Here is a 55,140-nt window from a genome sequence, read left to right on the forward strand (position 1 = left end):
AAGAGAAAGAAAGAAAGAGCAAGAGAGAAGGGGGAGGTACAAATGAAACAATTATGGCAAAATTCTGAAAGTTGTAAAATTGGGTTCATCATACTATTCTCTCTACCTTTGTTTGAGATTTTCTATTAACATCCTTTTTTCAAAGACTCCTGGGCTCTGCCCACAGGAAGCTCAGTCCGCGTGAGCCAGCATCCTCACTGCCATTACCGTTTTTATTATCCTCCCAGATGAGCACTTGTGCCAGAGCCTGGATTCCTGATCCCCAAGTGCCTCTCAGGGACACCTTGCACTGCCCTACCCCTCACTGTGGGGCCTCAGCAGCTGAGTGTCACAGCTCTGTGACCAACACTGAAGATGGGGCTCAGGAACTACTGGAGGCTGCCAAGTTCTCACAAAGCCTGCTTTTATGGACTGCTTTAGGACCCCTGTGAGTGACTGTTCTGAAAGACCCTCTTCCGAGGCTCAGTTGAACCAAAACTTTTAGCTGTTAAGCCTGCTTTCAGAGCCCAGGTGAGAACCCTATCACAACTTCCTGATAACTGAAGAAGACAGGTTCTGCCAGTGACATCCAGTGCCACCGTCTAGTAGTCAGTGGTAGCCACTGTAGAGGAGACAGGGACCCAGTGCCCAAGAATCACCCTTTCCTCCCATCCCTGCAATTCAGACACAGCCTCTTCCAGAGCCAGCCACCAGAGGGTGCCTGTGTGCAGCGCCAGCTGCTCTCCCTCGGAATTAGATCCTCCCCAAGACTGAGCCTGGAGGAGGCTTTGCAAGGAGTCACATGGTCACCCTGGGCCAGGGCAGTGAGTGAGTGAACTGCTTGTAATGGAGCAATCAATCTAAGCCCCACCCTGCCCCAAAGTTTTTATTTCCACCTGCATTAAAATTTTTTTTTCCATTGATTGATTGATTTGAGAGAGAGAGAGAGGCAGGAACATCAATCTGTTCCTGTATGTGCCCTGACCAGGAATTGAATCAGCAACCTCTGTGCTTCAGGATGATACTCCAACCAACCAAGCTATCCAGCCAGGGCTCCACTTGCATTTTTAAAATAACAGTAAATAATTTATTTTTTTATTATTACAAAAGCAACTCATGTTAATATACTACATGGGTGCTTTGGATTTTTCTGTTTTGTTTTGCTGCATGTTTCAAGCCTTTCTGAGCTTAGAGCAGATGGCCATCAATTGATTTGGGCTATAGAGTAGAGGAAGGAGCTCAAATGGCCAATGAGATGCAGGCAGGTCCCTGTCTTTCTGGGCCTCGGTTTCCCCTGTCAGCATGTTTGAGGGTCCTAGCAAACTGAGCTCTAGCAGTTGGGCTTGCCAGGGCTGGTCAGGGAAGGTGGATCACCTCCACCATTTTTCCACAGGGATCTCCAACTTCCCGCCTCTCATCTCACTTGCAAGGAACTCTACTAAGCCATTCTAGTCCTTACTGCTCTCCTCTGATAAGGAGAAAACTATGAGATGTCCTAAATCAAATTACAGCAGGCCACAGGGTGGAAGGAAGAGACAAGATGGGGTTAATTAGTTAACAGAACCAACAAAAGATGGTATTCCTTAGTGTATGTTGGAACTTTGAATTAACTTCCAGGTGGCTAGTTCATGATTACCTAGAACAAACAGCCAGGCATTAGGAACCCCAGGAGCCCGCCGCATCCTGCATACGCAAGAACTTTCGGGCTGTTGCCCACGGCCAGTCCTAAAAAGCAAACACTTCTTCCATGGGACTCTGTGCCCATCCCAGTACCAGCCCCACTGCCCCTTCTCCTACCCCCTTTATCCATAGCCAATGTCAATTCTTTCTAAACAACTGTTAAACAAAAAAGCGTAAACTTCCACAGCTGCGAGTCTTTTTAAAAGAAAAGGTTTATTAAGTCATGGCTAGAAAAAAAGACCAGTCTTGGGACGTAGAGTCTAAACTGCCAGCAGCATGTCTAGGTAGGAAAAACAACCATCCCAGAGTTTTGCAAGCATTTTATTCATCAAGTAGGGGAAGAAAGATGTAAACGATTTTGAAAGGATTTACATTAGCTGGGGGGACTACGACTAAGTGGGGGACTGGAGAGGAGCTGTGGGACTAGTCCTGGGTCAAGCACAGACAGAGTTCAACAGGAAGAGGTGTTGGCACCTGTGGCTTAGCTGTGGGCAGCAAATTGGGAAATTCATGTGCAAATAGGAAGCTGAGGCTCCTGGGGTTCAATGGCGCCTGGCTAGTCTCTCGTTTGGATAATCTTGGAAATACCCACCTGGAAGTTAATCCTAAATTCCAACAGAGGTGCAGGAATGTGAGCCGTCTTTTGTCAGAGCTGGCTCACAGCGATTACCAGGCTGTTCTCTTTCTCTCACTCTCTAGCCTCTGTCATTTTAATTTAGAATATCTCAGAACTTTTTTCTTGCCAAAACTTACATCTTTCTTTTCCCTACTTGATGAATAAAGGAGCCTGTCAACTCCAGGACAATGGATGTGTGTCTTTTCCATGCAGCCCTGCCGCTGTGGTTCAGGCTTCATGCCCCAGGATGTTTCTTTTTCTTGCTACCAATATGACCCAATTAACCCTTTCTTTTAAAAAGGCTTGCCCTGGCCAGATAGCTCGCTTGGTTAGAGCATTGTCCTGAAATACAGAGGTTGTGGGTTAGGACACATACAGAAACAGATTGATGTTCCTTTCTCTCTCTTTCTCCTCCTTCCTCTCTCTCTGAATCAATAAAAGAAAACAAAAAGGCTTTAGGCCTGACCTGTGGTGGCACAGTGGATAAATCAACTTGGAATCCTGAGGTTGCCAGTTCGAAACCCTGGGTTTGCCTGGTCAAGGCACATATGGGAGTTGATACTTCCTGCTCCTCCCTTTCTCTCTCTCTTTTCTCTAAAATGAATAAAAACCCTGGATGTGGACTTTTCCTGGACTCCTGCTCCTTGTGACAGCTCCTAACGGACTGAACTGGGGTTGGGTTGCATTTGCAGGGATTTGGAATGGTGTTGGTGCCAACTTGGACTTGGTGAACATGTTAAGGACACTACTCTTTTATGGATTCTTGCTGTATTGGCCAAGAGTTTGCTTAAAGGCTTTAATCACTGTAAAAAAAAAAAAATAGAAGACTGGATAAAGAAGATATGGCACATATACACTATGGTATACTCAGCCATAAGAAATGATGACATCGGATCATTTACAACAAAATGGTGGGATCTTGATAATATTATATGGAGTGAAATAAGTAAATCAGAAAAAAACAAGAACTGCATGGTGGGACATAAAAACGAGACTAAGAGACATGGACAAGAGTGTGGTGGTTGGGGGGAGAGGGGAAGGGGGGGCACAAAGAAAACTAGATAGAAGGTGACGGAGGACAATCTGACTTTGGGTGATGGGTATGCAACATAATTGAATGACAAGATAACCTGGACATATTTTCTTTGAATATATGTACCCTGATTTATTGATGTCACCCCATTAAAATTAATAAAAATTCATTTATAAAAAAATAAAAATAATAAAATGAATAAAGAAAACCTTAAAATATATATATAAAACATTAAAAAAAGGCTTTCAGACATGGGAGTTAAGGTTTAATTTTTGTCCTTTTTATTGAATTTATTGGATGACACTGGTTTACAAAATTATACAGGTTTCAGGCGCACAATTCCCCAACACATCATCTGTACACCGTGTTATGTGTTCACCACCCCAAGTCAAGTCTCTGTCCATCATCATTTATCCCCCTATATCTCTTCCACCTCCCCCACCACATTGTTTTCACTGTGGAGTTTTTTCTGTCTTTCTTTTATTTTTTTCTCAATCCCTTCACCTTCCTACCTAACCTCCCCCCACACCCGTGCACACACACAAATTAAGTTTTCTGTTGAACATCTCCCTCTGACGACCTGCATAACCAAGACTCCGCTGTCCTGGACACATGGTTACAGCAGGCCCTGTCTACACAGTATAATTCTCCACCTTTCCCCAAGGCTCACCCTGTCTCTGGGGCTCTGACAACAGCCGGGAACCAGACAGGCCCAGCCCTCCCTGCGTAAGCATCACAGCTCAGCTTCCGAAGAACCTGAGAACCTGTGCCCAGACACCTTCGGGACTTTCTCTGTGCACAAAGGAAAGGCTGAGAGTGCGTTTCCCACGCTGAGTGCAGGCATGCTGTGGGTCTGTCTCATGTACAAGTTACAGCATTTCAGGGGTTTTAAGTACTTTCCCCTGCAGGTCTGAATCTCATCTTCTAACATAAAATCTTAGAGCTCAGACCCACCCCCATGAGTAGTTTAGGAAGGAGGGAGGAGCTTGGGACTTCTGACCCTCCCCACTTTAAGTTTCTGGGAGCAGAGCTGAGTTGGAGGCGGGAGGCATATCTCTGTCTCCCAGACAGAGGTAGGAATTCAAGTTAACCTCTGAGACCTGGTGGTTCTCAGCTTGGCAGATCTGCCCTCCCAGAAACCAATCGTCAAGTACCCCCCCTACAGTAAAGATGGAAGAACCCTCCCAGCCCCCACCTGCAGCCAGGAATCCATTTCTAATAGCCAGTCGCTGTGGCCCAGCCTGCTGCAACAGAAGAAACCCCCACCCAAACCAGAGGGGCTGAGAATTCAGAAAGGGAGTTTTTGACCACAGACCTAGTTCCACAATGAATCAGGATGAGCTGAGGCTCCACCCCCCATCTTGTTAGTCTCTGTCAGTTTTCCCAGGGCACTACAGGTCCCCAAAAGTGAAGTTATCCTGGCCAGGTAGTTCAGTTGGTTAGAGCGTCATCCCGATATGCCACAGTTGTGGTTTCGATCACCGGGCAGGGCACATACAAGAATCAACCAATGAATGCATAAATAAGTGGAACAACAGATCAATGTTTCTCTCTCTCAAATCAATCAATAAATAAAAAATTTTAAGTAAGGTGATTTGCTTGGCACACAAACTTGAGTGTGCAGGGCTAGAGGTACCAAAGCTCCCACTTTAAAAGCATTTTTTTTATTATTTAGTTATTCATTTTAGAACGGGGAGAGAGAGAGAGAGAGAGAGAGAGAGAGAGAGAGAGAGAGAGAAGGGAGGAGCAGGAAGCATCAACTTCCATATGTGCCTTGACCAGGCAAGCCCAGGGTTTCGAACCAGCGACCTCAGCACTTCCAGGTTGACACTTTATCCACTGCGCCACCACAGGTCAGGCCCAAAGCTCCCACTTTAAAAAGCTCTCAAGCCCTGGCCGGTTGGCTCAGCGGTAGAGCGTCAGCCTAGCGTGCGGAGGACCCGGGTTCGATTCCCGGCCAGGGCACATAGGAGAAGCGCCCATTTGCTTCTCCACCCCTCCGCCGCACCTTCCTCTCTGTCTCTCTCTTCCCCTCCCGCAGCCAAGGCTCCATTGGAGCAAAGATGGCCCGGGCGCTGGGGATGGCTCTGTGGCCTCTGCCCCAGGCGCTAGAGTGGCTCTGGTTGCAACATGGCGACACCCAGGAGGGTCGCAACATGGCGACGCCCAGGATGGGCAGAGCATCGCCCCCTGGTGGGCAGAGCGTCGCCCCCTGGTGGGCGTGCCGGGTGGATCCCGGTCGGGCGCATGCGGGAGTCTGTCTGACTGTCTCTCCCTGTTTCCAGCTTCAGAAAAATGCAAAAAAAAAAAAAAAAAAAAAAAAAAAAGCTCTCAAGTGGTGCAGTCGATAAAATGTTGACCTGAGATACAGAGGACCTAGGTTCAAAACCCTGAAGCGCAGATAGCTGGCTTGAGCATGAGATCATAGACATGACCTCATGGTCGCTGGTTTGAGCCCAAAGGTCACTGGCTTAAAGCCCAAGGTTACTAGCTTGAGCAAGTGGTCACTCGCTCTGCTGTAGCCCCTTCCCCGGTCAAGGCACATATGAGAAAGCAATCAATGAACAATTAAGGAGCCGCAAGGAAAAATTGATGCTTCTTATCTCCCTTCCTCTCTGTCCCTCTCTCTGTCTTTCTTGCTAAAAAAAATAAAATAGCCTGACCTGTGGTGGCGCAGTGGATAAAGCATCAACCTGGAAACGCTGAGGTTGCCGGTTCAAAACCCTGGGCTTGCCTGGTCAAGGCACATATGGGAGTTGATGCTTCCTGATCCTCCCCCCTTCTCTCTCTCTCTCTCTCTCTCTCTCTCCTCTCTATAATGAATAAATAAAATCTTAAAAAATAAAAAAATAAATAAATAAAATAAAAAGCTGTCAGTCAAAGGAGTGCACTCCCTGCCTCCCACCAGGTTGCCCTCAGATCTGGTCCACCACGGTCCCTCTGGCCTGCTGGAACAGGGGCAAGGAAATAAGGGATGTGGAGAAAGTTGCTTTTAAACCTGTCCCACCCAACCTACCTCCTGCTTTAGCATCTTCCAAACCATGGGCTGAGAGGAGAAAGAATAGATGAGAGGGAAAGGAGAGAAGTTCTAAAATTATACAAAAAAAAAGATAAAACTTGACCAGAAGAGGAAATCCTGTAAGATGTCAGTAATAATAGAGCCATAAACAAAAAGTAAAAACAGCAAAGCTGACAAGGAAAACCACAGTCGTCAGCAGAGGCCTACCAGTGACCCAAAGTTGCAGAGAAGCACTTTCACCCCTGCAGAATGGGTGGGCTCTGCAGGTCCTGGGACAGTTCCAGAGGCTGCAGGCATGAGAAGAAGGCATCCCTAACACTGCCCCATCTTTGGGATGGTGACTTGGACCCCCATCTCTGACAGATTAGCTTCTGAGGGCACGACGTCTATCCTGGTCTCCCGAGAGGCTAGGGAGAACTTGCTTCCTAAATAACGGAAGCTCAGCACCCCTGACTGCCCCTCCCACATAAGAAGCCCGGAGGGTGTCACTCCCTGGTAGCCAATAACATTATTTCCCCTACTTTTTTTTCTTTTATTGATTTTAGAGATAGAGGAAGAAAGATAGAGTGAGAGAGAGAGAGACAGAAACATCAACCTGTTCCTGTATGTGCCCTGACCAGGAATCAAACTGGCAACCCCTGCATATAGGGACCACGCTCTAACCAGCAGCGCTATCCAGCAGAGGCTCTCCCCTGACCGTTTCTGAGGAGCCCTTCTGTGCTGAAGGAGGCCAAACGAGGCCTCTACCAACAGAAGGGATTCCTCTGTCCCCACACTCTTAGCACAGGAAGGGGAGACACCTCTATGGGCTGTAGACCTAGAGCTAATTTGGAGCCCTGAGACCAGAGTTTGAGCTATGTGACCTTGGACAAGTCACTTCCTCTCTCTGAGCCACAGTTTCCTCATCTGTAAAATGGGGTTAAAATACCTACCTTTCTGGGTTTGGGGGAGGATCAGATGAGATAATGAATGAGAAGGAGTTTTGTAAACAGTACAGTGCAGTGCAAGTGTCTGAAGACATTCTTGGGTCCCCCACGTATTTATTTATTAAACATCCACTTTCAGCCAGGCCCTGGCTCAGTCCAGGGTCACAGACATGAGCAAGACAAAGGGCTCCTGCTGGGACAGAAGAGGAATGGGGGGAGAAGGACACCCTAGGCCCACAGTGTCCACCGCTGCCCCTGCACCCAGAGAGACTGTGTAGGGAAGCCACATCTCCCATCTCCTGTCCCTTGTCTCTGAAGGCTGTCCGGGGTGGTCTAGCTCCCTTAGCAATGTCACAGCGAAAGCAAACACAGCCAGCCCAGAACTATGGTTGTTTCTAGGATTACTCAGCTGAAGGAATCAGGACTGCAATGTATAATCGGAGTCACCCAGCAACATTTCCACCAATTAGTCAGAGAACTCTCTTCCAGGCAGCCGAGGAGAGGTGGGGAGAAGGGCTTCCAGCCCGAGTAAGGGAGTGGGGGGAGGAGGAAGGGCTTCTCTGACTCCCTCTTCCTGATGATCTAGTGTAGCCCTGATCCTGTAGGCACCAGAAATCCCTAGAGCTGCTATAAACTCCTGGGGAGGGAGAGCTGAATGAGAAGGAATCCAGGTCTAGGACAGAGATCATCCTGAGTTTAAACCTGAGCTCTGCCTCTTACCAGCTGTGTGACCTTGGGCAAGGAACTTGACCTTCTCAGATTCACTTCCCTAGAAATAGTATTTTCAACCTCATTAGGCTTTTGTGATGCTAAACAAAGTGATTGATATAAAGCTCCTTGCATATTACTAGGCTAGACATAGATGAGTTGCTCAATTAATTTTTGTCTATTTAACAGATATTTACATGGTACTTACTATGGGCCACAAATTATTTCAAGTACTTTACAAGCACTAACTCACTTAATCCTTACAATAACCCAATGAGATAGGTATTATTATCGTTCCACCTTACAGATGAGAAAACTGAAGCCCAGAGAGGGTAAGTGACTTGCTCAAAGTCACAGAAATGCTTAGAGGCAGAGCCAAAATGGAAACCGAGGCTCTTTCCTTTTCTACTTCTCCCCATCTTTTTCATTCCAGCCCTCAGTGTTACAAGTTGAAGCCATTGAGGAGAGGCTGATTTCATAACAAGCCCCTTCTCACCGCAATCTCTGTCCTCCCCAACCCCAGCAGACCTGAGCAGGTGCCTGCGCAGAATGGGCTTGGGCTCCAGGCTGCTAACCTTTACACTGAGCTCCTTCCCCCAAGGGTGATGTTGTTGTTATCAACCTGCCTTGTCCTCAGCCTTATACAGCAACCCTCCCTTCAGCCTCCAGCTCCAATTTGGAGCCAGGAATCTCCAAACCTTTGCTCTCACACTCACCTCAAAGCCTGTCGTTCCTCAGACGCCTGCGGTGGCTCAAATGAGCCAAGTAAGAGGCCACGCTGCACAGGAAGTACAAGGGACTGCCCATAGCCCTGGAGAAGCCTTGGGTGTAGAAACCCCTGAGTGACTTCCCTCCCTTGGGAGCCCCCAGCCTCTGCTCTCACACCTCTGGTGACAGAGAGCTCACTGCCTCTGTCTGCGGCCTGGGCAGACCACAGTTGGCCAGCTCTGACTGGTAGACGTGCTTCCTCAAGCTGAGATGAAATCTCTCCATGTAATTTTCTCCCATTAGTCCCGTCTCTGCCCTTAGGCCCCACAGGCCAGCTGGCTCCCTCTGGTCGCAGACATCTGGAGATGGCCATATCTTGGCAGGAGTCTCCACTTGGTGGCCTCAGCCTGGTCCCAGATGGCAGGGTTCCTGGTACCTTCCCCACCCTGGTCCCTGCTCTCCAGCTCACGACTAGCAGGACTGCAGGATCAGAGGGACAGCCTCTGCTAAGCACTTCTAAGGGCCTGTCCCAAGCACAGTCTCATTGGCTGGGGACAATAATAATTGACACTGGTAACCACTTAGCAAGCACTTATTCTACGCTAGACAACATGCTGAGTACTTTACTATCAGAAACCCATCCATCTTCCCTGCTCTTTGAGACAAGCATTATTTCTGCCCTCACATAACAGATGAGGAACTGAAGGTTCCAAGAGGGAGGTGACTAACCCAAGGTCTCACCATAGTGAGTAAGTAGACAGGCCCCAGTTCACTCATAAGCTGTGAGTTTCAAGCCCAGCTCTTGACCATCAGATGACAAAGATAGCAGTCTAAGAACAGGAGACTCATTCACAAGAAACAGGGACCAAGTAGCTCTTGAAGTTGAGTGGCTTCAATTCTAAAGGCAATGAGAGTCTGGAAGGGAGAGAGATCCCTGTGGACGTGACTAGGTGGAAAGGCTTCCTGGAGGAGGGAGAAACCAGAGATGAACCATGAGAAAACAAGGTATCTCACACACTAACAGAATTCCCAACTAAAGGACCAATGGGAATGGCTCCCCAGGAAGATGAAGAACTGAGTTGGGTTGAACTGTTACATAAGAGCTCCATCCAATGGGCAGTGGGCATTTACTAAACACCACAGTATGCTTGGTCCACATTGGCAACCAAGAAGCTGTGAATCCAGCAGGGTAGAAGTGAAACCTGACTACAGCTGTGATGACCAGTTTGGGAAGCTCATTTTCTCTATATCAGGGACACAAACTAGAGTATGTTTTGGGACAAGGAGTGTCCCTCCCTTCCTCTTGAAATCAGGGATACTAGAATTTCCCAAAGACTTTCAGGGGACTCATGTTCTCTGGAAAAATCATACACACACACACACACACACACACACACTCACACACATATTTATATACATATATAAATAGTTTTATGATCAAATAAGTTTGGGAGACACTTGGCTGAAGGAGGCTAGACAGGATTTCTCTGGGGCAGGACTTCTCAGAGCCTTTACCGGTTCTATACATTGGGTCTGACAGTAGCTACAGTATCTGGCACAGGTCCTTTTGGGAACCAGGACACAGGTCGACCTCTACCAAGCTCTTGGGAGACCGGTGTGCCCTGGTGGCATAGTCTTTGGCATACACAAGCCATTCCTGGCTTGTCTTAGCTGCTGGTACCTTGACTTCAGCCCCTTTCCTAGGGCTATTTATTTCTTCTGGTGAGTAAATACCAGCTCCATTCATTGGGAACAGTGGATAGCACAATGGGAAATGAGCCTGTGGGAAATTGTCAACAAACCCTCTGAAGCTGTGAGATGGCTCTCTTGGTAATTTTACCACCACAAGCCAATTTGGCCAAACCTCCTTAGGGTTTCATCCGGAATAATTAACATCTAGTTTTATTATTAAATTTTTATTTTTAGAGCAATTCTTGGGCATTGCACAAAATTGGGGGAGGGTGATAGGGGAAAGAACCCATTGAAGGTTGTAAAGAAAGACGAACCCAAACCCTTCTTGCTTCATTTCTTTTGAGAGAGGCAGGAAGGGAGAGAGAGAGGGAGGAGAAGGATATGAAGCATCAACTCATAATTGCATCACTTTAGTTGGTCATTGATTGTTTCTCATATGTGCCTGGGGAGTGGGGGTGCTCAAGCCAGTGACCCTGGGCTCAAGCTGGCAACCTTGGGATTCAAGCCAGAGACTTTTGGGCTCAAGCCAGAGACCAATGGGCTCAAACCAGCAACCTTAGGATCATGCTGATGCTGCTGCGTGACCCTGCACTCAAGTTGGCGAGACTACATTCAAGCAGCATGAGCCTGTGCTCAAGTCAGTAACCCTGGGGGTTTCGATCCTTAGGGTCAATGCTCTATGCACTGTGCCACCACCGGTCAGGCATCTTCTTGCTCCATTTTAAGACAACAGCCTGGTTCCTGACCCAGAGCAGAGGCATCATAGCAATTGTGTGTCTTTGTCATTCTCAGGCCAAAACCACTCACATGCGCGTGCGTGTGTGCACACACACACCACACATGCACAAACATGCAGTGAAACTACACAGTCTCCAGAGAGCAAACTGTGTTTCTAGTAACAAACCACAGTCTGCCTCTGGGATGTGTGACCAGGCTTTGCCCTGAGAGAAAAGGCTCCACGATAGTGTTCCTGCCCAAGCCAGCAGCCCAGCCTCCAGGCAGCATTTGGCAAGCCCCAACAGGATGCCAGGCTGGCTGGCAGGCAGGACAAGATGCTACTCCGAACCTCTCCCCGTTGTAATTTACCAAATCCATCTGGGGATCCTTTGAGTCGATTTCTGGAAATGCCACATTTCAAGGGTCTCCCTGTTAGAAAAGGTCAGAGTTCATATGGGTCTTTCATGTTAAAGGAACTTGAAAGAAAGGAAAGGAAATGTATATTTTCAGCCTTAGCTGTGATTAAGTGGGCTCAGGCCATGAGAACACTTAGATGATTTACATGACGTTACATGAAGAGCCAATTAGCCTAACAACTTCCGAAAAATTTCTAGCTCAAGAGCACCCACTTATTAGAGCACTTGGAATGTGCCAGGTGTTGTGCTAAGTTCTTTCCTAAAATACATGATTCATCTCAACCTTGCTCCCACAGTGTGAGGCAGGTTCAAGTGTGGTGTCCATTTTACCCATAAGGAAGCAGAGCCTCAGAGAGATTCAGTGATTTGTCTGGGGTCCTCCAGCTAGTCAATGGTAGGGCAGGGATGAAATCTCAGGTCTGCTTAAATCCAAAGCCAGAGCTCTTTTGCTCCAACCCTCAACCCTTCAGAGTTCTTCATATTGCATCCAGCATCTGAGGACAGTGCAGGTCCACTTGGTTTATTTGCATGAAGATGAAACCTTATTAAATCTCCAGCTCTGGCCTGACCTGTGGTAGCGCAGTGGATAAAGCGTTGACCTGGAATGCTGAGGTTGCCAGTTCGAAACCCCAGATTTGCCTGGTCAAGGCACATACAAGAAGCCACTAAGGTACTATGAATTGCTGCTTCCTGTCTCCTCTCCCCACCCCACCCTACCCCACTCCACCCTTTCTCTCTAAAACCAATAAATAAAATCTTTTTAAAAAAGTCTCCAGCTCTGACCGGACTCCACAAGTCCAGAAGACTGGAGTCTGCCTGCAGCTGGCCCTGGTCCCAAAACTCTCTTGGTCACATCCAGGAGGCAGCCACAGCAGATATTACTCAGCTCTCCATAGAAGAACCCCAGGGCCTATTGTCTCATTATGGAATCTGAGTCAGGTCCAGAGCAGGCAGTCTAGGGTGGGCTTAGGGGAGCAATGGGACAGAGAGATTGCTCTGACTCAAGGGAGACACTCTGGACCCTCTCACCCAGCAAAGGTCTTCAGCTCCCCTATACAGATCAGTCAGAGAGATTTCTCAGTCCTCCTGGTGGCCCCATCATGCAATATGAGTCACCCAGAAAGTAGGAACTCTATTAGTGACAGCTCTCTCATCAGCGTTTGTCTGCAAATACCACAAAGTAGATAAGGACTCCGCTGAAATTGTAGAGGTCATAATGGAACACTAGTTAGGGTATAAAAGTTAGGGTGTGGGCTCAGGAGTCAGACTGCCTGGGTTTGGAATTCTAATAACCTTACTTCCAAGCTGTGAGGACTTGGGTGACTTATTCAATCTCTCTGAGCTTTAGTTTGCTCATTCATAAATGGGCATAAATAGTCCTTATGTCATAGGATTGGTATGATGATTAAATGACAATGTGTGTGAAGCTCTTGACATGATGCCTGGTACATAGCAAGCACTGTGTGGATAAGGCTGACAAAATCAGTGCTAACCAGACAAGGGGCTGCTACAGGGCTCACGTGTACCTTTTGGGACAAGCCTAGCTCCATTTTTTCTCTATCTCTCCAAATCCTACAGAGCCTTCCAGGTCCACCTCCTCCGGGAAGCTAACCTGACCACTCAGCCCCATTGATCTCACTACATCTGAGCTCCTTCTGTCCATGGTTTGTATAGACTAACAAACCATACAGTAACAAACTTGGCTCTAATAATTTCTCAGCGTCTCAAGAACCTAAAGTAGCCGTTCTGTCCCTCTCCTCTCTATAGCCTGAGGTCAGAGTTAGGCACTCAGGCCTTCAGCTGATTTCAGTGTGGCTGTGGATGTCTGAAACTCAGCCTGTCTCTCCCTCCATTACCCCTCCTCACACACCTATTCTCCCTACCCACCTGTACCTGTACCCCTCGCTAGTTCCACCCTGCAGGGCAACAGGTTGGACCATGATCCCATAGGGCAGTGGTTCCCAGACTTTGGGATTTCAGAGTTCTATAAAATGTCCAAGGAGCCCTGGCCGGTTGGTAGAGCGTCGGCCTGGAGTGCAGAAGTCCTGGGTTCGATTCCCGGCCGGGGCACACAGGAGAAGCGCCCATCTGCTTCTCCACCCCTCCCCCTCTCCTTCCTCTCTGTCTCTCTCTGTTCCCCTCCTGCAGCCGAGGCTGCACTGGAACAAAGATGGCCCCGGGCGCTGGGGATGGCTCCTTGGCCTCTGCCCCAGGCGCTTGAGTGGCTCTGGTTGCAACAGAGCGATGCCCCGGAGGGGCAGAGCATCGCCCCCTGGTGGGCAGAGCGTCGCCCCCTGGTGGGCGTGCCTGGTGGATCCCGGTCGGGCGCATGCGGGAGTCTGTCTGACTGTCTCTCCCCGTCTCCAGCTTCAGAAAAATACAAAAAAAAAAAAAAAGTCCAAGGAAATCTGGGGTTGGGAGAGCGAACAGAACATTGCCAAATTTTTCTTTTGCCAAATAAAAACATTAAAAAATCAACTCTTACCATCATTTTAATAAAGAAAAGCTATTTTCACATCAAGAAAACAGAAAGTTCATAATCTCTGATTAAAAGCTAATACTTTAAGCTGAAGAATTTGAGCCCTCTTGAGAAAAACAAATTCTCTCACTGTTGCCTGGACGCCTCTCTGTCTCTCCTTTATCCACAGAGGAGAAAACTTCAGCCCGACTGGCCTGTGTCCACTGGGACCTCATAGGTCTGGGGAACTTTGTCCTGGAAGAGGCTCCTGCTAAGCTGGGGTCACCTGAAAACGAAGAAGACCCTCAAAGCATTTGGGTTAGACATATCCGTATTCCCACTCAGCATAGCTGAGGAGGCCCCTTTCAAAGCTAGACCTTACAACTTCAGGGGCTGAGGTGGGAGGAGACCTTAGGCCCCTCCTCCTGTACTCGTCCCTAGGGTGGGCCACGTCTGACTGGAGCCCCCTTCTCCTCCAAGGGGATGAGGTGAGACTGAGCAGCAAATTCACACAGGTAAAGCTGACTAGGGCACTTACTTAATGGGCAGGGTCTTCCCCACATACTTATCGCTATATTGAGCGCTAGTGCCCACCCTCTACCCCTACTCCCCCCCCACCCCGCCCCACCCGGAAGGTCGGAAAAGACAGCACTCCAGCCCTGAAGTGGGGGGCTGGGGGAGGCCGAGGCGCCCCGCTGGGCGGGCGCAGATAGGATCTGAACGCGGAGAAGGACAGCCAAAGCTCTTTGATCCGCAGCCAGCCAGGCTGGGCCTGGACCCGGAGAGGCGGCGCGACTCTCTTCCGGCCTGACTTTGCACATCAGCCAGGGGTCCTGTGGGGCTCAGCCGGAGAATTGCCCAGGACACCCACCCTTCCCCAAATACCCTCTGCCTCAAATGCTCTCGGGAGAGGTGGGAACATCTACACTGAACACGGCACAGAAATCTGCTGGGGGCTGATTCAGCACTGTGATCCAAAGGGAGCTAGACGGAGCTAGACGCAATGGCTGAGCCGAGGCCAAGCGTGCTGTAGAGACCCGCGTGGACTTGACTCTGGGTGCCTTGTAGACGCGATGGAATCTGGCGCACGTTCTGCGCTCCTCCTGGTTATAGAACCTGCAGCCTGGATCTTGCGAGGGCCCTCTTGTGCCAGGCTCAATCAATAGTCTCCATGGGAATGCAACTTCGTTTGTTGCTTTGCACAACCCACCCCTAATCCGAATCTCGCGGCCCATGTGGCTGCCCAAATCCTGGCACCACTGGGCCGCAGTTTATAGGTGTGGAACTGAGTTGAGACAGTTTTGGGAGGGTAAGGGTGTTGCTGGAGGATTCCCTTGTGTGTGTTGCTGGAGGGGTCCTTCCTTCTAGTTCTCTCTGCTGTGTTCGCGCCTCGGAGCCGCCACATGGCTGAGAAGCTCTCACAAATGTGATGTACGAGCCCCACGTGCAACAGGCGCTTAATAAATGTGTGGCGGATACATGCTTGTGTTCACTCTGTGAGCGACCTGCTTGGCCTTAGGTTTGGAGAACGCGGCTTTGAGTAGGCCTACTCCTGCCCGCCCGGGTTTGGCGCACAGCCTCCAAGGAGCCCCAAGGTCTAGGAAGTCGCCAATTCCAAACCCAGGGTTTACTGGGCCCAGGACACAGACGCAGTTCACACCTTGGCTCCTGTTCCAAGACACCTCAAGAACCTAGGGGTCCCGCGCCCTTTGCAGCTGATGGAGAAATGTAGGCGCCGGGAGGGAATCCCTAGGCAAGGACAGGATCAGAGCCTCCTTTGAAGTCACGGCATTTTAGGAGAAGGGTGATGCTTTCCAGGGTCATCCGAAGCCTCACTCGGATTACACCCAGGAGAGCGAGCCCTTTAAGACTATACCCATTGGGCGCGTCCCGGCCTCTCCCGTGAGAGGAGGGGCGGGGCGGGGCGACTTGGCTCTGCCCACCGTCCCGGCCCGCCCCCGGCGTCCCGCCCCGCCCCCCGCCGGCGGCGCCTTTGATGTTCGGACCCGCCAGCTCCCGAAGCCGCTGAGCTCGGAGCCCGCGCCCAGCGCCCGCAGCCCGCCCAGGCGGAGTCAGCCCGCGCTCCGCCCGCCGCGCTCCGGGCTCGGAGGTCCTGACTCCGGGCTCGCCGCCTCCCGGGCCGGCTTCGCGCCCCGCACTCTTGTACCCCGCGCCCACGCGGGCGGAAGCGCACCATGCCGCAGCTGGACTCGGGCGGGGGCGGCGCGGGCGGCGGCGACGACCTCGGCGCGCCTGACGAGCTGCTGGCCTTCCAAGATGAGGGCGAGGAGCAGGACGACAAGAGCCGCGACAGCGCCACGGGCCCCGAGCGCGACCTGGCTGAGCTCAAGTCGTCGCTGGTCAATGAGTCCGAGGGCGCGGCGGGCGGCGTGGGGGTCCCGGGGACCGTCTCCGGGGCCCCAGGCGAGGCCGAGGTCGGGGCCGAGGTGAGCGCCGGCCCGCGCCCCGCTCCTTCCCAGCAGTCGCGGCCCGGGCCTCGGCTTTCGCTGACTCGCCCCTCCCTCCCGCGGTACCTTGGGGTCCCCATCCCTCAGAGCACCCCCTGTCCCTGGCCCGAGTTCCTAGCTTTTTCTGCGCCTTTCAAGGCCCCTCTGCATTTCCCCGCAGGCTCTCGGGCGGGAACACACTTCGCAGAGACTTTTCCCCAACAAACTTCCAGAATCTCTGGAGGACGGTGAGTTTCTGCACGGGTCGGCTCCCCTCCACCCGCTAAGGCCCTGGCCTCCGTGGGAGGGAGGGAGTCAGCGGAGGCGTGCCTCCCCCCAACTGCAGCTCCTGGAGGCGGTAAAACCGAGGGGGTGGGGGGAGTGGGGGCGGGTTTCCCGGGCGCCTCTGGGCTCGAGTCACTTCCGGTGCCCTGACCTTTATAGGAGTAAACAGACCCCCGCCATCTCCGCCTCCCCTGCTGCCCAGGTGACTGACTAATCCCCTGTCTTGAGGAGAAAGCTTTGGCCAATGTTCCTTGGCCAGCAGGCGGGGGTGGGGGTCAAGTAGGGGCTGTCTAGGGGAGACCTGGACTCAGGGTTCTTCGTCAGAGCTTGGCACTGCCGGCACCCCATCCCGTTCCTTCTCAAGTCACGAACTTGAAGGGGGGACCCCTTGGCAATTCTTGTTTTACTCTGGAGAGCAGACAGCCTTCAGCCTGAGACGCCGGGGCTGGCGTGACTGACCCAGCTGTGGTTTTTCCAGGCCTGAAGGCCCCAGAGTGCGCCAGCGGCATGTACAAAGACACCGTCTACTCCGCCTTCAATCTGTTCATGCACTACCCACCCCCCTCGGGAGCGGGGCAGCACCCCCAGCCGCAACCTCCACTGGTAAGTGGCCCCAGCAGCCCGGTGCCTGCTACCTCCTCGACCAGGTATGTGAGGCAGGAGCAAGAAGTGACTTTCGCTTACAACGGAATAGATACAGAAGAACTCTGTACTGTCTTTTCCCATTCATGTCCAGTAGAATCTGAACCAGAGGAGAACTTTGTTGAAGAAAGGAGGGACGGCCCTGGGCACCCCACTTCCCCACTAGATGTTGGCTTTCTCTTCCCAGCTTGCTCACAAGCAGGTGCAGGCCTTATCCTGGTGCTAGGTGATCCTGGGGCAGAGTCTTCTTGGAGAACTTTTGAGCTTAGACCCACCCCTGGCTCCTAAGGGTGGTGTGCTTAGTGAGGTCTGAGCTGTGAGCTTTGTAGTTAGCTTTCTCCTTGAAGCCTGAAACCCCAAGCCCTAGAAAAACTGGGCAGCTTCAGATCTCCTGGTTGTGGATGCTCTACTCATTCTGTCCTTATTGGCATGAGTGCACCCTTGCCAGAGAAAAACCCTGAATGCTATGTGTGGAAAGTAGCTGGCGTGGTCTCAAACGCACCAGAAAGGGTTTGCTAAGGTGTTTCAGGTCAGTAGTGTTGGTAAGGGGCCTGTTGAATGAATTTGCAAATTATACCTAGTACTTTCAAAAGCTTTCATGATCATTACAAAACCATGCTTTTCTGCCCATTGGAGCAGATGACCTCAAGTGTGAAGAGTCTGTTCTGAGGGCTTTGGAGCAGTTAGGCTGCACTTTTAAAAGAATTCAGATTAGTGTTTCAGATTGTCCTCAGCCCAAGTCATGGTGAGGTTAGAGCTCCTTGAGTACATGAAAGGTTAGGGGGACTCTGGCGGGTGGGTGTTGAGTGCAAATGTAAGCCGGTGTATGCAAGTGGGAGGTTCAACCTGGCTAGTGGTGGAGATCACCCGGGGGGATGGAGGGTGACTGCCTGGCTGTTTCTGACCCAGAGTGAGGAAGGTTGGTTCTGAGAGCTGTTTCATGCTGAAGGTAGTGGGAGGTGAGAAGACAGATTGAGGCTTCTCTCCTGAAACGCAGGATGGAAAACCTTGTAGACAGCTGACTCAGGAAGTGAGCTCCTTGCCCTTTGGACCCCCGTTTTCTCATCTGTAGAAAGAGCATGCCAGATGAATGTTCTGGCTGACTTTCTCCACCTGGATGTTTTTTTCTTTCCAAGTGTGTGTGTGGGGGGCTGCCCCCTGACCTTACCACCTGATGCGACAGCTCTTCTGAGAGACCTCCACCCCGCAAGAGTAGATACTTAACAAAGATGCTTTTTGGGCCCCCTAGAAGGAACAAACCCTTCCATTTTGGGCCAAGTTGACCTAATCCACCACTGCCAAACCAATGGTAGCAGGTGAGTCGCTTGCTTGCTTGCTTGGTCAGGGGGCTGGAGTCACTGATAACCATGACTAGACAAAAGGCCCAAGCCTGAGGATGGGCCTAGCAGAGGCAGGCTCCCTCCTGCTTTCTGTGATCCCACAATGGTACAAGGAAAGACAGTGTTTCTTCTGAGATCCTTTCATGGCATGGGCAAGTGGTGGGAGAGTGCCCACAGAGGGAGGGCCTCATTCTCTGTAGGGGTGTGGTGATGAGACCATTTGGTATCCTTTAGTTCACACTGGTCAAAAGAGTAGGAGCCCCAGTCTAGCACTAAGGATGGAGAGCAAGCAGAACACCACTCCAGTGGCCTGGATCATTTTTTTTTTAACTTGTAGATCTTTCTCAAGGTACACCCTCTCCTACAGGGCAAGTCCTGGTTCTCCCCACTCATCTGCAGCCCCCCACTGCCCAGCTTCTGGGAACACAGGAGGGGGAAAGGCTCTGTCACTGATTTTCGGTGCCCTGGTGTCAGCTGCTCCAAGGGGTGGGAGAAGGAGGGAAGCAAGGGCCTAAGTAGGGGTGGCACTGGGTAAGGAAGATATACATGATTGTAGTGGAGCCTCTTTTAAGAAAACTTGATAGATACAAGCACATAGCAAGTAAGAGTAGCTGCTCACATTACTCAAAAAGTTGGATGGACATTTGAAATATGGTTGACTTTTTATTTTTATTTATTTTTAATTTTTAAATTATTTATTTTAGAGAAGAGAGAGAGAGAAGGGGGGGAGGAGCAAGAAGCATCAACTCCCATATGTGCCTTGACCTGGCAAGCCCAGGGTTTTGAACTGGCGACCTCAGCGTTCCAGGTCGACGCTTGATCCACTGCGCCACCACAGGTCAGGCTCTGGTTGACTTTTTAAAAGCAAAATCAATTAACGCTATGTTTTGGGAACACGTTTATCATGTGACTCAAGGTTTATGTGTCTGGAATCAGAGAAGATTCTCTTACAGAAGGTCAGGAGCCCCTTGTAGGAACCCTGAGGAAAAACTACCTGTGGAGGTTTTCTTCAAAGTCGTTCTTTCCTGAGCCCATGTTCACGGCACAGATGGCACACTGCTTGGCCCCTGCCCATGGGCTTGAGAGCCAGCCCTCTTTGCCCAGCCCTCGGAGAATCCAAGTGGTTAGCAGTTGTGCTGAGGAGCTCAAGACCAATCCCTTGACTTTCTAGACGGCGGGGAAACCCATTCCAGCTACCTTTTTTGCCCTATTTAGGTAGAATGTCCATGTGGCTACCGTAGTGGGTACCTTGAAACTGGCAGACTTGAGCCTCACCAGGAGCAACGGGCCAAGTGACCACCTCCAGCACAGCTGCCGGGGGACAGAGGGAGATTTTTCCCCCAGAAAGTTTCTTTCTTTTTGGTACTTAGCTTCTTGTAAACTCTGTTTGGGGAAGGGGAATTAGGTCAAAGTTTATTTCACGGCTGATGTTTGTCAGGCATCTAATGTGGGCTTGCAAACAGTTACTGGCCCAGAGCAGTAGCCACTCCTTATTTTGGTTTGTTTTCTCTGCTCTGAGACCTGGGCGTGGGGGTGGAGGGCAGTGAGTTGGTACTGGACCAGACTTTGAGGGGCTTCTGGGATGAATAAGACATCATCTCTTAGGGACACTTAGGCTCTTGAATGTGCAGGACTGATGGTCTGTTGCAAATCTTCATCTCAAAAAGAAGAGGCCACACTGCTCTGGTCGTCCCTTCCATGAGCTCCACTTGGTACCTGTGGCCTGGAAGACGGCTGAGCCTTTTGCAGTGTGAATGAACTGTCCAGGATGAGTAAATCCACAGAGACAGACAGTACATAGTGGTGGCAGGACCCTGGAGAAGAGGGGTGTGCACAGTGACTCTAATGGGGTTTGTTTTGGGGGTGATGAAGATGTTCTGGAATTAGTGGAGACAGTTGTACAATTTGTGAATGTACTTAAAGTCACTGAATTGCATGCTTTATAATGGTGATTTTTATGGTAAGTGAATTACATTTCAATACGGGGGGAGGTGGGGAGACAGGTTTTTGGCTACTGTAGGAACTTGGGGCTCTCTCTCCCTGTGTCAGCTCCACAGCCTTCCTGGTATCTGGGCATGTTCCAGGCCAGGGAGCCAGGGGTCAGCTCTGGGGGGTCAGCTCTGGGGTGGAGTGCCCAGCTGAGGCAGTGGACTCCTGCTGGGCTCCTGGCCATCTGGCTCACATTCCCTGACTCCAAGGTCTAAGGGCCAGGTGAGGGCTGTGCAGACAAGCCCCGGCGGAGCAGGAGGCAAGGGTGTAAGCACAGCTTGAGTAAAGGAAGGAAGTGCTGCTGACACATGACAGACTATCCAGGGGCGCTCTGCAGAGATGCACCTACCTGGCCCTCAGAGTAGCGGGGCCTTGTGAGGGAGGGTTATTGATGGTGGATCGCCAGCTCTGGTTGGGGTGGAGCCTGTTAGAAGAGAGGCTGGCACCAGGCTGAGCACCTAGATGGATCAGAACGAGCCTCCGCCACAGGGAGCACCTGGCCAAGTGGAGAAGACTCCCTCCTGGCCAGAGTGCTGTCACAGAAGGCCCAGCTGGGGGCATCCTGGGCAGAGCTGGCTCAGGAGGAGTTTCTGCTGAGCAGCGTCTTAAGAAGGCATACCTGACGAGCAGGTGAAGACAGAGGGGTCTGGCAGGCATCTGGGCTCCCCTTCAGACACCCCAAATCTTCTACTCTTCACTTCAGTTACCACACCAAGCCCATGCATCACCACCTCACCCAGATGGCAGTGACAGTCTTCTCCAGGGCCCCTCAACCCTTGCCCCCATCCTAACCGCTACCCTAACCCCCGATCCAGGCTCCACATAGTCAAAGGGGTCCTTTAAAAACATAGATCAGCCCCATCTCTCACCTGATTAAACCCTGCAATAACTCTCCATTGCTCCTGGAATAAAGTCCAAACCACTCACCACAGCCTGAGTGCCTGGGTGCCCAGCACCTACTGACCACCTCCTTTATCAGCACCATACTCTTCTCTTCCTAAGTAGCAGCCACCTCAGTGTCATGATATATTTTATAACCAACAGGTATCTTTCCCACCTCTTAACATAGCTGCCACCTTCTCATTTGTCATTCAGATATCACCTTCTCAGAGAGACCACCTCTGACCATCTAACTGGTTCCCGCTGTCTTGCCCACCCTTGCAGCTCCTCTGGCCAAAGGGTTGGTCCTGCTTTATGATGTACTTGCCATGCTTACACCCAAGATGCCTCACCTGTCAAAAGTATCTTGGCCTTAGTGTCTTCATCTGCACAATGGGAGTGGTGAGCCCTTCTCACAACATTGGAGTGAGGACAGGAGGCAGAAGGGCCAGTAGGGTGCCCAGGAGAGTGCTGGTATGGCCTTGGTTTGTGGGACAGTGACTGATGCTTTCTCCCTTGCTGTCCAAGTTCCTGTCGGGCAGTCATGGCTCAGTGGCTGTATTTCTACTATAGGCCACAGAGGCCTGGGGAACTGAACCCTGGGGGCCAGCCCTAGGGTGGGGACATAGAGGCACAGGCCCCCTTCTCTCTGTCCTGCCTCACCCAGGGTTTCTTGGGAGGGGAAGTTCAATTCCTGAGGCCAGGACAGGTACTTTGACCAGTTTATCCTGAGAATTCTGCCAGTACCCCAAAGATTTATCTGAAAGAAGCCCCCCTCCACCAGTCATATAGAACCCCTTTACACAGAATGAAAGGGGCTTTAGAAAACGGAAGAGACCCACATGGCCGTCAGCCTCAAAACTACCCTCCCTGCACGTGGCCCTCGTGTCATGCCACGGTGCTTCCCATGGTGTGGGCACGTTTGCAGGCTCCAACAGGCCGTGTGCAGCATCTGTCTGTCATCTCGCCCATTGACTGTCCCTCATGTGGCCTCCAGCTTGCTCATGGGTTGCCTTCTTTACCCATGGGAATGTTACTCTACACAGATCACTCTTAGGTGCCATTTTGTGTATTTTTCTGGAGCATAGTATTCAGGGAGAATTATGGGATCAGAGGGAGAAAGAATTTGCTCCCCTGTGGCTCCAGTTTGCTTTGGGGTCTTTGCATGGCCTGAGCATGCACTGCTAACGTGGACATTCCTCTTGTCGTTCACTTAATAGGCATGTGGTGGGCAATGAGACTTAGAAGTTTTGACTTGACTTGCATTCATTCCTGACTTGGAAGACTTTGTGGCATTGGTTGCAATATTTGGAAAATCTGAAATCCCCCTCAGCTATTGCCAAGGTTGGACTACCCTTGATGCCATTCAGGGCCAGGAAAGCCCCTTCCACAGACCCCTGCCCACCCTGTCCCCAGGGCTGCCCTTCTCACTCAGTGAGGTGGAAGGGCTGACAGAGCCCTGGGTTGGCTGCCAGGACCCAGGTATTCTTCCTGAAGCTCTACCTTGGTTTCCACAGCCAGCAGATGGGAGCATTCCTAACAGTTCTTCCCACCTCCTTGGGTGCCCAGAGACTCAGGTATGAGCAGGGTGGAAGGGAGGTCTTGCTGGTCCCCTCCCAGAGGCTGCCAGCAGCCCATGCCCTCCATCCTGGTTCTCCTGAGACCCTATCCCCTGTCCCTGCAGGAAAGGAGGTTTAGCTCAGCTATAGACGTGGGCTCTAGGGACACTGGCTTCAAGTCATATAACTGCTGGGGTCAGGCTGGAACAGGGTGGGCAGAGCCACATGGAGGAGCAAGGGGAGACTTTAGGTAGCTACAGTCCCGAAGACTAGTCACACTCCCTCATACCTTGTGACTGGCTGCTTCCTGCCACTGTGTACAAACAACACTTTGTTGGAGGAAACAGGTGTTTTATCAGGTCACAGAGGCCTCCGCCCCCAACAGTACAGTGTGGGATCCTCTGGTAACAGCTCTCCTTCTGCAGGTGGGGACAGTAAGGCCAGGTCAGGGAAGGGAACTTGTCCAAGGCCCCTTGGGAGAATGGAAGGGGAAGGCATTGAGTCTGGAAGACCCACCATCAAATACATCTGCCACTTCTCACTGAGTGTCCCTGGGTGAGTTACTTAACTTCTCTGGGTATTAGTTTTCTCATCTAAAATTTAGGATAATGAGGGTTCCCATCTCCATGTGTCACTGTGGTATGGACTGAGATAGAGTATGTGCAGTCCCTAGCGCACAGTAGGTGTTTTGAGTGGATGCTACTGTAGGAGGGATTGTTAACACTGTGCTAATGGCCCTTGTGAAGGACCTCAGGCTGAGGAGGTGGGGTACTCCTGAGGCTGAGCCTGACACTTGGCAGCCAGCTCTCCCGGGGTGGTGCAAACAGGAGCTGCCTGCCCACCTGGTCCGTGGGCCTTCAGCTGGTTACAGAGTGCCTGCTGGATCTAGAATCCTGGGCCCAGACCCCTACTGGCATTTACTGAGCACTGCCTCCCTGTGACTTGTATACTTGGCCGTGGCTCAGCAGTGAGAGCTCCCAGAGCTCAGTCCTGGCAAGGCAGACACTCTCCTGGGGGCTGAGAGTCAGCTTTGAGGTTCTGCCTGAGTTGGATAAAAGGGCATTGAAGAGGGAGAGAGACCAGTAGGGGCAGCCAGGAAGGGTCCCAGCTGGCCAGGGACCTGCACAGTTGAGAGTAGGAGAACATGCTTGGTGTCTAGGGAGACAGCTTGAGCAGGGAGGGCAAGGCAGAAACTAGTATGTTCTTGGTCATCAGAAGGGTGGCCTGAAGCCCAGGTCTGTGAGGGCCATGAGGGGAGGCTGGAGAAGAAGATCTGACCTCAGTGGCCCAGCATGTGACCTCGATGCCCAGGCAGTGCTGGCTCCAAGCCTAGGGGTGGCTGGTGGGCACGTGTGTGGTATGTTGGCAGTTGAAGATCAAGGTGGTACCCATCAGCAGGGGTGTGAGTTGCACGTGGTGAGGCAAAGCTGGCAAAGGATAGGCGCTGGTAGGTGCAGGGGTGGCTGGAGTGTGAGCAGGGCCTGGGGAACGGCAGGCTTCGGTAGGTTCCCAGCGTGTTGGCATGTGCAAGGCAAGGAGTGCCTCAGAAGTGGAAGTTTCTTTTTTGTTACTGTACTTGATTCAGTCTCTCCAGGGTCATGAGTCACGGGTTTTAGCCCCTATTAAGGGGAGCTGAACCCCAGAGGTCAGGTGGCATCCACTGTGTAGACTGCCTCTCATTGGCATTGTCTCTAGCAAGAGTCTGGGAAGGAGGTACTCTGAGAACCCAGGACAGTTAGCTACTCCCTTCAGGCAGTTTGCTGCCTCAGCTCACAGAACTTCGAAGCTTGAGGTTTGAACCTGATGCTGCCGCCCTCCCTCAAAATGTGTGGTCCACATCAGCCTCACACGCGTGAAGTCTGAGCTACCGCGGGGTGGGTTTGTCCTGGGCAGAAGTTTGGCCCCTTCTAGTCCTGCTGGAGCATGGGGCCCCTTTGGCTTAGTCCCCTGATGGGTGAAGAAACTGGCCCTTGCTGGATAGGGGAGCTGGCCTGGGTTGAGGCTGAGATGGGCATGAGTCTGGCCCTCTGGGAACGCTGCCTGTGTAGCTTGTCCCACCCATGGAGACTGCCTGCCTGGGCTGTGTCAGCAGCCATGGCTTTCAAGCCCAGAAGGACACTGGTGACACACAGGCTTCATGTCGTGGTTGACTTCAACAGCTCTAGCTCCTCAGAGATCAGAGGAAGTGGGTGCTCTGCTTAATAAGCTTCCCCTTGCCCCCTCACCCCTCCCATTAAAGCACCCAGCTCTTTCTCCCTCCAAGAACGGGAGACTGTCAGGGGCCCACTATCTGCTCCCAAATGACAGGTATACGGCTCTGACTACAGGCATGGACGGACAGACCATAGCCCAGGGAACAGTGGGCTTTGGGGTTTGCATAGCCAGGGGTAGCAAATTGCCCCCTTCTGTAAAGCCCCATTTGCCCATTAGGCTAGAGGGCTGTGATGGGTAAGAAAGCTAGGGGGCCAGGGCCACCTTCTCTCTGGGCTGACCTCAGGCAAATCTGTTACCTCTCTAGGAATCAGTTTCCTCCTCTAAAATGGGGGTGGGGACCCCTGGCCCTGGAGGATTTCTAAAGTTCAGATAAGTATTGGCTAGAGAGGCTTGCTGTTGGGTGGGTCTCAGGTGGGGTGTGCTGGGCATTGCAAGGATGGCTCCAGGGCCAGCTTCCCCATCAGGCAAGAAGAGATTGTGGGGTGGGAGGTACAGGTGATGGACTCTAGGCTTAGGGTATTCTGACTAACTCTGACCTGGCTCTGGTGGCAGCAGGCTCAGCCTCCTGGTCTGCTGGGCCACCATCTGAAACGCATTACCAATGCTTTGTAAACTCCACATCATTCGGCCACATGAAAGCCTGGGATCTAAAAATAGCCACTCCCAGAAGACGCCCCGCATTGGTGAGGCTCAGCTGACCTCTGCACGAACACCCACCACCAGGCCACCTCCCTTGCCAGGGAGCCCCGACTGGCAGGACCACACCCACTATCCTCCCAGCATAGGCAGCCACTGCCTGGGGCCACTTTATCCAGGCCCAGATCTCATCCAGCTGGTCAGAGCTTCAGGCCCCAAGGCTTCACCCAGGGCACAATGCCTGGAGGAGCCAGGGGGAAGCTGTTGAGGGTTTGTTGGTGGCCCTAAGACCCCTTCTCCAGCATCCTATGTGCCTGGAATGTCCATGGGAAAGCTCATGGGGAAGCCATTGGAACCATCTTACAGATGAGGACACGGGGGTCCTGTGGAGGGGGAGCACAGAAAGGGGGCCGTAGCCCGTCAGTTGGTGGACAGGAGGCCACTGGCCGCTGCGCTGCTGTTCACAGGGCAGGGGCCTACCCAGAATCCCATGGTGTCGGTGGAAAGCCTGGTCTAGCAGGAAGGGAGGGCAGCTGTGGGTCTCCAGGCTACTAAGCTTGACTCTGCCCTGCCTTCTGTGGGTTCTCTCTCCCTATGGTCTCCATGACCAACTGCAAACCACTCTTTTCCCTAAAAATAAACATGCTTATGCGATTGGGGGTAGCTTTGTATCTATCAAAGGAAATAATAGGGTGTTTAAGAAAATTACATTGCGTTTTAAATAACCAGCATGAAAGTCATTAAGTTTGAAGTTTCATTCAAATCAGATGGCTCTGTGGCTGGCCCTGTGGCCAGGCAGGCAGAGGGTGGGTGGGCCTTCAGGCATGCCGAGAGACAGCCTGTGGAGGAGCTTTGCAGCAGCAGCAGCAGCAGTGAGGTCTCTGGTGGGTACAGCCGGGGGTTCAGGCGGCGTGGCCACTGAGTGTGTGCCAGGCTGTGGCTGCCACCCCAGAGCTTGCTGGCAGGCTTTGAATCAGTGTGCAGCCTGGGAACCACCCAGCTGTGGTGGGCAACCTCATGGGTGGGGCTGGGGGTGACCACAGTCCACAGGGTGTGGGGACAGATGAAGCTAGGATTGCCTAAGCCACAAGGGTTGATGGCCATGTCGAGTTGGGGGTTTCAGGGATGATGATTTGGATTAAAAAGGGCTAGAGAGGATCTACAGGCCAGGGCTACATCTGTCTTCTTTAATGATAGGATCTTAGTGCCTGGCACAGGGCATGACACAGTAGATGCTTAGTAAACAGCTGTTGAAAGAATAACTGTAGTAATGTCAGGCCTGTGCCTGGGGTTTTTAAACCCAATCTCAAGAACCTTACAAGAAGCCAAGAAAGCAGATACTGTTATTGCTCTCATTTTGCAGATGGGGAAACTGAGGCTCAGAGAGGTTAAGAACATACTAGCTAGTACCTGGCAGAGTCAGGACTTGGACTCAGGTCTGTTTTATCTCAAAGCCCATATTCCTCGCTGTCCTGCCCTTTGCTCTTGAATGTTTGGAGGTAGAGGCATTGCAGGCTGAGAAGCTGTTTCCCCTGCTCCTGTTGGGTTCATAAGCTGGATCCAGCTGCAATCCTCAGGCCCCAAGGAAAGATCTGGCCTTCACTGCCCCTGCTGCATGTGACCTCATAGCTCTGGGCCTGGGTCAGGGCTAGACCTTTTCCTCTCTGGATGCCTGGAAAGGTCAGGCTTCCAGGGCCAAATGGGCTATATCTCTGGGTTGGAGGCAGAAGCCCAGGGTTTCCAAAATAAGTGTTACCTGAGAAAAAAGTGTTTATAAATGACATTTAAGATTGAATCAGGTTTGATGCATGACACAAAGACAGGTCCTGGTCTCGGCTTAGCTTGGAGCTAACTGTTGAACCTCTCTGGGCCCAGGTGCCTTCCTCTGTGTGTCCAGGGTTGGGCTAGAGGGTTTTTCAGACCCTAAGTCACTGAGAATGTGGAAGAGAACAGACTGAGGAAGTTGAGGGTGTCCGTGAGTGTGCCCCCCACCACCAATGGAAAAGCTTTTTGGGAACCAAAGGCACCTACCAGCCTTGCTGGGGCATTTTGAGAGTAGTTTTTTCTTCTATTGCTGCCTTCCTTTTCTCTCCGCCCCCTGGCCACTGAAAGCCAGTCAGGAGCTCAGCAATCTGGCCCCATAGCAATGAAGCAGCAGTCTAAAGGCCATAGAAGGCCAGCGGCCCCAGCCTGGCACAAAGGCTGGCTTTCCTGGAAAGCCTTGGTCCAGGGACACGCTTGCCTTTGTCATTAATTCACTTAATCTTGACATCAGCCCATTGAGGTCTGGACATGGTTCAGGTGAAGAACTTGAGGCATGGAGAGATTTGTACCTTGTACACACTGGAAGAAGGATTTGAACCCAGGCATGTATCTATGTATTCACTGCTCTTAACCACTAATCTTCCTTGCCTCTTAGACAACATATCTTGCTACTCATTTTTGAGAAAATGTTTTTTTTTGTTTTGTTTTGTTTTGTGACAGAGACAGAGGGACAAATAGTAAGGGAGAGAGATGAGAAGCATCAGTTCTTCATTGTGGTACCTTAGTTGTTCATTGACTGCTTTCTCATGTGTGCCTTGACTGGGGGACTACAGCAGACCTAGTGACCCCTTGCTCAAGCTAGTGACTGGCCTTGGGCTCAATCTGGTGAGCCTTGCTCAAACCAGATGAGCCCCTGCTCAAGCCAGCAACCTCGGGGTTTCTAACCTGGGTCCTCGGCATCCCAGTCCAACGCTCCATCCACTGCAACCACCGTCTGGTCAGGCTGAGAAAACTTGTTTATATTATAGCTATAGCTGGATCCCCTTGGTAACTCCGCTCCATCCATTCCCACACTTAGACCTGGAAATCTGACATTTCTCCCTTCCCTGAGTTTTTATACTACTCCACCCGGGTGTGTACCTGTAAGAGCTGTGTGTGTAGTTTCGGAACACCCTATCTCAACCTCGTTAGGGAGCTCCACCACAAGAGGGCCCCTGTGGAAGCTACCAACCCTACCCACCTCTACTGACACTGGGCAGGAGGGGTATGGGTGGGAGCACTGAGGCCTGAAGGCTCCAGCAGCTTCTTCCCACTCCTTGTTTTCTTTTCCTTTGGATAAACCGCTGACCGAGTCCAGGCAAAGCCCCAAGGGCCTTAACTGGCAGTAGCTGCAAGGTGTTAGACCCTAGTGAGCTTCCCAACTGTGGCTTCCAGGCAGAACTGGCCTGGGGCTGGTATAGGCCGAGTAACTCAGAGACCTGTCTGTCGTCTTGTCTTTGCTCCTCAGAAGCTGGCAGGAGTGAAGCTGGGTAGGAATGCAGTGCCGAGGCTGGGGATGAAATCTCCATGCCCCCCCTTGAGCCACTGCTGACTATCAGCCTTTAGTTTTCCAGGTCCGGCCAGGGCTCTCCCGAGCTCACTCCTAAGCAGCACATTTACCCTTCTAGATAAGTCCTATAGAGAGCCACCCCAACTGCCAGTGACTGTCCCACCCCTCCTCGTTTGTGGAGGGTGGGAGCACATGCTAGACCCCATGGAAGGGTCACCTCTCATGTTTCCTTTAATCATTTCTGCTAGAACAAAGATCATCTTCTCACGGCCAGAGTGAAGGCACCCTTCACACAGAGTGAGCCACGCTACCAGCCACTTCGTTACAGGAAAGGTTCTTGGCAAGGTGTCACTAGCAAAACTGGTGGTCCCAGCTCCCCACTGGGCTGGAGACCCAGCATGGTGGAGAGAGGAATCTGGGAACACTGCTCCTTGGTCACCATGCTGGCTCACTACCAGCTATCCTATGAGGACTGTTGCTGAGTGGTAGAGATCTTTGGCCAGGAACCCCAAAGGGTTGGATTCAAATCCAGATCTGTCACTACTTGCTGTGAGACCTCTGCAAGTCATTCAACATCTCAGGCTTACCTTCCCTCATCTGCAAAATCTGCACAGTTAAAAGTGGCTGGAAGCCTGGTGGGATTCTCGTGTGGGGGTGGACTCTGTAGGGTGCAAGGCATACAGTAGGCTTTTAGTCGTGGGAGCTGCCATCTCTAAATCTGCACCTTGGCTGTTTTCTTCCTGCCTTCTCTACAAAGCTTTGCTCCCAGGCGACCAAAATCTCTGAGCTCCTCAAATGCTTCCTTCCCTAAAGCCTTTAATTCCCAACTGCCAAAGATAGGCTGAGCTCAGAAGTCGCCTCGGCTCACAGTGGGCTCTTGGATGGCTGGCACTATGGTGAGTGATTGCCTGGGGGCTTGAGGGGGAGGATGCCCTGCCATGGGGCTGCTGCAGAGTCCCCTGACAGTGTGTTGGTAGCATCATCTAGCAGCTCGGCTGCAACAGCTCCCGGAAGCTTGTGTTTTCCTCTAAAAACATCCTGTCCTGAGGGGCGTTCACCTCAAAGAGGAGGAAGGAAAACACAAACGAATGCATAGAAACCACTGGAGGCCGTGGGCCAGGCCACTCAGCTCAGTGAGGTTCAGCTAGCTCTGAGGGTGCCTTGGGGCTGGGCTGGGTCTAGAGCAGGCCTGTGGTTTGCCAAGGCTGCATGCAGGGACTCTGGTCCTCACCTCTGCTGTGGCAGGGCCCTGTTATCTGATGTCGAGGCCAGGCAGCTGGTGGACTGGCCACACGCACCTGGCAGGGCTCTGTGCAACCATGGCAACAGCCTTGTGCTGGCAGGCAGGACCAAAGCCTCCTGGTCCACAAGTGTGGCCCAGGCAACCCCCAGGCCTCTGGCTCCACTCAGGATTCAACCACGGGTCCGTGTTCTGGGGTGGGCGTCTGGCACAAGGCGTCCAGCATGCTGTGGTTGGGGAGCTTCTGGGCTGTCCTATTGGGAGCACCATGTCCTGGACAGCAGAATTCAGAGTGGGGGCTGGGATTAAAAGGCCATGAGCCCAGCTGCAGGTAGATCTGCAGAGGCAGGGTCTGCAGGAGCCCACAGATTGAGACCCACTTGATATACAGGCCAGTTCCTTTTGGAAGATTTTGGGGGACCTGCTTCCCTTTGGGAAGTTCATTCTCATAGTTCCAGGCCTTGGAGGAGCTTCTCACTTAACAATTTGCCGCCAGACTCCTTAGCACTTAAGCACCATTGCTGCTGGACAGTGGACCAGACACCGAAGTTTGAGGGATCTGTGCGCTGCCTGGTGGATCTTGGAGCTGGGAGGGGGGCCTGTCTCCTGGCGGTGTGGGGAAGAGAAATGACAGCTGGAGAGGCTGTTTGTGTAGGGTTGTGTAGGGGAGCTGGGCCAACAAACTGAAACCTGGCCTGCACCATGCTCCCCAAAGCCACGGTCCTGGCATGGGCCTTGGTGTCTCTTTAGAGGAAGGGCTACTTTTCTAATTAGCAAAAAAGGTACTGTTTGAACTAGTGGTGGCCCTGGCTTTGTTGGTCCTAAAGGACATTCTGACTCCTAAAGGTATTGCGGATAGGCAGAAGACAGGGTAGGAGGAGGGTCTCAGGTGCCAGGCAGGATGTCCCTGACTCCATGCAGTGGCCTCAGCTCCCATCTTCCTGTGTGCTACAGTAATCCAGTGTCCAGCCCCAGCCGGGGTGCTCTGTCCAGTGCTGCCACATTCTCCCTAAACACTGGCTCACACTTGTCAGGCCCTACCCACCCATACTGCTAGAGACCCAGCTTTGAGGGCCCAGCTTTCATTTATGTAATAGAAATATTGCAGGGTACAGTCTCAGACCTCAGGGAGGGCACGAAGACAGACAGGTTGAACAGACAGCAAAGTTGGGACATTGCTGAGCAGGGGACTCCTGCTCAAATGGGGAGGGTAGGAAAGGCTTCCAGAAAGAAGTCTCATTTACGATGAGGCCTGAAAGATGGACAGGAATTGACTAAGCCAAGTGAGGGAGAGCCTCCCAGACAGAGACCAGTGTGGACATCAGGGCCAGCAGTCCTCAGTGGCTGGCGTAGAATGAGAGAAGGGGAGATGTGAGTGGCTGTCCGGCATCGCTGAAGACCGAGAGCCCATAAAGGGGCCCCTAGCACTGACTGGATGGAGGGCAGTCTGACTACAGGCAACTTTCTAAACCTCACTTCCGTCATGGTAAAATGGGAAGGAGAATGCCTGCCTCTAATTGGTTGTCACATGTGACATTTATAATACTGCTTCACCTCTGCCTTGTAGAGAGAACAGTAACTATCAATAGCCCACTTTTCTGTCTGGTCAGGCCCTGCCCCAGAAGGAAAAGCGGCTCAAGGTGTGAATCTGCCACTCGTTCTATGGGCTCGGGCCCAAGATCCTCTCTAGAGCTCTGGATCGGGTACTGGGAACCCTCAGGAGCTGGGAGCCCAGACTGAAGTTGGCTTCTGGCAGACGGGTGGGTGAGGCGTGCAGAGGCTGTCAGGGCACTGGGATCCTAGAGGCCTCCATCCGAGTTTCGGTGACTGTGCTCAGAACCTGGGTGGGCAGAGATGACTGACAGGCTGATTCTGCCCTCCAGGACCCTCAAGTTGACCTCTGTACCTAGTGGGCATCTCTGCCTGCTGGGATTATAGAACCCCCCACATCATGGCACTTTCCAAGCAAGTGACCTTTAGTCTTAGGTCAGCATGAGGAGCCAGCCTGACAAAGAGAAGGAAGGAAGAAGAGTAGGCAGAGGCGCTGAGAGAGGAGCTGGGCAGCTGGCAGGAGAAGAGCAGGCCTGAGTGGCTGGGCATGGCTGGGATGTGGCTGTGCCTGGGTGAGCAGGGAGATGTGGGCTAGGGCCCCGAGGGCCATGTCCAGTGATTGTCGGCAGGCAGGGGGTGTGGCCAGAACCCAAATAGTAGGGGTCCCAGAACCTGATGGAACATTTTTTTTCAGGGTCAGGGAAGCACTGGCTCTGGTAACTGACCAAGCAGGCTGGAGAAGGGAGAAATTGGCTTTAGGACTCAGGCCCTCTCCCCTGCTCCCCCTTGTTCTGTCCATGATAACCACAGAACCTTTGTAATACAGTGCATGGAATCCCAGCTCTGCCACTTACCAGCTGTGTGACCTTGAGCAAGCTAGATACAGTATAACCTTCCTGTGCCTAACTTTCTCATCTAGCAAATGGGGATAACTATACCTATATCAAAGGGTTGTTTTAGGAGTATGAGTTGAACTCTGTAAAGTACTCAGAGCTATCCCTGGCACATGGTAAACACTTAGCTTGTCATTAATAGATGCTATTCTCTCAGTCTGGAACATTCTTTTGCCTGGCACGTAGTAGGAGCTCAGTAAATATATACTGATTGAATATGTCTGCTGATAGCAACCAACCGAGAATCCTAGTGTGTGTTGGGGCATAGGGGATGGGTACTTCTCCTGGCACATTGCCCTGCAACAGGGAGACTTTCTTGGTGGGAGGGTTTGGTCAGGCCCCACATGCTCCCCCAACCCCAGTTTTGAGGCCAGAGGAAGCAGCGACTTTCTTCGCTGGGAAAGTGTTGTGGGGCTCAAGCATTTGGGGGTTTTCAGAGTCAACCGTCAGATGCAAGGGAGTTTCTCTGTTGGCGGTGGCAGAGGCTCTCAGGGTGCACACAGGCTGTGAGCAGACCGCTGCGGTCTGCTGGGAAAATGCCGACTGTGTTTATTTTTCACCTGAGCCTGCAGGAAGTGTGTGTGTGGGGGGGCAAGAAGAGAGGGGGCAGCCCAGCCAGGCCCAAACTCATCTTCAGAGCAGAGGAGACCTACCTCCGGAGTCCCTCATTTCCACCTCTGCCTGTCCTGCCCTGCCCTTGGGCCCCTTCCTGGCTCCGGCCTGCTCAAGAAGGGGTTTCTAGCCATGCACTAATGAAAATATAGTATTCTGTGATGAGGACCACGTCTTGGGTTGGGCATGGGGAAGCGCAGTAAGAGCAATGCAACAGCAAGGAAGCACCACCTCTGCTGAGAATATAACAGACATGGAGCCCTAGACCTATCCTGAAATTTGGATGGGGTTTGGGGGGGGATTCAGAGGGGGAGCTACAGGCAAAGGCAAAGAATGGAGGTCCTGGAGAGTCTTGATCAAGGAGTATGGACTGCGCTTGAGTCATTCGTTTATAATTGTGCTGTGCTGCGAGCACGTAGTGAGTGTCCAGCTCAGTGCTCAGGACTGCCCTCAGAGGTGAGAAAGACAGGCTTGTGCCATCAAGATACTCAGGGCTTGGTAGGGACAACCGACTCAGGCCTCCTTCCCTTGGAAGCTGGGTCCAGTCACCATCAGGAGAAGGAGAGGAGGGGAGCGCCCATCACTGGGCTCACACACACATACTATGCCTCAGGCAACCCTACCCTGTCTGGGCAGCCTGGCCCCAGGACAGCCTTGTGCTGAGGCTGTGGAGTGGGACGTTCCACTGGCTGAGGGGGGTGTGGGGCACTAGGCCCTATGCCAGACATTTCCCCCTGGCTACCACCGGGCTTGGCGGGGGTGGAGAGTGAGGCCGAAGGGCAGCCTGATGAACGTGGGAAGGACTGGCCAGGCCCTCAATGCCGTGCCCTGGAGCCCTGGCCACCTCAGGGCTCTAGCTGCCAGCAGGCTGTCTTCCCCACCCCTGCCCACCTGGTGCCTCTTCTGTGCTTTGGCTGCAGACTCCTGTTTAATGAGGCTTTTCCCCAGTTCCCAGGGAAGGCTGGTAGACAGGATGAACCCTTTGTCCACCAGGCAAAACCCCGTGCACCACCTTACTGCCCATCACACACATACATCCATACTACACCAGAGGCTGTAGACTGAGCTCAATTCTGCAGTTTCTTAGGCCTAGCCTAAGCTGGGCTGCAGCCTGGGACTTATCCAGCCTTGCCAAGGAGGGTCAGCTCTAGCCCTCAGGGCTTCCTGGCCAAAGCTAGCCCTCCTCAGAGATGTGGTGTGCTGAGAAACCAGTTATGGGATACATACCCCACACACCTTGCTCTAGGCCAGCGGTTCTCAACCTGTGGGTCGTGACCCCGGCGGGGGCGACCAAAACACAGGGGTCGCCTAAAGCCATAGGAAAATACATATTCTGTGGGTCGCGACCCACAGGTTGAGAACCACTGCTCTAGGCAGAGTGCGACTCTGGGACTCTCTTGCTAGAGCTGGCAGCTTGGAGCCCAGGCTCTCCTCCTAAGACTTCTCAGGGTCAGAGTTGCCCACCCAGAGGCCAGAGAGCCAGAGCTAGGGCTGGATGACAGGGTCTTTTCTGGAGCAAGAGCTTAGACTCAAAAGCCCCCTGTGGTTTGGGGGGACTTGTGGAGGGTATTCATTCCACCTGTTGGGCCAGGACTCCAGGCATTTGTGCCCTAGGCAGTGAGTGGTGGAATGACTCCCACCATGAGTGCCCAGGCGCCTGAGGCTCAGTCATCCTGACCGCCATGAGCCTGGTCAGGGCTGATGCTGTTTGGTTATCACTGTCCTAGGAACCTATCAAGATAAAAAGGCCTCAGAGGTTTCCAGCAAGCTTCTCACTTTCATAGGCCCTCAGCTCCTGCTCCCAAAAACTCTACAGTGGTCAGCAAACTCAGTCAACAGAGCCAAATATCAACAGTATGATGACTGAAATTTCTTTTGAGAGCCAAATTTTTTAAACTTAAACTATATAGGTAGGTACATTGTTATTAACTTAATTAGGGTATTCCTTAGCTGGCTTTTGCTAAAAACGTCACATGGTATTAGGTCGCATGTGGCTCGTGAGCCGCAGTTTGCTGACCACTGCTCTAGGATAAAGCGGCATTTTTGCATCTGGTAGCAATGAGGTAGGTAGAGCTGATATTCTCATCCTTATTTTACAAGGGACAAACTGACCTAGGATCTCAGAGTGAAAGGTCAATGGAAAGGTCATTTCACACCATGGCACATTTAAAAATGATCACTGGAGTAACTTGGAGGAGGCTGAAGCACCCATGGGAAGTCCTGGGCATAGTGAGCAAGGAGAGAGCAAAATAATGGGGTTAAAGTAGGGGCCTGATCGTGTAGAGCTTTGTAGGCCCGGGTAAGGCTATTGGAGGCTCAAGCCAGAGGAGTGACATGATCTGATTTATGTGGCTGCCAGATGGAGGACTGGTTGAGGGGGCAGGAGGCTGCTGCAGTCATCCAGGTGAGAAGTGCCTATGGCTTGGACAAGGTGGGGGGACTAGGAGGAAGTGTTTGGGTTCTAGATATATTTTGAAAGTAAAACCATTAGAATTTGCTGACAAATTGGATATAGGTTATAAGAGAAGAGTCAAGGATGACTCCAAGGTGTTTGGTCTGAGCAGCTGGAAGAATAGAGTTGACATTAATTGATGAAGATAAGCAATTGGGGAAGGACATCAAAGGTTTTGCTTTGGACATATTTGGCCTGGGTAGCATTTTAGACCTCTGAGTAGAGTTTATGAGCAAGCGTTTGGAGAGGGGAGTTCTTGGACAAGTGAGGGCTGGAGATAGAAATGTGGAGTCGCCTGACCAGGCGGTGGCGCAGTGGATAAGCATCAGACTGGGATGCGGAGAACCCAGGTTAGAGACCCTGAGGTCACCAGTTTGAACACGGGCTCATCTTGCTTGAGCAAAGCTCACCAGCTTGGACCCAGGGTCGCTGGCTTGGGCAGGGGGTTACTTGGTCTGCTGAAGGCCCATGGTCAAGGCACATATGAGAAAGCAATCAATGAACAACTAAGGTGTTACAATGAAAAACTGATGATTGATGCTTCTCATCTCTCTCCATTCCTGTCTGTCTCTGTCTGTCCCTCTCTCTGACTCTCTGTCTCTGTAAAAAAAAAAAGGTAGAGTCATCAGATGAAGATGCTTAAAGCCAGGAGCTTGTATGAGAACACCTTGGAAATGAGGGTAGATAGAGAGCCAAGGGTCAATTTTGGGTCAGGTCAGGAAGGGGATGAAGAGGCAAAAACAAGACTGAAAATGAGTAGCCTGTGAATTTGGAGGACAATCAGGTGCGTGTGGCATTTTGGAAGCCTAGTGAAGAAACTATTTCAAAGAGGAAGGAGAGTCTGACCATGCCGTGGTGGCGCAGTGGATAGAGCCTCGGACTGGGACTCCATCTTGAGAGTACGTAGGCTTGCCGGCTTGAGCGAGGGATCATAGACATGACCCCATGGTCGCTGGCTTGAGCAAGGGGTCATTCGCTCTGCTGTAGTGCGCCCCCCTCCCCCCGCCATCAAGGCAAATATGAGAAAGCAGTCAGTAAACAACTAAGGAGCTGCAACGAAGAACTGATGCTTCTCATCTCCTTTCCTGTCTGTCCCTCTCTCTCTGTTTAAAAAAGGGGGGGAGGGGATCAATTGTGTCCAGTGCTACTGAGAGGTCAGGAAACATGAAGACTGAGAATGGACCACTGAGTTCAGCAACATGGAAATCATGGAGACCTTGACAAAAGTCATCCAGTGAAGTGACAGGGCAAAAGACTGGCTAGTTTGAAGGGAGGATGAGAGCTGAGAACTGGAGGCAGTGAATTCAAACAGGTCTGCTGAGGTTTGCAAAGGGAGGTGAGACATGATGTGACAGCTGGGGGAGGATTTACAGGTTGGAGAAATGACAGCTAGTGGATATCTTGGTGGGAATGAGACTGGGCTAGCAGGGTGCTTGGCACAGTGCCTGGTATTGGCAGGTCCTCGGTATGTGAAGGATTTCACGTGTGTCCACATAGCCCACAGCTGTCCCAGCCCACTCCTCTTTCCAGCCACCTGCAGGCCTGAGGATCCTACATCCTACCTTCCATTCCCACACGTACAGCTAAACTGTCACAAGGTGTTTGAATTCAAGGCTGGAAATAAAAATTAGCCTGAGAGTAGCATGAGACTCCCCCAGCTTGCTCAGGAAGCCTGACCTCGGAACAGCAACAGGACAGTCACAACATCCAAGGCCTGAGGACGCATGGTCCTGTCATCACCCTCCCCAGGTGATTCTGCCAGTGGGCTGCCAGGAGTGCCTGCCATCTCCAGGCTACTCCCCATTTGGCATAATGAGGCCAAAGTGTCTGGCATGTGTGAGGCCCAGCACTGGAGGGAAGCACTGTGAGCAGCATTTCCTCTGCAGCTATGAAGGCTCTCTAGCATGAATAAAGGGCTTTCTACATGTCCCTTCATCACGTGACACCTAAGTCATTGAACTCTTGGGTATTGTCTGGTTTTATCCTTACAATCCTCTGATCACCTACATTTTATAAGGAAATGGACGCTCAGATATTGTAGTGAGCTCTGAAGGCTGCACAATAAGAACGAGGATCTGAACAAGGTTGACCTTCTCTTGGTCAAGTTCACAGCAGAGAGCCCTCCCTGGGGCTGACAGAGGAAAGCTCACTTGCCCTACCCAGAGGCTAGGAGGGGGCTCTAGTCAGTGGTAAGGCATTGGGCTCAGGAAGGAGCTACGGTGCCATATCCACATCAGTTGCAAAGGAAGAGCCACCACTATAGGGATATCGGCCCTGTGTACATGAGGACAAATGAAAGGCTGCTTCTGGCGGGCAGATGGGTGAGCAGGAGACTGTTAGGTGGCAGTGTCAGCACCTTCCTCAAGCCTTGAGCGGAAGGGTACAGCTTGTAACCCAGCCTCGAATTCTCCTGGAGGCAGGAATGTGGGAAAGATGGTGGTCAGGGTTATTGTTGGGAGTTGGGGGAAGTGTGTGCCCACCTTGTAGCTTCACACTTTGGCTATATGCAGTTCATACCCTGCCTTCCCTGTATCCTCACCCTGGACATCCAACAGCCAAGTCTCCTCACCATGAGCTATCTAACCCTTCCCTAAACCTGGTGATAAGCGATCACGAGAAATTTCACCTACAGGGTAGGAAGGAGCCCAGGCCACAACTTAATGACTGTCTTGCCCCAGAGATGTCCTGTTTATTCTGTGCCATGGGTCAGGAGTCACTCAGCTGTGCTCACAGCTAGCAGCATCCCCACAGGTGGACTTCCTGAGTAGAAGCTGAGCCTCGGTTGTAGATGGTGTCTTTCGGGCCCTAGCCCACACAGATGTGCGCTGAGGATATGCAGAGCTGGGCCTTGGCCATAAGCAACAACACCCTGTACCTGGGTCGCATGGGGAGCCCCCTTCTCAGCCTGAGTCATCTCATAACAGATCCATGTGACTAGTGTGAAAAGTAAGAGTCCTGTGGTGCTGAGGAAACAGGAAGTGTGGGGCTAGGCAGGCTGACCCTGGAGGGAGCCTGCCCCCACCTGGTCTGTCCCTGAGTTAGAGGACTGAGGGGGATTCTTCACTGTGTCAGTAATAACCTGTTAAGCCTGAGGTGGGACAAAGTCAGACTCAACACCCCTAATTTGGGGACTGGAGGAGGAACTAAAGCTCCTAGGGTAGGCAAGGTCCTCAGACCATGTCCTGATGTATGGGGCTAGAAGCTGTGAGCAAGTCATAGGGCCTAAGAGAAACAGGGATGTCTGAAACCAGGAGGTAGGAATAATTTCCTGGACAGGGGAGTCCTCCTGGAACTGAGTGCACAGAAAGACTGAGAGGCTCTCTATGAGGTGGGACTGCTTGGGCAAAGTCTGGGAGTTGGGGGCAGGAGGGCTGGACCACTGTACTCAGCTTGGTTTGAGTGGTGCCCCCTCCTGTGAGGCCTGTGGTTTTGACCACCCCCCTTTTCCTTTGACAATTGGGTTGCCCACACACACAGTTAATTGGGGCCCTGCCTATATGTAGCCCCCAGCCCTGTGCCTCCCTCCCTCAGTTATCCCCACATTCACCCATCCTCCTCATTTTTCAGCATAACAAGGCCAGTCAGCCCACTCATGGCGTCCCCCAACTCTCTCCTCTCTATGAACATTTCAGCAGCCCACATCCCACACCTGCACCGGCTGACATCAACCAGAAGCAAGGTACAGACCCGGGATGGGGAGGGGCCCAGTGAGACAGGTGGCTGGGCCCTTTATACAACTGGAGAATCTGGGGCTGTGTAAAATCAGGGCCCCTCAAAATGCCAGAAAGATGGATCGGGGGACCTGGGGGTACCAGAGGGCTGGAGTAGGTGGTGCCAAGTCAAAATGTGAAGGATTCAAGTTGAGGTAGGAACCTAAATCCTGAGAGACCTCCCAACGCCATTGTGAGAGCAGTCAGATGTAAAAAGCTATTAACTATAAAACTTGTATAGCCTTTCCCTCCCCCAGTGAGAAAATGGAAAGTGGTGGTTGTGATGGCTGATTCACCTCAGCCTCAGGCAAAGTCATTCTGAAATCAGCCACTGTTGACTGGGGGAAACCTGCTGACTCAAAGGGGTTGGGGGTGGCTTGGAGCCCTGGGTCCACAGCCAGGTTCCCCCAGACTAGGAGACTCCCAGCAGAGACTAGCATTGGCAAGGCCTGGCCTCCAATTCCTGAATGACTCCACCTCTGCCACTGGCCAGCCAGTGTCCTTAGGCAAGTCACCCAACCCATTTGCCCTTGGTTCCCTAGCCTGTAAATGCGGCAGGCAGTTATGACACTGGGAGAGTCCCCGAACAAAGCTGAATGTTTGGCACTCTAGCAGGGGTGGGGTCGTAGAGGACTGCACAGGAGGCTCTAGGATGCAGTCATTGGCTAAGGTGGCCTCTGAGTCAGGCTAGCTCACTTACTTGGCCCCTCTCCACTGCAGTTCACAGGCCTCTGCAGACACCTGACCTCTCTGGTTTCTACTCTCTGACCTCAGGCAGCATGGGACAGCTCCCTCACACTGTGAGCTGGTGAGTGTGGGCCCAGTGGGAAAGGGGCACCTTCTATTTTCCTCCTCCATCCTGTGCTGAGCACCCTGCTGCCAGCTCTGTATAGATAGCAGGGCTGGCCAACAGCTTTATGCACTCCCCATGTAGCCTAATATACTCCCTCTGGGAAGACAGGAGACTAGGCTATGGTCTGTAATCCTTGAACTCTGTTTCAATGTCTGAGACTTGAATGAGAACCCTGAGTTGCTCAGGGCCATATGAGTATGTGAGGAAGAAAAGGCCTTCTCAGGGAGTAATAGCATGAATGGCCGTAAGAGAGAGGCTATTGCTCCTTAGCCACTTGGTGGGGAGGAGGATACTTCCTACAACTAGCCTCAATGCCTACTGCTGGCTGGTCTCTTCCTTTGCTGAGCTGTTTAAGGGTCAGGGTCCCTTCTTGTGCCTAAGGTGCCTGCTTAAGCCCAAGCCCCTGACCAGTCTGCGTGGAGAGCCTATTAAAGCTGGGCCAGGAGAACAGCCTGACCCCAAGTCAGTGGGCAGAAGAGCCTGTCTTCAGCTGGAGTTGGGTTTGACAGGTTACTTGGACCTTTACTCAGCAACAGCAGTGTGACTTGGGAAGGTCTTTAGCCGCTCTGGCCTGGGCAGTCACTTAATAGCAGGAAAAGTTGGCTTCCTAAGAAGGCAGGGTAGGCCAGAGGCCCAACCTAGGGAACTTCTTGTCCCTTTCCACTTGCCTTTTCTCTATGTTAAGCACAACCCTCTATTTCTAGGTTCTCCTTGGACACAGCTGCATTCTGAATACAAACCAGGGCTAACCCCACAAGTACCCCCATATTTGAAGTGTGCCAGGCAAGGATCAGGCACCAGAGAAGCATTGCTGAAGCTGGCTGATCCTCAGGTCCCGACCCTGGCAGAACTCAGTATGTCTAGTGCACAACCCAGACAAAAAGCCAGCCAATTACAAGGCACTGTCAGCAGTGCTCTGACTGAGGACTGGAGGGGCACCTCATCTGGCTTGTGATCTCAAGGGCTTTCAGGAAAAAGTGTCATTTAGAGGATTACCAGAAGCTAAAGCAGGCAAAGTGGGGCAGAATAACAATCCTGACAGTGTCAACAGTGGGTGCAAAGGCCTCAGGGCAGGTATTAACCCTGTTTTGACAGAGACATTTCATTTCAGGAGGCAAGGCTGACCTGTCTCCCAGGAGGCAAGGCTGACCTGTCTCCCAGGAGAATGCTGCCATTTCTACCTCTCAAGCACTGGTACAAGCCTGTAGAGGGAACTAGGTGCAGCATAGGTTGCCCTCTGGTGGCAGATGCTTAAAACACACACTGGAGTGGCCCATGCAGCTGATTTGCCTCGCAATCCTATGGGTCAGGCCTGAGCATGAAGGGAAGTCCTTACCCACACAGGGCCAGTAGCCAGACTGCTAACAGCTATCTCTCCCAACCACAGGCCCAGCCCTCCTCTCTACCCCCTGTCCCCTTCCTGCGGATATAGACAGCACTTCCCTGCCCCCACTGCAGCCCCTGGCGCCCCTTACCCCAGGTGAGTCCCCTACCCTGCAGCCAGGCTCCTGCTTCTTGTTGCCCAGGCTTCAGTGCCCACACAAGGCCATGCCCAGGCCACTGCTTGTCCTGTGTTAGTTGTTTGTCCATCCGTCTGCCCGTCATTCTGTAGCCCCTTGCTGCCCTGTGCCTGAGAATAAAGCTAGTGGCACTGCAGGAGGCCTAAGCCCACCCAGGCCAGACTGCAGCAGAGCACCACAGAGCAGTCAAGGACAGTGGATGCACATGTGTGCTTGTGTTCCTGCCTCTGCATGCATGAGTCAGTGCGTGTGCAGGTGTGTATGCACGCACCATTGTACTGCATCCCTGCTGAGTGAAGGGCTCTCCCAGGCATTCCCTAAGCTCCACCCAAGCTGAGGCAGCATTTTTTACATGTGCCTCCAACCTCTGGCCTGCTCAGGGACTCCATCTCTGTGTAAGCAGCAAGGGGCAGAGTGGTACTCATAGAATAGCAAGAAAGTGAAGTGGGACGTGTGCATATATGTGTGTCCCTTTATTTAGCTCCCTTCCTTAGTGACAGATCCATGCTAAGGATGGAATAGGAATTTAGCAGACATTTCCAGCCCTATGGAGCTCACAGCCAGTGTAGACAGTATAGAAATAGCATCAGCAGTTGAATGGGCTATGCTATGTGGGTCTGAAACCCCACGGGGAGACCCCAGCCAGATCCAATGGGTCACAGCTTCATAAAAAGGGTTAACATCTCCTGCATGAGGGTGACAAAGGGAGCAGCAGTAGTTGGGGATGGCTGGGGTGGGAAGTGATGGGAAACAGGAAAAGATGGAACTAGAAATGTAGGGGAGTTTCAGCAAAAGCAGCCAAGAGCACTCAGGTGTTTTTAACAAATTTTTTTTTTCTTCTGAGACAGAGAGAGCGGGATAGATAGGGACAGACAGACAGGAACGGAGAGAGATGAAAAGCATCAATCATTCGTTTTTCGTTGTGGCACTTTAGTTGTTCATTGATTGTTTTCTCATATGTGCCTTGACCATGGACCTTCAGCAGACTGAGTAACCCCTTGCTCAAGCCAGAGACCCTGGGTCCAAGCTGGTGAGCTTTTGTTTAAACCAGATGAGCCCGTGCGCACTCAGGTGTTTTTAAAAGGTCACTCTGGCTGTTATGCAGGGAGAGTACTAGAGGAGTTGGTAAGGAGAGTGAGAAAACCCACAGAGCAGTCACAGGCTCATGAGGCTGAGCAGGTAAAGGCAAGAGGTGACAAGGGGAGATATTCAAAAGCTATTTAGGATTTAATTTAGTAACTCCTAAATGATGTATATGTAGATTTTTGCAATGTTCGTCTGTGCAATGCGTACTTGAATGCAGGCCAAAATAGGGCAGTGGGTGGGTATCTGTTCACCTGTCCTTGTTTACTCTGCAGGGCCTGTGTGTCAAGGTCTTGTCCGTACACACCTGGCTCAATGTTAACTCTCTTCTGTCTCTAGGTTCACCCATCCACCGCTGATGCTAGGTTCCGGTGTACCTGGTCACCCAGCAGCCATTCCCCACCCAGCCATTGTGCCCACCTCAGGGAAGCAGGATCTGCAGCCCTATGATCGCAGCCTGTGAGTGAAAAGGCACACAATGGGAAAGAGGGAGGGAAACAGGTGAGCAGACCTCAGGCTCGCATCTATTTGTCAGCCAGGATACATGTTTCTTCCAGGAGACCCAAGGCTTGCTGCCTGGAAGCTCCAAGGACTGCCACAGGCCTCTGGTCAAATTATCTTGTGGCTCTTCCCACTGACCACTGTTTTTTGAGTCTCAGAAACAGGAGGGGGTGGGTGCAGTGGGAAACAAGGATTTGGTATGAGCGAAGGTGGGATAAGCTGAGAAATCCCTACACATTTTCTCACTTAGCTGTACTATTCCTATAAGGAACAGTTACTTAACTCTCCTCACCCGTTTTGAAGCAGCTATAAAAAAATAAGATTAAAGCTCAGGTATCCATGTACTTACACATGCACTGGACACACTAGAGGAGGGTGGTAGCATTAGGTGGGCATGTAGGAGCTCCCAAGTGATCTGGACATGTGCCCCTCAGGAAGACGCAGGCAGAATCCAAGGCAGAGAAGGAGGCCAAGAAGCCAACCATCAAGAAGCCACTCAATGCCTTCATGCTGTACATGAAAGAGATGCGAGCCAAGGTCATTGCAGAGTGCACACTCAAGGAGAGTGCTGCCATTAACCAGATCCTGGGCCGCAGGGTGAGGCCATGGGCAAGTGGGCTGGTAAGGGCAGCCCCTGATCACCTTCAGCTTGGTGCAGCCTGCTGACTCCCTGATGCACCCCATCTGCCCCTCCTTTCCCTTTGCAGTGGCACGCACTGTCACGGGAAGAGCAGGCCAAGTATTACGAGCTGGCCCGCAAGGAGAGGCAGCTGCACATGCAGCTATATCCAGGCTGGTCGGCGCGGGACAACTACGTGAGTGGCCAACAACACACAGGGATGAGTAGGGAACCGTACCAGGCCACAGTTGCAGCAGGAAAGGCAGGCTTACTGTCCTGAAGGCACAGATGAGGGGAAGTGGTAGACTGGAGGGCCCAAGGCCTGCCATAGCTAGCTCAGAAAAGGGTCAAGCAAGGGGAGCTGCCCCTAAAGGTAGGCCCATGTCCTGTTTTTCACCCAGGATCTACTCCCACATAGGATTGTTGCCCAGTAACTTATTGGAGCTCATGAGCAGAAGGGGGGGAAGAGACCTGGTAGTTACCTCTTCCATTTAAAATGGATATGTATGGGAAAGGGAGGAGGCCCCTAACTGGCCACGGTTTAGTAAGCAAGAACTGCAATCAGGAAACACTAGGGCCCTGGTCGGCACACTGGCTTGCGACCCACACGTGGCTCTTTTGCCCCTGAGTGTGGCTCTTTCACAAAATACCACGTGCGGGCACTACCTTGATAAGAAATGTACCTACCTATATAGTTTAAAGAGTTTGTCTCTCAAGAGAAATTTCAGTCGTTGTACTGTTGATATTTGGCTCTGTTGACTAACGAGTTTGCTGACTACTGCACTAGGGCCCCCAAGTAGAAAGAAACTGGGCTTGGAATCCCAGTGGCAGCCAGGCTAGGCAGCAGGCTGCACGTATCCCAACCACCTGCTCACTGGGCTTAGTGTCCACCTCCCAGATGTGAGGATCTCTCCCTTTGTTTACTGCAGGGGAAGAAGAAGAGGCGTTCCAGGGAAAAGCATCAAGAATCCAACACAGGTGAGCCCTTCCTCCTGCAGTAGTGGAGGTGCCTCTCCAGGTCCCCATTTGACAAGCATCACTGCTCTGGCCCAGAGGGAGGGTCAGAGTCCTCAGCTACAAACCTTTAGTGCCTGGTCCCTGGGCCCCCTGGAAACAAAGCCTGCATCTGACAAGTGAAATCCCCACTTGAATACATATACTGAGTCCTAAGGAAGACCAGCAGAAGCCAATTCACATAGCATTGGTGTGTGGGCCCACCACACCCTCACCACCTTTGTTAGCCCTGCCTTGCTCACAGCTAGCAAGGGAAAGTTAGTGAGGAACTGACCATATGATCCATGCTAAACCCAAACACTAGCATCCTAGTTAGTTCTGAGGTGGACAGCACACTATCTGGATGGACACTGAGACAGACCTCATGCCTAGGCTCACTAGTCATACAGCCTGCTAACTGGTGCCCAGCAATTCTGTCACATCTCACCCTACCACACCGTCTTATTCTTCATGGCAGTTAAGTGCTCTTTGTAGAGGACTTGTGGAACTCACACTGCTTTAAGTCTCCTCCCTGTGGATTCCTGGGTGGGTTCCTGCCCCAACTCTGATCCACATTCATGAATGACTTTCTCAGCTGTGCTGCCCTCTCACGCTGTAACAGGCAGGGCAGTCCTCAGCCCTTTTTCTGAGGTTGAAGAATGAGTTTTACTTTCCATCTGGGAAAGTGCATAGAATAGGCTTAAGTTACAGCACGAGGGGATATGGGTCAGTCAGGGCATTGGCAAAAAGGAAAGGAAAAAGAAAGATAAAATGGCAGGGAGTTTTGGGGTGTAGGCAGCCCTAAGGCAGAAGAGGCTGAATCTGGAACCACAAGGACTTCCCTGGGTTCCTTCTCCCACAGCTCCCATGCTGCAAGGGGCCCACGAGCCACAGAGAGGAACAAGCCTGATAGGGTACCCTCTCTTCCCTACCATTCTTCCCACTGCCTCTTCTGCCCAACTGGGTACCATGCCCACTTTCCTAATACCTTGGCTTTGGGTCCTAGGCTCCCACTGGGGCTGGCTGTGCCATGAAGAAGCCATCTGCCTGTGGGGGCTGTGGGATATCTGTGACTGGCTAACACTGATGTTACCTCTTCTTTCTGGGCCCTGCTCTGCCCTGCTGCCTGCCTGCTCGCCCTCTGCCCTGCTCTGCCCCTCTGGCATGGCTGTGAGCAGACCCTGGCTCGCCTAAGAAATGCCGTGCTCGCTTTGGCCTCAACCAGCAGATGGATTGGTGTGGTCCGTGCAGGTGGGTTTGTCCCCACCACAATCCTCCCTTTGCTTCAAGCTGCTTCCCTGACTCTGCACATGTCCTACTGGGCCTATAGCCTTCCTTTGTCCCTCCCCCCCAGCCCCCTAGGAGACTTGCAGATTGTGGAGCCCTCCTAAGAATAGGAGTGAGCACTGAACACGGCTTGTAGGGAAAATCATTTGGGTCTAAGTGGAAGGAGGGATAATGCTCTAGAAGGGAAGGAAAGGCAGATTGAAGAAGGTAGTTATGTTATCTAGGGTTCTTTGGTAATGAGGGCTTAGTGCTAACTAGGCCTAGCTGGTCTTCAGTAGCCAAATACCACACCATTCAGGTGGCTTCAGCCCCTGCTCCTAGGCCTGAAAGTCATAATAGCCAACCAATTCCATCACTTCAAGTTGGGACCCCTGCCTGAGCCCATAAATCTAAGAAAAACAAGGTGACTGGTAGAGAATACCATGAATAACGTGGATACCAAGTAACTCATCATCTTATACCTACTGAGCCCAGAGGGCTGGAGAGAAAGAGAGAGAAGAGCAAGGCTGTCCTAACCAAAGGGCCATACTTAGGCCCTGTAGCACTAAACCTGTGTGTTTTGCCATATAACAGGAAAATGCTTGTGTATGTGAAAAGAAGATATACCTACTAAGTGGCTAAAAGTTGCCTAGTTTAGGTTCACATCAGGCCTGGTGAGGCCAAGGCTGCGGCTAATCCAGGCAGTTAAGTTCATTGACTCTAAGGAATATTTGACCCTTCAGAGTACCCTCCATGTTCCTGGTCCAAGGGCAAAGAGGAACCTGGGGGAATATGTATACATGACGGGAGGCAGCCCTGTCCTTAGAGGTCCTAATTCTACCCATTCCACACTACTCAAAGATAAACTGTGGCCCAGAGAACTCAAGATGGTAAGAATGGATGAGAAGAATCACTGTCTTACTTCTCTTCCTCTTTGCCCCTAACCTCGCTTTGAGCAGTGGGATTGTTCAACCCAAGTAGCCACAAGCATGACAGCCCCTTTCTTTAATGCAGTCTGAGCCCCACAAACACACATGAAGCAGAGGCTCAAAGGCACAGACTAAGATGGTTATCCTAGAAAACAAGGCAACCTACAGGCCCAACTAGAAAAGGTCCCTGTGCCATCGTGTGGCTGTGCTTGGAACTGCAACTGTTCCACATCTGGGCCAGGCCCAGCAGAACTGCACTGTCTGAAGGTATACATAAGTACATTGTTCAAGTCCTAGGGAGAGGGGACGAGAGGTCAGCTAGGCCTGTGCAATGACAGCATTTTTTGGTTGTGGTGTATGACTGTGAATTCACCCTCTGTTTACAGATAACTCTCTTCACTATTCCTAGGAGGAAAAAGAAATGCATTCGGTACTTACCCGGAGAAGGCCGCTGCCCCAGCCCCGTTCCTTCCAATGACAGTACTCTAGGCTGCTCTGGGTCCCCAGCCCCCCAATGCTCACCCTCATATCTCCTGCTGCCCCACTTCCCCACAGCACTACTTGCTAGCACTGCGGAGCCAGCACCTACATCACCAGGTCTCTCAGCAGCTTTCAGCCTCCCAGCCCCCTGGGCCCCCACAGGCCCCCAGCAGTGCCCTGCAGAGTATACAGGTACAACAACAGGAATTTCGGAAACAGGCAGCCTAGCATGCACAGGACAGCTGGCCGCCTCCGGGGACCCACTCTTTGAGGAGGAGCAACAGAGCCCCAAAGCATGTGGAAACCGGCCAGGGGGCCTGTTAAATCCTTCTCAGGGTCCAGGTGCTGGCGATTTCAGAGGCTGCACAACTTCTGCTTGAACCTGGAACCGAGTGGTACATCTGATCTGTGTTGTCCTCTGATTAAGGGTATTCTCTGTGCCTGTGGCAGCCTGCATCTATTCTTTTTAATATCTGTCTTGTTGCTAGCCAGATTGCCCTGCCTCCCTTTTCTGCTATAGGTCATAGACAGGCTGTCAGCTGCTTTCCCTTCCCTGTCTCCCCACCCCCACTACACACCCTCCCCATACCAGACACTTCACGGACCAAGAATGAGCTGGTATATCAAACAGTGTGTGAGCCTGGTCATAGCCACCAAGCTCAAGATGATAATGTTGGCCCTGGCCGGTTGGCTCAGCGGTAGAGCGTCAGCCTGGCGTGCGGGGGACCCAGGTTCGATTCCCGGCCAGGGCACATAGGAGAAGCGCCCATTTGCTTCTCTACCCCCGCCCCCTTCCTCTCTGTCTCTCTCTTCCCCTCCCGCAGCCAAGGCTCCATTGGAGCAAAGATGACCCGGGCTCTGGGGATGGCTCCTTGGCCTCTGCCCCAGGCGCTAGAGTGGCTCTGGCCGAGGCAGAGCGTCGCCCCTGGTGGGCGTGCCGGGTGGATCCCAGTCGGGTGCATGCGGGAGTCTGTCTGACTGTCTCTCCCCCGTTTCCAGCTTCAGAAAAATACAAAAAAAAAAAAAAAAGATAATGCTTTTCTTGAGGGCCTAGAAAAGCCTTGTTTTGCAGAAAACTAGCTGCCATTTGTAAGCTGGGCCAGAGGAATCCTGCCACGTTCTCAGGAGCTTGTAGGTGGAGGGGATGGAATAGGTTAAGTTTAGGCCTGTCAACCTAGGCAACCTGACACTACCTTAAATCAGGCAAATATGGGTGGTGGGGATTATCTGGCTCTCTAGTTCAAATTACTTGAAACTGATTCCTGAGAAACTCAATTGCCTAAGAAGCCCCAATACCAAAGCCCCAGGTCTGTCACTAGTGGCTGTAGTCAACAGTTCAAAGAAGTCATGGTCTAGAATCCGGTGTGTATCCCTCCCTGTTCTGAGAGCCTTTTTTTTGACAGATCCAATCTAGCCAGCTTTTTAGTGGTGAAAGGGCAAACCAAACATGACAGCCAGTGTCTATCTTCCAGCATGAAACCAGGCCAGCTTCAGTTTCCCTGAAATTCTGTAGGAATGAGGACCAGAACAACCAAAGCAAGTAGCCCAGAAAAACTCTAGTGGTAGACCATTGGTTTTCACCACAGCCTAATTCTGAGCCAAGCTTCAACCCTGAGCCTTAAAGTTTTTTTTAACTTAACTTGTTTTTTGCCTCCTTACTGTACAGAGCCTGAATTCAAAGAAAAAGGGCTATATTCCTGTACCCCCACACACCCCTCAACAAAAACCTGTAGTTCCTACTTTAGCCAGTGGCTTCTCAGATTCCAAAGACCATATATTCTTGCATAGTACTGCCGGAAGTCTTGACAAAAAGAACCATTGTATTCAAAATATTTTTGTATTGTTAATGCATCATCATAGAAAAACTTTTTAAACATGAGAATAAAGATACTTTTTACTGTTGTTTTTTTCTCCCCCCCCAAAAAAAAAGCTTGACCCTACGGAATCAGCTGTTTTAGAAATAAGAGCATAATACTCTCCCCTTTTCTTCACAGCCAGGAAACTTGGGGTTTATTTTCTATTATGGTACACATGTTAAAAGACTTTCAACCCACAGAAGCCAGGGATTACACTCTGATTTCCCTTCAGGGGCTTCCTTCAGCCCTGCTGAGCTCATGTTGAGTATATGCTGCCATTCCAAGCCTTGCTCTTTTTTTTTTATTTTTTTATTCATTTTAGAGAGGAGAGGGAGGGAGGGAGGGAGAGAGAGAGAGAGAGAGAGAGAGAGAGAAGTGAGGGAGGAGCTGGAAGCATCAACTCCCATATGTGCCTTGACCAGGCAAGCCCAGGGTTTCGAACCGGCGACCTCAGCATTTCCAGGTCGATGCTTTATCCACAAGCCTTGCTCTTAATCCAACAATGATGCAGGCACAGGCCAGCCTGCCTGTGCCCCCCCCCCCCCCAATAAGAATGGGTTGGAAACTGCTACCAAGACCCTTAGATAAAGCCAACTAGACCAGAAGGCTCCATTTTCTCTGAGGGTTGAGAGATGAACCACTCTAAGTATGAATCCTATGAGAAAAATGAACAAGTCTTTTTATACTGGTATAAAAATCCAAAAAGATAGTTAATAAAACCCTTTCCTCCCAAAGACTCTATCAAGGTGTTTGAAGTGTCTTCATAGTATTATAAAACATCTGGTTTGATAAATCTGCAACCTATTTTTTATACAGCAGTTTCCATCATGTTAAAGTATGCTATTAACTTTGAGACCCATCATGAATGTAAAAGGTGTCATAAAGCCACCTCAATAGGTCAACTATCAGATAATGCAAGAACTGTATACAACAAGCAGTCACTGGGCCAACATCATGCATTGTAATTTTTACTGAGTTACATTTTTTTGTGTTTTAAAATATTTATAAATAAAGTCTTCCAGAGTAGTGTCTATTTAAAGTAGGCCAGTGGAAGTTGTAATCCCAGACTTGCTTTTTTTCTGGAAGGGTGCTAGAGATCGGGCATTCTCTTGACATCTGTCCCATTTAAAGAATTCAGCTCTGGCTAATGACCTAGATGTTTCAAAAAACATTCTTACCAAGGCTTATGCAAGACTGGGTTGCTGCATCTGATTAGGCCTCTTATTTAGAGCACACTGGATACATGAACAATGTACTCTTTGTGTATGCGAGGGGAAAGGGGGTTGTGGTAGAATTAAACCAGCTCTTAAAAACACCTGACATCAAAAAGGAAACTCAAACCCTGCCAGATCACACCAGCACATTCCTATGAGGTCTCAGGGTGACTTGATGGTACAGTCCCTAATTCTACTTCAGATACACCAGTCCCATCTCACTGTCATCCAAGAACCGGTCTTGTTTCCTGAAACGTAAGACAAGATGACCCAACTTTCCTTACACATTCCCACAACTAGCAGATTTGCTTGAAATATTAATCTTGAGCCCTAAAGCAGCTGCTCCCACTGTGATGGTAAACTAAAGAGCTTTCCAAAGTCTCCCAATTTGAAGGTGTTTCTCCCTTTTACAGAAAGTCCCATGGCTAGGCTCTTCTGAGCTGTAACTATCTTGAATAGCCCAGAAGCACAACTATTCATCCTGAAAAGGCCACACTGAAAGTGAAAGTTCCTTACATAGTTCCAAGGAAGGAATGGTTCCTGTATGCATTGCTAGAAAAAACGGCACAGAATAAAATTGGCCAGGACTATAAAGTGGAAGATTTGAGACCAAACAGTAATTCATAACACACTGATTGGCTTTTGAGGTTGGAGAGGATGCTTTAGTGTTTGTTTTTTTTCTTCAAGATTCTTATATTTAATAATTCACCATGGGGTCCTTGAAACTGAACTGGCCATGCAAGCAGTCTGGTTCTTAGGTTGGGTCAACTTCCCTAATCCCATCTATTCCAATCTCTGAGATCTCAAATCACTATGGGACTCTTCAACTTAGGCCTCTTGGAGCAGCTTGTCTGGAGCAGCTAATAGACCAGGGGTCCCCAAACTACGACCCGCGGGCCACATGCGGCCCCCTAAGGCCATTTATCCGGCCCCCACTACACTTCCAGAATGGGCACCTCTTTCATTGGTGGTCAGTGAGAGGAGCATAGTTCCCATTGAAATACTGGTCAGTTTGTTGATTTAAATTTACTTGTTCTTTATTTTAAATATTGTATTTGTTCCCGTTTTGTTTTACTTTAAAATAAGATATGTGCAGTGTGCATAGGAATTTGTTCATAGTTTTTTTTATAGTCCGGCCCTCCAACGGTCTGAGGGACAGTGAACTGGCCCCCTGTGTAAAAAGTTTGGTGACCCCTGTAATAGACTGTCACTGGTCGTCTTGTCCACAATGGGTATGGTGGTCTGAAAAGAGCCTTAATTTCATATACTCAAAACAGCAGAGTTTTAAAACAGAGATGAACAAATGGGGATGATATAGTTCCCCAGAATAAAAGCCTACCTCAGGTCAGAAGATTTTGAAGTTAAGGACAGTGTGGGATTGGGCAGAGTTAACTAGAAAGGGCAAATTCTGTTCTGGGGGTAGGAGTTATTCTATCCCTAGCTGTATTCATAAATTATTAGCAATACAAGATAAGGGCTGTTTCAGTAGCCATGAATTATATGGGAGATAGTTAACTAGTAGTAGTTCAGGCTGACACTTTAAGTTTACCAGAGAATCTGGACCAGGGTTTTTATTTATCTGAAGTCTTGTTCCTTCAGACATGTGCAATCAATGTCAAGGGTGGGGGAAAGAAATTAGGGAGGAAGAGGAATTATGTTCCAGTTACCATCCCCACCACCACCAAGAAGCCACTCTGGAAACGCCTCTTGAATATAGATTTCTGAGAAGTGTAGCTTTCTATATTCTCTAGCTCCTATAAGCCTTCTGAGAGAGAAATATCTGCAAAACACTTGAGGTTGACGTTGTGAAACGGCACACCACCACCACACACAGAGTAGAAAGAAAAGGCTGGCATATAGCAGATTAAGTGCTCAGTAAACACTTCCTAAAAAATACAAAGTTCAGTGGTATCAGAAGGTCATGAGAACTACAAAAGAGGAAGCGGGTATTGTGAGCAACTAAATATATGCTCACAAAAATTAGGGGATATTTCAAAAATAAATATGAAGCAATAAAATATCCCCTACCTAATTTTTGTGAGCAGTCTATATTCTCCCACAAAATGCATCTCAGTACCGTCACACAGACCAGCTGTACCCAACACTGCAAAAATTCTGCAAGACAGCAGTCAACCATGAGTTAAACAATCACTCAAAGTCCCACATTGGAAACCTGTCAAACAAGAGCAACTTCAACACCTTTATGCCACTAACAATGCTCATGACTACTGACAACTCAGTGGAAGGACCGAGTATCCAAATCTTGCTTAAGTGTCCAAATGGCTCAATCTTGCACTAAGGGACATGTTCTAAACTACAGCTTACACCATTCTTTATCTTGCTATGCACATTTTCTTATTCTGCCTTTTTTTTTATTTTTTTTTAAAGATACTGATTTTAGAGAGGAGAGGAGGGAGAAAAAGGGGATGGGGAGGAGCAGGAAGCATCAATTTGTAGTAGTTGCCCCCTGCATGTGCCTTGACCAGGCAAGCCTAGGGCCTCAAACCAGTAACCTCACTATTATTCCAGGTCCAAGTTCTAGCTACCATGCCACCACAGGTCAGGCTGAAGATAGTGAGTGATTTTTAACAACAGTAAACAAGGTAGTTGTAAAACCCCAAATATTCAGAATACTTTAGTCCAGTAATAAAAAGTTTTAGTTCTAACACTCAAAAATAGCAACGCCTAACCTAAGTCTAATAAATACTTTTCCTAGAGTGTTACAAAAATCCTGCCATCAATCTGGCCTTCATGAATTTCTCCAGACTATATTCGTCGGTAAACCTACCAATGCCCAACCACCTGCTGCCAGGTCCAGACTAAGCACTGCTTTCCTCCTCACCTTGGCATCTCTCCATCCCCATCCAAATCCAGCTTACCGTTTCAAACTAAACAGTTTTTCCTCATGGAACCTTTCCTAGACCTTTCCAGCCCTGTAGCCCCCAATTTGCTCACTAATCTTGTTCTGTCTAGGAACATTTTTATATAAAGTTACCCTCTTCCAGGAGTATTTATGCTTTGCCTCCTTAACTATTCCAAGAGCTACCAAGAAGGCAACTCTTATCCTTCCTACAAAGGATAAGCCAGGAGCTATACTTTAGGTATTCAACCATTTCATATGCTTTTCCTTTACTTGCATTCTTTTCCCGTATGCTCTTCTTTCGTAGCTGGAAATCAGTTTTCAAAGAAATTCAAATAACTGAGGATTATCATCTTTTTAAAGCTCAAGCAACTTTGTAGGGATAACATTTTATTCCTTCTCACTTGAATGTGTACTGAGCTTTAGAAAAAGAAAAATCATAAAATCTTCAAATGGAAGTGGGAGCAAGCAAAAGTTAAGCTTCAAAAGATGAGACTCTGATAGCTGGGGATAAGGTAAAGGGCGCTCAGAGCATGAGGTCTGTGGTTCTCTCAGTTATGTCTTTTCCCTGGTCAAAGCCCCTTCCTATCCCTGTTCAAACTGCACTATTAAGAGCATATATAACTAGCCCCAGCAGGTGGCTCAGTGGATGGAGCATCAGCCCAGCACATGGATGTCCCAGGTTCAAGTCCCAGTCAGGGCACACAAGAGAAGCAAACATTTGGTTCTCTTTCTCTCCCTCTCCCCATTCTTTCCCTCTTCCCCTCCCACAGTCAGTGGCTTGACTGGGCTGAGAATGGCCCTGGGCGCTGAGGATAGCTTGGTTGGTCCAACTGCGGCAGCCTCAGGCGCTAAAAATAGCTCAGTACTTGAGCATGGCCCCAGACAGGGATGCCCCGTGGATCCTGGTGGGAGCGCATGTGGGAGTCTGCCTCTCTATCCCCCAAACCCCTAAAAAAGAACGTATATAACCTACCTACAATTTCTTCTTAATTTACCCTTGGATCAGAAAACAAACAGGATTGGTCAATTTTTAAGTAAATGAAGAGATCATTCATGTGGTTTGGAATATCTGCCTGTCCTGAGTCACATGCTCATAGTGACTCACTGTTACTCTCCTTCAGCTAGTTTAAAGCTAACCTCAGCCCTGCCTGACATCATGTTACAGGGCTACAGTCTTAGCAGTCCACCAAGTTAAGATTAGTGGTAGTCAACCTGGTCCCTACCAGCTTTCATGGTGGGCGATAGTGGA

The 55,140-nt window shown here is 50.9% G+C and overlaps 1 protein-coding gene and 1 long non-coding RNA gene across 4 annotated transcripts; one reads left to right on the forward strand and one right to left on the reverse strand.

Moving 5' to 3' along the window:
• The first annotated feature begins 15,949 nt into the window (after positions 1-15,949).
• On the forward strand, positions 15,950-48,992 carry TCF7 (transcription factor 7). Of its 3 annotated transcripts, none has more exons than XM_066272468.1 (11): positions 15,950-16,399; positions 16,581-16,647; positions 17,163-17,287; positions 39,572-39,683; positions 40,435-40,522; positions 41,955-42,047; positions 43,510-43,629; positions 44,106-44,268; positions 44,379-44,486; positions 45,220-45,268; positions 47,865-48,992. In XM_066272468.1, the coding sequence occupies exons 1-11, from the start codon at positions 16,148-16,150 to the stop codon at positions 47,885-47,887; spliced, it is 1,200 nt and encodes a 399-aa protein (XP_066128565.1). In that variant the 5' UTR covers positions 15,950-16,147; the 3' UTR covers positions 47,888-48,992. The 3 variants fall into 3 exon arrangements, with proteins under 3 accessions (XP_066128565.1, XP_066128564.1, XP_066128566.1); XM_066272467.1 differs by having other exon boundaries at positions 47,888-48,992; XM_066272469.1 differs by lacking the exon at positions 41,955-42,047 and having other exon boundaries at positions 47,888-48,992.
• A 43-nt stretch (positions 48,993-49,035) lies between these two features.
• On the reverse strand, positions 49,036-53,394 carry LOC136333384 (uncharacterized). The gene is made up of 2 exons (XR_010731026.1): positions 50,299-53,394; positions 49,036-50,100 (listed from the first exon to the last, which is right to left on the reverse strand). It is a non-coding gene; the product is annotated as an uncharacterized lncRNA (long non-coding RNA).
• Positions 53,395-55,140: the final 1,746 nt, after the last annotated feature.

The sequence above is a fragment of the Saccopteryx bilineata genome, chromosome 4 (genome assembly GCF_036850765.1).
Source record: "Saccopteryx bilineata isolate mSacBil1 chromosome 4, mSacBil1_pri_phased_curated, whole genome shotgun sequence".
Lineage (NCBI taxonomy): Eukaryota > Metazoa > Chordata > Mammalia > Chiroptera > Emballonuridae > Saccopteryx > Saccopteryx bilineata.

Excerpts from the sequence above, each read along its gene's own strand:
- TCF7 (XM_066272467.1), top strand. The coding sequence starts at position 16,148 with ATGCCGCAGCTGGACTCGGGCGGGGGCGGCGCGGGCGGCGGCGACGAC. Across the intron at positions 40,523-41,954 it reads CTCCCTCACACTGTGAGCTG|GCCCAGCCCTCCTCTCTACC; the intron begins GTGAGTGTGGGC and ends TCCCAACCACAG. Across the intron at positions 42,048-43,509 it reads CCTGGCGCCCCTTACCCCAG|GTTCACCCATCCACCGCTGA; the intron begins GTGAGTCCCCTA and ends TTCTGTCTCTAG.